The sequence below is a fragment of the Lycium barbarum genome, chromosome 3 (genome assembly GCF_019175385.1).
Source record: "Lycium barbarum isolate Lr01 chromosome 3, ASM1917538v2, whole genome shotgun sequence".
NCBI classification, from domain to species: domain Eukaryota; kingdom Viridiplantae; phylum Streptophyta; class Magnoliopsida; order Solanales; family Solanaceae; genus Lycium; species Lycium barbarum.
In genome coordinates this window covers 148,162,484-148,233,904 of record NC_083339.1, presented here as the reverse complement: position 1 = coordinate 148,233,904, position 71,421 = coordinate 148,162,484, and the positions used below count along the sequence as shown (strand labels likewise).

General features: G+C 34.2%; 7 protein-coding genes across 12 annotated transcripts; 4 read left to right on the top strand and 3 right to left on the bottom strand.

Moving 5' to 3' along the window:
• Positions 1–2,054: 2,054 nt before the first annotated feature.
• Positions 2,055–5,442, bottom strand: LOC132633542 (subtilisin-like protease SBT1.5). The gene is made up of 3 exons (XM_060350028.1): positions 4,628–5,442; positions 3,807–4,273; positions 2,055–3,658 (listed from the first exon to the last, which is right to left on the bottom strand). The coding sequence occupies exons 1-3, from the start codon at positions 5,299–5,301 to the stop codon at positions 2,469–2,471; spliced, it is 2,331 nt and encodes a 776-aa protein (XP_060206011.1). The 5' UTR covers positions 5,302–5,442; the 3' UTR covers positions 2,055–2,468.
• Positions 5,443–12,245: 6,803 nt separating this feature from the next.
• LOC132631546 (uncharacterized) lies at positions 12,246–14,117 on the bottom strand. Its single transcript, XM_060347117.1, has 2 exons — positions 13,407–14,117; positions 12,246–12,269 (listed from the first exon to the last, which is right to left on the bottom strand). The coding sequence occupies exons 1-2, from the start codon at positions 14,115–14,117 to the stop codon at positions 12,246–12,248; spliced, it is 735 nt and encodes a 244-aa protein (XP_060203100.1).
• A 5,922-nt stretch (positions 14,118–20,039) lies between these two features.
• LOC132634391 (E3 ubiquitin-protein ligase RSL1-like) lies at positions 20,040–20,858 on the top strand. Its single transcript, XM_060350649.1, has one exon. It carries the CDS (start codon positions 20,053–20,055, stop codon positions 20,791–20,793), a length of 741 nt encoding a protein of 246 aa, XP_060206632.1. The 5' UTR covers positions 20,040–20,052; the 3' UTR covers positions 20,794–20,858.
• A 6,294-nt stretch (positions 20,859–27,152) lies between these two features.
• On the bottom strand, positions 27,153–28,464 carry LOC132633541 (FCS-Like Zinc finger 17-like). The gene is made up of 2 exons (XM_060350027.1): positions 28,110–28,464; positions 27,153–27,677 (listed from the first exon to the last, which is right to left on the bottom strand). Exons 1-2 carry the CDS (start codon positions 28,337–28,339, stop codon positions 27,458–27,460), a joined length of 450 nt encoding a protein of 149 aa, XP_060206010.1. The 5' UTR covers positions 28,340–28,464; the 3' UTR covers positions 27,153–27,457.
• Positions 28,465–36,134: 7,670 nt separating this feature from the next.
• Positions 36,135–48,010, top strand: LOC132633540 (uncharacterized). Of its 6 annotated transcripts, XR_009579671.1 has the most exons (25): positions 36,135–36,379; positions 36,666–36,803; positions 38,249–38,404; positions 39,457–40,194; positions 40,319–40,552; positions 40,676–41,491; positions 41,574–41,948; positions 42,020–42,110; positions 42,196–42,835; positions 42,974–43,053; positions 43,150–43,234; positions 43,329–43,420; positions 43,500–43,568; positions 43,693–43,729; positions 43,833–43,915; positions 44,137–44,628; positions 44,885–44,921; positions 45,015–45,072; positions 45,191–45,324; positions 45,410–45,475; positions 45,584–45,698; positions 45,801–45,839; positions 46,735–46,851; positions 47,034–47,256; positions 47,710–48,010. XR_009579671.1 is itself a non-coding variant. In XM_060350026.1 (24 exons), the coding sequence occupies exons 2-24, from the start codon at positions 36,680–36,682 to the stop codon at positions 47,718–47,720; spliced, it is 4,689 nt and encodes a 1,562-aa protein (XP_060206009.1). In that variant the 5' UTR covers positions 36,135–36,379; positions 36,666–36,679; the 3' UTR covers positions 47,721–48,010. The 6 variants fall into 6 exon arrangements, 5 of the variants coding, with proteins under 5 accessions (XP_060206009.1, XP_060206008.1, XP_060206007.1 ...); XM_060350026.1 differs by lacking the exon at positions 47,034–47,256; XM_060350025.1 differs by lacking the exon at positions 47,710–48,010 and having other exon boundaries at positions 46,735–46,871; positions 47,034–47,207.
• A 1,697-nt stretch (positions 48,011–49,707) lies between these two features.
• On the top strand, positions 49,708–52,522 carry LOC132631545 (uncharacterized). Its single transcript, XM_060347116.1, has 4 exons — positions 49,708–50,312; positions 50,585–51,138; positions 51,275–51,717; positions 52,211–52,522. The coding sequence occupies exons 1-4, from the start codon at positions 49,708–49,710 to the stop codon at positions 52,520–52,522; spliced, it is 1,914 nt and encodes a 637-aa protein (XP_060203099.1).
• Positions 52,523–64,953: 12,431 nt separating this feature from the next.
• LOC132633539 (AP2-like ethylene-responsive transcription factor AIL1) lies at positions 64,954–69,650 on the top strand. Its single transcript, XM_060350021.1, has 10 exons — positions 64,954–65,322; positions 65,418–65,610; positions 65,841–66,188; positions 66,648–66,730; positions 66,862–66,870; positions 67,051–67,139; positions 67,571–67,644; positions 67,800–67,850; positions 68,095–68,171; positions 68,828–69,650. The coding sequence occupies exons 1-10, from the start codon at positions 65,154–65,156 to the stop codon at positions 69,370–69,372; spliced, it is 1,638 nt and encodes a 545-aa protein (XP_060206004.1). The 5' UTR covers positions 64,954–65,153; the 3' UTR covers positions 69,373–69,650.
• The last annotated feature ends 1,771 nt before the right edge of the window (positions 69,651–71,421 follow it).

Sequence of the window (71,421 nt, the reverse complement as noted above, 5' to 3'; positions counted from 1 at the left end):
CCCTAAAATGACGATCCGAACGTATACGTATCCTTGATGTATTGAGCCTACATTATTGTACGCAGAAAAAAATATCATGTTCTATATAAAATATTGACGTTTCGGAGTCTTGACACACGACTAATCGTTGGTCAAAGTATGCAAAAACACACTAAGTGTTGCAAAAAAAAAAAAGTTGGCCAATTTTTTTTTTTAGTGCTCAATATTTTACTGCGCTATACAAACAAAAAAAAAAATCTTTTACTGCGTTAAAGCAGTTAAAAACCTTTTGGCAAAAGCTTTATTTTCAATAAATCTAAACCCTAAAAATAAAAAATCTTAAGCTAATGACAACAAGTCTTCAAATAAAAATAGACGTTTATGTATATAGAACACTTAAACCTAATGTTTACAAATAAAACTTACTTCGGGAACCTTTTCAACCCCTAAAATGACTATCCGAACGTTTACGTATCCTTGATGTATTGAGCCTACATTATTGTACGCAGAAAAAAATATCAGGTTCTATATAAAATATTGACGTTTCAGAGTTTTGACACACGACTAATCGTTGGTCAAAGTATGGAAAAAAACACTAAGTGTTGCAAAAAATAAAGTTGGCCAATTTTTTTTTTTAACTGCTTCTATAACGCAGTAAAATACTGCGCTAAAGCAGTTAACGGCTCCGTCTCGGTGAACTGCTTTAGCGCAGTATTTTTGTCACTTTTTTTTTTTTGTTAGGGTATTTTGGTTCCACATGATTTTTTTTGGGGCATTTTGGTTCCGGACTCTTTCTTGAATTCTACCTTGTGAGCTTGTGAAATCTGCTATCACAACAACAATTACTTAATAACAACTTGCAAGACAAGCTATTGAATATGGTAAAATTATTGCTTTTATTCTCCAAATCATTCCACCGTTTATTAGTTCCTTTATTTAAAGTTTCTCCTTTCTGGCCTGTCGGCATATAAAGATAACAAATAAATAGAGCAATTTCCCATCCAACTTTGCAACATACAAGGTAATTATATGGCCTAAGACACTATGAATACTATTTCACCTAAATAGATGATTATGAATTATGAATGGTGGGTGGTATTGGTCCCAAAAGAAGCATCTAACTAATTGGAAAGGTACTATTATGGCTGGATTAATTAACAGCTTATTAGTGGAAGAGTATCAAAGAGACCACCCTAATGACTATGGTTTTGTCGCTTTTGGGCACAGTTAGTTTGCACAACGCAGAGTCTTGCGCATAGCACATGATTATCTTTTTGTCCTAACCATTGTCCTATTCTGCCCATGCCAATATCTTTGTTTCCTTCTAAAAGCTGATCTTGTTGTTTTTTATTTCTTTGCAACCGTGCGAAAGCACCCACACATCACCTAACCCAACTTTGCATTGACCAAAATCTCTTGAATGTGCTTTTTTACTCCCAATCTACACTATGCACCCAAAAAGTCCAGTCAAAATGGACAACCCGATCCACTTTCTTTCCTTCCCATTCTTTTAATCATTTTAAGAAACTAGAAGTGGAATAAGAATTTCTAATGAGTTCTAAATCAAAATCATTTTTGCTTACTGGATTCAAAATAAGATTATTTATACACATTAAATGAATTTTTAAATGTAAATACTGATTCTGCAGAACCCGTAGTTTTAAGGCTGCCTCTACCCCTGTTTGAAATCACTTCCCTAACTAATTTCATATGAGTTTTAATGCTTCTCACTAAGAGCGACAACTGACGTTACTCTTGCTATAATTCAAGGGCCATCAATTAAGTAGTTAAAGAAATAATTACAGAATAACTGTGTGCCCTCGTAGACCAAATACTTATGTCCTCGGACTAGTTTCCCCTCTCTTATGTGACATCTCTTTAGCAAAATGAGAGTTCTTCAATTAGACCCAATACTTATGTCCTCGGACTAGTTTCCCCTCTCTTATGTGCCCTCTCTTTAACAAAATGAGAGTTCTTCAATTATAAGGCTCGTATCCGAAACCTATACCCTTCCGCAACATCGCTCGGTTGTCTTTCGTTAGTGTTTCAATTGCAGTGAATGTAAACAAGCTGTAGGAATGAAGCAAGAACCACAGAGCCCCCAATTTTATATTGGAACTTCCAAGGTTATATCTTCAAATTTAACTCAACATAATACAACATCCAACATTTGTACAGAGCATTTTTCAATGTTACTAATATAATGCTACAAAGAAACCAAACATAATACCATATAATATGCTTCTTCAAAACTCTAGGCGAACTCAGCCATCTTCATGGCCTTGACAAACAACCAACTCCCAACTCTTCTTAATTCACCTTTTCAAACTTCCTTGTCAACATACATATTAAACATTGAAGTTGCTTATGATCAAAAACTTAAACATGGGAGAATAGAGAGCACTCTCTCTCTCTTATACATATTTTTTTTTCACAGGTTATCCATAATAATCCTCGCGAAAAACACTTAATTCCCGAGTGTTTTTTCATCAAAGAGGCTCTTGCATTGTTACAACTATTGGACTCCTCACTTCATGCTTCCCATCTGACCAAACTAATGAACCACTTTTCACAATGGAACTCCCTGGTGATAGCTTTATTGCCTCTGCTTGTACTCTCACCAGAAAATTAAGCTTCTGTCCCACTCTCCTAAACACGAGCTTCTCCGGCTCCACCGTCACAACCATACCCTTTGGTGGTTTGACGATCACGTTGTACACCGAGTCAGGATCTCCGACATTTGTCACCGACCTAATAAAATGGGTCGATAATTTGTGCTTTCCATATTGTTGGAACGCTGCTGATAGCGAAGGGTAGTTCAAATTACCAACATGCCCTGCTCTTTTCGCCCCACTACAGTCTGAATACTTCCTTGTAACGACTTGAATGTTTTTGGTTGTGTAATTGGAATTGCAGAGGAAATCAACGTAGTCAAAGGATGTTAAGTCATAAATCAGACCAGGGTCCATTGCCTTTTGCGGGTGCACATGTCCTGCCCCGAAATCCATCACTGTCGACGAATTTCCAGTAGATTCATCCATCATAATTTGTCCCTGATTATCGACCGTATATGCAGTTGTCATCAATGCTGATCTTATAGCTGCTGGGCTCCATCCCGGATGGGCGGCTTTCAACAATGCTCCGAGCCCAGATACATGTGGGCAAGCCATGGATGTTCCTGATAAAATGTTGAACTCGGTTCGACGCTTATCGGACAGAAGCCCACTGGGCCCGACACCATCAGGCCAAGCTGCAAGAATATTTAAGCCAGGTGCAATTACGTCGGGCTTCAGGATTTCGGGTGTTTCCGGGTTTGGGCCACGGGCTGAAAATGAAGCCACTACCGGTGCGGGCCGGACATTTAAACGAGTACCCCTGAACAAAATGGTTGCCATTGGCGGTGACTTGGACTTTGATGCAGCCGATATGTACTTCCTTATCTTGTCACCGGCAGAAGCCCCAACTGCCGTGGCAGGTAACACGTGGCAATCAGCCACTAACCCTTCCCCATCCAAAACTCCGTTTGCTATTATCATCCCTATTCCACCTGCTTTCTTCACCACTTCGCCTTTTGCAGCTCTCGAATTAACACCTCTATCACACAATACGATTTTGCCTTGGACATAATTTGGGTTTAATGAGCCTTCTAAACACAGTGAAGACGAATACCCATCACCACCTGAAGGAAAAATATTTCATTAAAATCTCATAAATCTTTGAATGCTCTCCACAACACTATCTACTTTTACTTTAAACTGAAAAACTTATTCCTACATAATTTTGACTATAATTTGTAACTAGACATGAATTAAAATATGAAACACTACCTTCGTTTCCAGCATAAATTAGCGGGTAGAGTCGGTGGGGAGCTAACGCCGGGCCACCATAAATGCTCACTCCGGGGGTAATTTTGGCATTTCCAAGCTGAACATCCGCAGGAAAATCACGATCAATTGTCCCGGCACCAACATTGGTAACCCAAGGTGCTACATTGGTTACTGTGAGTCCTCCAGGACCGCCATTTCCAGCGGAAGCAGAGACGAATATTCCAGCATCAGTTGCAGCAAATGCGGCAATAGCAATTGCGTCGAGGTTGTAAGGAACAACAACTCCACCAACACTAAGGGAGATGACGTCGACACCATCAGCAACGGCAGCGTCAAATGCTGCTAGAATGTCGGCGTCGTAGCAACCAGAAGCCCAACATACTTTATAAGCAGCTAAACGAGCTTTTGGAGCCATACCAGCAGCAACACCACGCGCATAACCCAGACTAGACGCCGGAAATACATATCTGTTGGTTTTTTGTAAACGGAAGATTAAAAATGATTGATCTCAATAATTTTACTAAGCATTACGAAAGAAAATCTGCATATCTAAACTTTAAAAGAACTAAAATCTCTCAAAAAAAGTAAACTCATCCTAATCATGCTACTCCCTCCGTCCCGTCCCATCTCAATTTATGGGATATTTTTTCTTTTCAAAAGTCAATTTGATTAAATTTAAAGCGAAATTGAAACTCAATATTTTAAAATTAAAGTTTAAAAATGGCGTTGGTCAAAATTCATGCAGTTTGAATGTAAAAAATGTTCACATAAATTGAGCCAGAGGAGTAAAAAAATTACTGATAATCAATTTTCAACTATACCTGCCGGCGGCAATTGAAGCTGTGTGGGTCCCATGTCCATCAGAGTCTCTAGGAGATCGAAACTCATTGGTTTCATTCATTTTCCCATTTGTAGCTTCATATCCCTTTGAAAAATATCTCGCACCAATCAATTTCCGGTTACATGAACTCACCGAAAAGTCTTTTCCAGCCATACATTCACCTTTCCACTTTGCTGGAACAGGTTTAAGATCACGATCATGAAAGCTTTTTCTCTCAGGCCAGATCCCAGTATCAATTACACCAATAACAAGGTCTGACCCATAATCACTTTCTTTAAGTAGCCCAGCACTATCTGTACTTTTCAATCCAAGAAATTCAGGTGATCTTGTTGTTTGAACGTGACGAACTTGTTCAGGTATAATTGCAAGAACCCCAGGTGAAGTTTCAAGTTTTTGAGCATCTAAAGTTGATAATTTAGCAGAAAAACCATGAAATACATTACTGTAAGTGTGAATAATACGATTTTCAGAAGTATCACCATTTTCTATAGATCTGAGAGTTGACTCGTACCAGTGCTCGTGGGTTGGGAATATAGAAGGTTTAGCATCTTGTTGGACGTGAATTATAAATGTTTTTGGCTTATTTGAAGTTGATGAAACTGAAACTGTGAGTAGTAAAAAAGAAAGGAAAAGGAAGAGAAAAGAGAATGCCATGGAAGAACTGTTAAGTGAGAAGAAAATAGGCGGCAGTGGAGTGAAGTTTCATTAAGAAGAAGAAGAGAGAAAGTGCAAGTGGTTATACAGTGAGAGAGGGAACTGTGTTACTACACACGAGCTGAGCTGGAGATAATGAGTGGTGAAATTGGACCTAAGCGAATTCATGTTTTAAAATGTTGAAAATCTTTGGGCCCATTTTTTTGACTTTTTTTCTATGACTAACTTTTTTGAAAAATTATTGATTAGTTATAGTATATTATAGACTATTTTTCTACTACAAGTTAAGTTTTTCAATTTAAGATAATTAATTCTTAGCACTTTTTCAAGTAGAAATTTTTTGTCCCATAAAATTTTAATATATCTAAAATAAAATACATACTCATATAAAATTTACTCCTTCCGTTCACTCTTTAGTGTTATTTTTTGCTTTCTTTAGTCAAAATATATGGATTTTAACTAACATTTTAAGATGTATTTTTTCATCATATTAATATGAGAAGAATTGAAACATATGGATTAGTCATTTTCGTATAGTTTTAAATATCTACATTTTGTTTGAAAATATTAAATTAATCTAATTTAATTTAACTCTAAAATATAATTAAATTAATTTTTGAGAAGTGAAACGTGACAAGTAAAAGTGTACGGAAAAAATAACTAAAACTCAAATAGGAGCATTATTTTTTTCAAATGTCTTCAAATTCATGTCAAAAGCTTAATTATACACTTGGCAGGAGGAAGATTAAACATTTGTAGCACCTGCTGTATTTCATTTTCTGAGTCAATTCTCGAGATTTGCAATGGTGGGGATTTGCTGTCCTGCTAGGAATTTAACAGCCTTTCATTTTCTCTTCTGTTGATACTAGCACTAACTTTGTTCTTTTTTCTTTTTTCTTTTTTTCTGATAAGGAAAAATCGAATTGACAATTTTAAATCCATCTTCAATTTTGTGGAACCCATTGGCACAATTATCTTTTGCCTCGTTTGTACTCTTCAAAGGGACAACGAACGTCCCCCACCTTTGCAAAAGAACGAGAGTAGTCAGTCCATCCCCAGCACTATTCTATGTTTGAAATTTATTGATCTGTCTCAATTTTTATGACTTGGTGTGATTACCACATGATAAAATAAGAAAATTTTTGTTTGAGATAAGATTATTTCATATCTTTGCCTCGACTTCTTAATATGTCGATATATAGGAGTATGAAATCATGTTATTATATTTACGTTAGATCCTATATTTTTCAAGAGTCTTTTAGACACGTTATATGTTTATATGTCAATAGAAAATATCAAAGCTTCAAGAATTCTCTCAATTCACTTTTACTTATTCAGTATTCTAAAAATATATTTTCACATTTACTTGTTACTTTTAGCATATCGAGAAAAGATAATTTTTTTTTTGTTTTACCCTTAACATTAGTTACTCATTTCTAAATCATTCTCCAAGTTCAATAAGACTATACATCAATTAATATTGATATTATAGTAAAATATATACTTCATTTATTAATTCTTAAGGGACGTGCAAAGTTAAAAGGGAGTACTTATTAATTAAATTATTTTGTAATTATTTGTGAGCATGAGCTTTAATATAGAGTTATAAGAACTTCTTAATTGTCCAAAATTGAAATTTTAAAATAGGGTGAAAATGACCCCCAAACTTTGCTTCAAAAATCAAACCGCCCCCTCAACTATGAACAATAGACATTCTTCCCCCTTTATCCGATGCAATATCTATTTTACGCTTGACATTTTCAATCCTCCATTTATGTAATTCCTTTTTATATTACAAAAATTTATTCTTTAACCTAGGTATTTATAAATTTTTATTTAAGTTCATAGTATAAGTAGAATAATTTTTTTATGAATTTATCACAAAATCTAATGTTACTTTTTATGATTGATATTTTAATATTGCATGCATATATATATATATATAAGTTTTACTTCTCGTCTTATTCTATATTGTCAATATATAAACGAGTTTTCGTTGTCATTAATGTAATATTATTTAAATCATAATTTAAAATTCACTTACAAATATAAATAGATAATCTTTTAGGAATTTGTTACAAAATATACCACTGTTTATATTAATTAGTTTGTATTACTTGCATTGAAATATATTTATAAAGTTATTATTACTTATTTTTTTTTACTTGTATAATACACATATTAGAGTTTTGATTATTATTAATAAAATAAAATCTTATTCTTCTCATTTATTTCATTATAGAACGATACTAAGTTATATACTCAATTAGAATTTCTTAATTTTCTTTTTCCGTCTCAAAAATAATTCTTCTTATAAGAAATTTTGTTACATAGGTTAACTAGATAAAAAATATCACGATTTTAAAGAAATAAAAGAAAAAAAGACAAGTTGATACTGTAAGGGTAAAATAGAAATTTACAAAAGTTAATTAGGATAAAGGGGAAGAATGTCTATTGTTCATAATTAAGGAGAAGTTTAATTTTTAAAGTAAAATTGGGGATGAGAATGATTTCCACCCTTTTAAAATATGTCATATTTGTCATGCATTTGCTAGAGTTTACTGCAGTGAGCAATAAAAGTGGGAAGAAGTACATCAAAGGATGTGGCGCAATGGAAGCGGATGGATTTACTCTTCCCTTAATTAGAATGTCGAGTTTGAGCTTCTGGATATGAGGAAAAACCTTAGTAAGACGCGTTTTCTCAAAATGACCCTATCCAGCGTAAATTTAAATTTAATTGAGCTTTAATATGAATATGGGATAACGGATGAGAAAAAAAAATGGGGAGAAGTTGGGAAGTGACAGCAAAATTTGTTTATACCCTTTCTTGTTAAACGCGCTCTTGGGTTATATGTTGGAAACTTTTGTCTTTTTCAGCGAAGCGCAGCGTAAAGAGGAGATGAGTGCTGGTCCGTGATCCCACTAATACGAATCATATTATGTGATCATTACTCAGTTGCTCTGTACATAAAACTACTCCAATGTTCTTTATGTTTCAATTTATATATTTTGTTTATATGAAATTTATAACATCAGTTTTATTTTATGTTTAAGGGTTAATGCATATGGAGCCCCCTAAATTTACATTTTTTTTCCATTTTGGTATCTCAATTAAGTGTTGTTTCTATTGAATTTCTGAACTCGTCCGCAAGTGTGTCTATCAAACACAATCTGACTTAAATAACATTTTTCAAATAGTAGTCGTGAACCTATTTCTTTGACTATCTAAGCACACTATTACAAAACTAGCCATCTGATCAATGGATTATCTTAAACCCAAGTTCCATATATTTTTCTTCATTTCCAAAACTTCAAATAAGATTGCCTTATATAAAGTGTAAACCCCATCTAATTTATATTACTAAATTAGATACCCCACAACAAAATCTTTAGAATATTTTCAATTATTTTGACTACCTAAATGCAACAAAACAGTAACACCCATTAGAAATTAATTCAATCAAAGATCAACCAAAAAACCGTGGCACATGAACTGAAAGTTGGTAATTAAGTAAGAAAATGACACTAATGAAACTAACTGGATATCTGCTTGCGCATACAAATAATAATTCTATCCTATTGCAAAGTTTGCTATGTAAGTCAGATTGTGTTTGATACACACACTTGAGGACGAGTTCAGGGGTTCAGTAAGAACAACGCTTAGTTAAGGTGTCAAATGAAAAAGCCGCAAGTTTAGGGGGCTGCATATGCATTAAGCCAATAAAATATTAAAGCATTCGCACTAAGTGTCTTAATTTGACTAGACACAAAGTTTAAAGAATAAAAAGAGACTTTTGAATCTTGTAGTCATAAATTAAAGATGTGTGTAATGTACTAAAATGTCATATGAATCCTATGATTTTAAATTTGTCATTTATGATGTTTGAATTGTCAACTTATTAAATATAGAAAGAAAAACTTTTTTGGAACAAATCAAAAAGAAAAGTAAGACATTAAAATTGGGACGGAGAAGTAATAAGCAAAGAGCTCGTTTGAAGTTGAAAATCTTAAGTTTACGAGGTTACATGACTTGCCCGTCAATATAATAACTTCTTAAACTCATAAATATTAGCGTGTAACTTATATTTACTACTTATAAGTTATAATTTCACTTATTATTTTTCTTTAAGTTATCACATAAGAAATTAAGAAATAAGAGATTCATATCGTAAGCTCCGACCTCTTTGAATCGGTTGTTACATGCATCCGATGTTTATATTATACTGTGGCGTCTTTCAACAATTTTGTACCAATAACTAGTTAATGCATATGCTTATATTAATTTATCTCTTAACGATGATAAATTGATATTTATCCATATATTATGCGCTATATGAACTATGCATGGATTAATGGCATTTTTAACTGAAAATGAACGAAAGCACGTGGACTGTGTAACCTGTGACAAGGGGACATGGTCGGCCAGGTCTCATTCCCATTAAAATAGATTTACTTAGATACCAACAGAGATCTTGTTCCAGCGTCTTTGTCTCTATATACTGGCATTTTTTATTTTATACTTCCTTATAAATTATCTCTAAGACAATTGAAAACATGACAACTCCTTGTCTAAGACTCTCTTGAATTCTGTTTATCAATCGTTTAAGATTTTGACGCATCTATTAACAAATATCTGATAGCATCAATCATAATGATTATTTAACTAAATTACCTTTCTCTCTTCCTTAAATGAGTAATCAATAATCAAGTATATTCTTGGAGTAGTAAAGATGAAATTGAAAAAACAAAGTCTTCTTAATTTCTAGAGGGACAATAGTTTAGAACAATATTTTACTAAAAGTGACATTAACAAAGAATTTATAAAGTCAGAAATAAAGGGCTTCAAGAGAAGAATATTAAGATTGAGATGTTATGGTCTTATGGACCCGATGGAAGAGCATAGTTTGACCATGGTTTTGCCAGAAAGTGAAGTATAAGTCTTTAAATACAGTGAGATCCAAATGGACTAGGCTTTAATTTTAAAAAAGGAGAAGTAGTTCGAAACATCATATATTCTCATCATATCTTAATTGTGGAACGTGACATCAATGAAATTGTTCTTTAAAACGAAAAGAAATAAAGAAGAAGAAGAAGAGTAAAGTTAGGGACCCATAGAGTTTTGAATGCAATTTTAAGGATAAACATCATAATCACTACGCCCTTGATATAGAATGCTAGGCCAGTTTCAAGCAAACAACAATGGGGACTTTATATCATTTCATTGTCATTTTAATAACATGTAACTTTTTCATTTTGTATGTTCTTATCCGTCAACCTTTGTTTAACGAATATTATCATCTCTGCAATCAAAAATCAAAATTAAAGCACTTCCATTTTCTTGATGATGGAAATAAAGTCAAGGTTTCAATCAGGTTTTGTGGAGAAGGTTCTTTCATCTTTCGGCATCTTTTGAACAAAGCAGATACAACGTGGATGGTTCCACACGGTTATATAAAGAGACAAATTGTCATCCTCATTCATCAATGTGGGACTACTAACGCTCTGCACACTGGAGCATAATATTAGGTGAAATAAGAATTGGTTGAGACCGACTTGATTACCATAATAATAAAATGGGCAAAATTATCTTGAGTAGTCCTCACCCTCAACAACAATGGTGATACGAAATCGGTTAAAAGAGTTTACCTTTTTAACCTTGACGGTGTTAAAATTCGTTTACACAATTAGATTACTTATAAATTAATTAGAGGTGAATTCCTATTATAATATTGGTAACTAATTAAAGCTAAACTGATAGTGAAAGCCATGGGCAAAACTTAAAGGAAATTTTTTAGAAATATACAATTTGATCACTTACATTGCAAAAAAGAAAAACAAAAAAAACACAAAACTTACGTTATAAAACTTTGGCCCAAAAACACAATAGGCCCATATCTGATATAAAATAACCAAAGCTTTTAGTTTCGTATCTTAATTGTCAGTTGGGCAGAAAGAAACAAGACATCACACAAAGGGCAAACATATACATCAAAGGGCAAACGTATACAATTAGAATTATACAAAACAACCACTTTCAAATATCAAAGTGTATAACAATCATATACACTGCAAAAAGGTATTTTTGTTCACTGAAAGAGTACTGTGATGTGCTGTAACCCCAAAAGAGCAATATACAAAATTATGCCAAAAAAAAAAAAAAAGACATATTCAGATTCTTAATACCAACATATATACTATTATACAAAAACTGACTCCGTCTTCTTCCTTGCAATTCTTCTGAAATTTAAATCAAATCTAGCTCGAATCAATTTGAAATCACTTCAAATTTAAATTTCTAACTCCTATTGATGTTTCCAATCAATTGGAACAATATCCAAGGCAAACAACTAACAAACTCCAAAAATCCAATTTCCGAAATCGAAGCTTTAAACGGATTTCAATGGTGTACTTCTATTCTTTAAATTTTTAATCAACCACACAGAAGAGAATATCGACTTAAAGGTTACATGTCAAACGAATAGACATGATACAATAATCAAATGTAATACTTCTTTCAAAATTGATGCATGTCTATGTTTAGGAAAGTAAATGAAAAAACAATCACAAGATCCACAGCCAACAACACCAAAGGGTAGCTTAGATGGCAGTTGGAATAAGAAAATTACAATCGATTTAGATGAACAGTGGGGTACTAAGTAAAAGAATATGCTTCAGTTCTCCCATATTTGGTGTTTAGAATTAAGTATGATGATAAGTCGTATGAAATGTATTTTGAAAAATTAGAACAGTTATATGGAAGAGAAATAAGAAAATATATGAGAAGCAGATGCTTAATGTTGGGAGGCTGAGTGAGAGAGGAGGTAGAGAGAGAGAAAAGTTTGGATCATTTTTTATAAGAATTAAAAAAATGGGTCAATTTTAGTAGCATTGTTATCCCAATTAACATACAATGTAATTTTCTCATAAAATCCAAGCTAATAAAGCTACACATTATCTCCACCACCTGCCTGATTTTCAAAAGCAAATTAAACCATTTTTACTGTTAAAGCTAATACAATTCAAGACAATTGTGAGATGATTTCTTGAACACTTTGTTCTAATAAGTGATACAGCAAACATAATTTGTGCAAGCGATTAGAAATAAAAGAAGTGGACTGATAACAGTGAATGTTGGTAATTTGAACCCATTTTTTTCTGCAGATTGTCCTTCAAACACACTGGTCTTTAATTTTTGGCCCTCAAATTGCTGGTCTTTAAATTTTGGTCTTTGCTTAAAGAAGTGGCCGAAAATATGGGTTCGAACATCCGCTCAGTAAAAAAAAATAAAAAATCGCAAGGTAAGGGTTTTCGCGAAATCTCTGCCTTGAGGCCTAACATTTGCCCAAAATTAGGCCTATTCTGGCAAAAGTTAGGCCTTAAGGCAGAGGTTTGTCTTAAGGCCTAATTTTGCTACGAAACTCTACCTTGTGATTTTTTTTTTACTGAGTCGGAGTTCGACCCCAGAACCTCGGAATATTAGGCGAAGGACAAAAATTCAAAATCAACAATTTGAGGGACAAAAATTAAAGACCACCACCGAATAAGGACAATCGTGCAAATTGCCCACTTGAACCTGGACTATTATGAATAGAAAGTGGGCTAAATTGAGATTGGACTATAGGCCTTCATCCGGAGCCCAAACTCTTTCTAGTCCAACTCAACAACTCATACTTGGGTATCCCACAAGACATGATCTCTCAAAATTGAATACTTGATATCAAATTGGAGATCAAAGTTAAGTACCTACTTAACCACCAGTTGGAATCGGATAAAAGACTCAGAAAAATAAATAATTCACCCACAAAAGACTCTGCATATGAAGTAATTAAGAATGCTAATTGCTAAATTGTAATGTACTAATTAAAAGTTTGTCTTCAAGAAAAAAAATTGACCTTTTCCCCCAGTAATGGGAGTATTTTGAACATGGAATTGCCTCTTTCCTTATATTCTTCTTCTTCTTCTTCTTCATCATCATCATCACCATCACTATCATCATCATCGTCATCATATCCTCGAATTCGGCAGTTGAAAATATTCGATCGCTTCTTAATCATCAACTTATAAGCAGCACATGTCATTCCCAAATGCGAAGCTCTACAATTTACGCAAAAAATTCTCCGGCACTCAGGACATGCCCTGATCAAAAATCCCTTTTTATCATCAACCAATTCCCCGATACAATCCAAAAAAGGACATTCAATAACACATGGCGAAGCCAGAACTTCCGTTTCTCGTATCGCATCTTCTACACGAACGAGAAAATCTTTCGGCATCAATGACTCGACATCCAAAATTCTCTTGCAATTTTTAACAGGGCACTTAACTTCATTAATATCTTCGTCTATTTTTTCTGCTATATAATTCCTTATGCATTCTTTACAATAATAATGCCGACAACTGCTGCCTTGTATCAACGTGTTTGGTGGTTTGGCATCGCCACATATTTCACAGTACGTGCATGAAGATTCTCCCCTTTCATGTATACTATTCACCTTACTAATTGAACCGTAAATAACAGAATATTGCGGCTCTAGAACTTTCTTACCTGCAGCTTTATCAGAACATGGTCCTAATTTTTTCCCTGAGTGGAACTGTGCAGAGTAGAAGAGAATTTGTTGCAAGTCAATATCATCTTCATCTTCGTCGTACGTTACACTGGCTATGTTGTTGTTATTGTTGTTGTCGTCCTTGAGACTATCACTTTCTTTGCGGGCACCCGCAGGTTTCTGAAATTTACGTCTTCTCCGGCGGCTGCGGGAATTTTTGGACCAATTAGTGTTTCCAAGCTTTCGCTTCAGGTGCGAAAACTGGGACATGATGCAGGGCTTCGGGCGGCGGAGACAGAGTTGAAACCCAAAACCCTGCTATACTTATATTTGTTTCCGAGTATGTGTATAACTGAATATATATAGCTATTGCCCGTTCTTGTGGTTAACCGTTAATAATTTAGTGTTTAGGGCTTTAGACTTTGGTTGGGTTTAGTGTTTTATGGGTTTCAGGAGAGCGTGAAGGAGAACGACAGTAAAACCGGATTTTTATGCCCAAAAATTTGAGGCCTAAATCTTTTTACTTAATAATGATTTTTATAAATTTATTTTACCCCAATACACTGCGGCAGCGCGTATTTAAGCGATTCATGTATTTCTTTCCTAGTTTGTGTATAACTAGTAACAATATATATATATATATATATAGGGTTATACATGTTTCTTTGATAGTGTTTTAGACTTATTTCCATGTTTTAGGGGTTTTGAGTTTCATGCTTTTCCTTTTTCATGTTACTTGCTGACCAAGTATCTTTCTAATTATTCTTGTATTTTATTTTTAATTTTGATTTAGTTTACTTAGTTGACTTCTGCAAGAAACCTAACATCTTACATAAACAAATGGCCAGAATATCATATGCCTTGTTATGAAAACAAAAATTACAATAGGTCAATATATTGAGATAAACGGAAAAGGATATATGTAACACGAAAAATGAGGAAAAAGAGTTTGATCTAATTTGGCTAGATAAAGAATTTCAAACTTTTTGACGACTCTAATTTCTCATCTTGAAAATCAGGGGTATCTAAGTAGGCGTTTGGCCATCGACCAGCGTTTGGACATGCGTTTTCAGTCATGGTTTGAAATTCCAAATAATTTAAAAAGGCATGATTTGGGGTTTGAAACCATGGTTTCAACTTTTTTAAATATAAAATTTAACTCATAAGTTTATATTTTATAAAAAAAGACTCATAAGTTGGTAGATATTTTTAAAAATTACCCCCATCAATCATTTACCAATCTCATTAACTTCCACCAAATTTTATTTATGTCTACCAACCTTTTAATTTATATATGTCTACCAATTTTATTTATTGAACTAAAATTTGATCAATTGATGTTGTATTTTTAGAAAGGTCTTGTACTATTAATTTTGAGCTGGTTGTTATGAATTAGCGTATTAATTTTGTCATGAACTATGACTTGCTCATTTGGTAAGATTCACTACTAAAAAATTGTCAAAAACTGACGGAAAAAATCGTCGGCCCGCGTCGGTTTTTTCATTGAAACTAACCCATCACAGTTCGTCGGTTTTCATAGCGTCACTTTTTGAAAACCGAAGGACTGCGTCGCTTACGCGGTCTGTCTGTTTTTTATCCAATAAAAAAAATTAAAAAAACCGACGCTTTAATTTTTTTAATTTAAAAAGAAATAATATAAATTTTATAAACTGCGTCGGTTTTTATTTAATTTTTTAAAAAAATTAAAAACCGATGCAGTCCGTCAGTTTTCTGGAAGTTTTACAGAATTAATTTCCAGAAAACCGACGGACTGTGTCGGTTTTCTGGAAAATTTCCTGCGTGCAATTGCTGCATTTTCTGGAGCCACACCTGCACAAAACCAATACAAAAACCAGCACTAAAATGCTCCAAATCAATTCTAAAAGAGCTACAACATATAAAATCACCCTAAGTAGCAATCAAACACAATCTAAACACATCAAATACGATCTAAATAGACCTTCAAAGTTCAAAAATATTTAAATGTCCAACCAAAAGTACCATTAACTATTTCTACATAGTTTTAACATAAGTCCATAAAGCATAAAACATAAGTCCATTATGAAATCCAAACTAAAACATAAGTCCTACGACTATATAAATGAACCCTAACTGCTTCCGGTTTCAAATACTTCTTACACCGGCAACGAAAACAAGCACACCTAATTATCCCTTCATTTTGAAAAGGGTGAAGTGACATTGCATGTGTGATAAATTAAACTTGTCAACAAATACATCATGTACACTCACACGATCACTATTATTTATATTATACATCCACATACGATCCGTCTACAAAAATATACCCACAAATTATTGAGGTTATAGAAATAAATTTTAACTTAAGAATTCTAAATTAAAATATAACTTAAGAAAACACAATCCCAGCCAATTCTAACTTTGAAATCTTAATAGCAATTCTAACTTTAATAACTTATGGATTCTAACTTTAATTCTAAAAATTGAAAAGGTAAATCTAGTCAAATAAAGTCTACATTTTAGTTTAGAGGTTATAGAAATATTATGACTTGACAATTCTAACTTTGAAAAGCACAATCACAACCAATTCTAACTTTGAATTCTCGATAACAATTCTAACTTTAATAATTTATGGATTCTAACTTTAATATAACTTGGAAAAACACAATCCCAACCAATTCTAACTAAGCTAATACAAATACATTGACAATGAACATAAAAAATAGCACAATCTCAAGCAAATATATATATGAAAAGTAAACTATTCAAATAAAGTTTACATTTTTTCACAAATTCAACATCAATAATTTAAGAAAGCACAATACCAACCAATTCTAACTTTCAATTCTCAAAAACAATTCTAACTTTAATAACTTATGAATTCTAAATTTAATAACTTATGGATTTTAACTTCAATATAACTTTGAAAAGCACAATCCCAACCAATTCTAAAAATTGAAAAGTAAATCTAGTCAAATAATGTCTACACTTTAGTTTTGAAGTTATAGAAATACTGTAACTTAAAAATTCTAACTTTGAAAAACACAATCTCAACCAATTCTAATTTTGACTGCTCAATAAAAATTCTACTAACTTATGGATTCTAACAAATAGCACAATCCCCCCCCCCAAAAAAAAACTAGTCAAATAAAGTATAAATTTTTGCACGAATTCAACATCAATAATGTTACAAACAATGATAACTAAGCTAACACAAATAGATTGACAATGAACATAAAATATAGCACAATCTCAAGCAAAAACAAAAAAATGAAAAGTAAACTAGTCAAATAAAGTTTACATTTTTTCACAAAATCAACATTAATAACATTACAAATGATGTTTAACAAAGCTAAATAGACTAACATTAGGCCTAAAATCTACAAATAAAACTAAGATTGAAAGAATTTTAAAAGTCCAAATTTAAAAGAAACTACCTCAAATTACAAGTTAAAAACTGGGTTGGAGTAGGTGGGTTGGGCGGCGGCTAGCAGCAGGTGGCGAGCGTGGGCAGAGGGAGGTGGGCAGCGGGTTAGGGTTTTTTTATTTTAGTGAGAAGTGGGTATTTTTTTTGGGGGGAAAATGGCAAATGATATGCCAAACCCGTTTCTATCATATTGTTAAAAAAAAAAACGACGGAAAAACCGACGCAGTCCGTCGGTTTTTTTAAAATGTTGACCAGCCTTTGACCAAATTAAAAACCGACGTAGTCCGTCGGTTTCTTTAAAAAAAAACCGTTTATTAATATTTTAAAAAACAAAATGAATTATAAATTATTTAATATATTTTTAAAAATAAAACCGACGTTGTCTGTCGGTTTTTAATTAATTAGTTTTTTTAATAAAACCGACGGGGGACGTCGGTTTTTGTAAAAAAAAAAATTGCGGAAATGTGATTTCAAAATTCTGCGAAAAAAATCGATGTTTTCCGTCGGTTTTTTAATTAAAAAAATTAGAAATACACAAAATTGATGCACTGTGTCGGTTTCCCGTCGGTTTTTCAAAGCGACGCAGTCCGTCTGTTTTTTGTCCGTCGAATTTTGGCAGTTTTTTAGTAGTGATTGTATAAGAATTGAGAATGTTTTGATAGTTTTCACAATTTGTGGGGTTTTTATGTCTATAAGAGAAAATACTCCTTAAAATACCCAAATTGCATGTCCAAACATGGTTTCAAACCATGTCCAAACGGGGCCTAAGTACAAGGTATGAATTCACCTGAACTTAGATTTCCCGCTTTACATCATGCAGAATAATATATGTTTTTAAAACTATATATATATATATATATATATATATATATATATATATATATATATATATATGCGCATCTAAATTCGAAATGTTTGATGGTGCAATAGTAATTATTTGTTGAACCTCCGTAGGGGAGGTTGAGAGTTCAATTTTCATGTCCATCTTGTATTGCATATCAATCAAGTTTTTTTTTTCGGGAAAATCACGCTCTATGTCTATTTTGAAAATATTTACGCCACTTAGCCTGTATTTTGTGCATAAACACTTTATTTAACACATATTTGTATATAAACATTTTTTATACAGTACTATTAGTACACTTTATACAAGGTTGATACATTATGTATAATATTTTTCCTAGGTATAATGACGTATAAATTGTTTATTGTGCTACGTGGCGTAAATATTTTCAAAAGCTATATATTTTTGAAAATATCCTTTTTTTTTCTTTGTATTTCTCTCCTTGTCTTTTGCACGGTTTATTTTTCTAACATATCCATGTCTATTCTTCTTTTGTCGTCATAAAACTTTTACAGAAGTAAACCTAATATCTATATTCAAATTAGTAGCAGGTGAAGGACGTAACATATCGTAAATATTCAACTAGTTCTAAAATTTTCGACACGAGGTGTATGTGACCGCGTGCGTACAATTACTACTTTTTTAATAAGAATATTGAGCCTATAATTTTAAGGAGCTGAATATTACACGTTTGTGAAAGTTAAATTCATGAAATTTAAATTCTGAAACCGCCTAGTCACCGTAGTGTAATTTTAAGGAGCTGGATATTGTACGTTCCTCGACATAGCTTGCAATTTTGCAAATATGTAATTAATGTATGAATTAAGACTTGAAGCAATATCATCATATCGATAACACGTATGAGTGAGAATGATGCCTCCAAAATGATATGCATCTAGTCTAGTTAGTACTCCCTCTATCTCAAATTATCCGTCATTTTTTGGTTTACACGTCCCTTAGAAAATATTAATTCGGAGAGGGATTTAACTAATTTTACTTTTTATTTATGTTTAAGTTATAATCTCTCCATTAAAAATGTTTTACTCTATTTATGTGTCATCTCCATTAATAACAAAATTCTACTAAGGGTAAAATGGAAAAAAGTTATTATTTGTGTCTTGAATTTCTAAAATGACAAATAGTTTGAGACAACTATTTTTAGTAACCACGATAGATAATTTGAGAAGTGAGTTAATAATTGAAGCACTACTAAAAGACAGGCAAAAATCGATGGCCAAACGGACTACTTCAGTTTTTTGGGAAAAACCGACGCAAACGGTCTGTCGGTTTACGTTACGTCGCTTTTCGAAAACCGACGGACTCCGTCGGTTATGTAAAAAAAAAAAACCGATCCGTTTGAAAATAAATTAATGCAATGTAGCAACTTGAAATCGAACCTGGGTATGCCCGTGGCATTAAAGGGCTCCACCATTAGACCACTCATATTCTTTGATAAAATACTTACATTGATTTAGTTTATACTGTTTTTTCGCTCTAAACCGACGGACTACGTCGGAAAAAATAAAAAACCGACGGACTCCATCGGTTTATTTTAGAAAATAATATAAAAAATAATTATATTTTTTACGCATTTTTGCGCAAAAAATAACCGACGCAGTCCGTCGATTTTCTTAAAAAAAAAATAAGATTTAAAAAAATTGTCGAAAAATAGACGAATCCGTCGGTTTTTTAGTAGTGAAGTTCCTTTTGATAAACATATCTGAATGTCCTCGTTAATTAAAGTCACATAGAACCTCACATTCGTTGAATGCAATAGCAAAACTAGATTGCATAGTGAACTTCAAGGGTTTTTCAGATTTTCAATAAACTAGCATTGGAAATTGTTCTGAATCAACCTTTTCAGATTCCCAATGTAATCATCTAACTATAATAAGCAGGAGAAGGGACACTATCAAATGGCAACCAAAGGGAAACACAGAAATCTGAATCAACAGATGGCCTTAGACTCTGTGGACAAATTTTATTTCTCAGCATTATTTGATGACGAACAATTGTTCCCAATTTCAGATGAAAAATATGCTGAGGAATTGCATATGCAAGAGGCCTTAATGTCCGCAGCGGCAATTTCAGTATTCAATAAGTATACGAGGATCAAGAAGGAATTCGAAGAATTTTCTGGAACATTCTGCGTGATTTGTAAGGACAATAAGCCAGCAAATGAAATGTTCGTGACCAACAATTGCTCACATTCTTTCTGTGTAGCCTGCATCAACAAATATGTTACTACCAAAATAGTACAAGAAAATGTTAGCGTTATCAAGTGTCCGGATATTTCTTGTAAAGCCGTAATTAAACCTAAGTTATGTCGAGAAATTGTTCCTAAGGAAGTGTTTGATAAATGGGAAAATACTTTGCCTGAAACTCTTCTTTTGGGTAATTCGCTGAAATTGTACTGTCCTTATAAGGACTGTTCAGCTATGTTGGTTGTCGATGGGAGTGACGCTGTGATAGACACTGAGTGTCCTAATTGCCGTCGATTGTTTTGTGCTCAGTGCAATGTGTCGTGGCATGACGGATTGGAGTGTAAGGAGTTTCAGCGTTTGGGCAGAAACGAGAAAGGGAAAGAAGATGTGATGCTGATGGGAATTGCCAAGAACAAGAAATGGAGGAGATGTCCCAAATGCAAGGTCTATGTTGAAAAGCGTGATGGCTGTTTGCACCTAACTTGCCTATAATTTTCTCAATTTCATTAATCTTATTGTTATTTTTCTGGTACATAGGAAAAACTAAAAAGTAACTTATAATCTTTCAAAAGCAACACTGCTTAAATCTGTTAGGAGAAGCTGAAACTCCATGTCCTTTAGCACATTTCTCAGATTATTAAGTCGTTTGCTAATGGTGATCATGCTTTTGCTCTTTGCTAAATCGGCATATTGGTTCATCTCTCTCTTGGTTTGTTTAATAAAGGACTTGTTGACCGTCAACAAATAATGACAATTTTTAATAATAATTCTAAGAGGATAATGTTGTACAAAATTTCGCTTACTATAACAAGTATATTTTTCAAAACAAAGCTTGATAAGATAATCTGGAGATTGATTAATAACTTGTTATCGCCAGGATGTCAATTCGGCAATATTACTACCACTCAAATTTGAATACTATCACTGTTCTTTTCGCGCAATGAATGAAAATAAAAGCGAATCAACACCATAGTTCAGTCCATTAGATCCTTACAAAATGTAACAAATGATGAAAAAGCTTGCAGTATGACTATCTAGTGAATATCAATTATCTTCTTTTAGGATTTGGTATAAATGCTTAAATTGATTTTTTTTTTTTAATCTTTTGCAGATGTGGGCATGGCTTTTGCTTTTGCTGTGGATTAATGGACCACAACTCTCAACATATTTGTCCGCGAATTTAAAAAGGATATTTTCGTCGAAGTGTTCCTCCATGCATGTTATGCTTTCGACTACAAGTCTACAATTGGTTCAGCGCTTCAAATATTGCAATTAAGTCAGAATCTTATTATTCCTTTTAGAGTATATTTGCTTCTTAATTATTCGAGAATATTCTTATTCCTTTTAGAGTATATTTGCTTCCTAAAGGTTCTGTCCTTGTTCTTGCAATCAACTGGACTATTTTGGGGATCTTTCCAGATTCGGCGAAGGCTCAAATATGCCACTGAACTATACGAAATTGTACATATTTACCCGTCGTTAAAAGGTTGGTGCAAAGATACCCCTAACGTTTGTTTTTTGCTATATATGCTCTTGAGTTAACTGAAAATATTGGAGGGCATATTTGTTCAATTTCGCATAGTATAGGGGCATATTTGATCCATTGAAATTCGTGAATATTATGACACAAATAGTTCTCAGATTTTTTTGTAGTGCACTTTATGCTAGCCAATGATTTATTGCAACTGCATTTTGAAACTCCACACTTATCGTACAACCCCTCACTTTTCTCTCTTATTCTTTCACTTGTTTATGAAATGTCGGAAGTTTCGAGTTCTTTAAATAGTTGTGGAAGGGTTTGTGGACGTGAAGTTACTGCACTCCATCTCACTTATGGACTTCAAATAATTCTACTAAATTTCGATTATGCGTGAAATTCGCGAAAGGGACAAACCACATTGAATGTTATGTAAGATATCGTATAAATGCTTAAAATGTGATACTCTTTCTATTATTATTATCAAAAAATTTAGCACTGCGGGAGACATTTTTTCATGTGTCATAAGACTAATGTAAGTTATCTCCTATTTTATGTTTATGTTTTATTGCGGCAATTGTTGCATCCATTATCGTGTAGATATTGGGACTGAGAAGACGAAAAATATCCAGAAAGAACTATCCAAATCATCAACAAATTGAAAAATAAAAATGGTATTATCATTAGTAAAAAAAAATATTTTGAAACGGGAAAATGGTGCTCTTGTTTGTGAAAACAGTCTTTAAAAGATGGTTGTAATTGCATCTGCTCTTTTAGTTGTATAATTTTGATGTAATGCAATGGTGGATGAATTGTAATTACAAATGTTTTTTTATGTTTTGGAATGCAATGATATTTTGTACCATAATATTCACGAATTTCAATGGATCAAATATGCCCCTATACTATGCGAAACTGAACAAATATGCCCTTCAATATTTTCCGTTAACTCAAGGGCATATATAGCAAAAAAAAACGTTAGAAGCATCTTTGCACCAACCTTTTAATGACGGGCAAATATGTGCAATTTCGTATAAGTTCATGAGCATATTTGAGCCTTTACCGTTACAGATTTTCCCTTGGTCATAAATCTAGTGTTCTCCTCGCTGTTTAGTTAACCGCCTAACAACCACCCCCCAAACCCCCCACCCCAACACCGCAACCCCCATACTACTAAAGGGCAAAGGCTTGCATGTACATGAAACACTTTGGGATTCTCTTTAAAGGTGTGAGAATTAAAGTCTATTTAAACATAATTATATCATAGCGACATTAAAATGAAAGTGGGGTCGTATGTGTAGATTTTTGAAAGTGTTGATAAAATGGACATAAGTTTACAAGGGACATGACAGCGGTACGACACAGATGTTTTACACGAAATCAGCTCGACCTTTACTATTGTTGTCAATGTTTTAATATATATATTGAAAATATGTTATTACATAATTATGTGATTAAAGTATATGTATAAAGAAAAATAAGAAATTGAAACCATCTATTTTTCCAAGGAAATGTTTTCCAATAAATCATTTTCTTCATAAGAAAACATTTTCTTCATACCGAACACTGAAACACACCCTTAAATCTTAATGATTTTCTGGCTTTTTTAATATCAAATAGGAGTATATTTTAAGATAAATGTAAATTACTAACTTGGAATCTTAAAACAAATGCATGTCATATTGAAAAATAAAAAGCCTATGATCATGGGTCTTCTCTCGTTTTTTTTCAGCATGTTTTGATTCAGATTCATTTTACATAACGCGAGCAACTTGTTTATTGCTTTCAATTCCTTGGTAGAGTTGTTCCTTTTGAGGGGTAGAATATAGGAGAAGCAGAAAGAATGAAAATGAGGTCTAAGCTTAAGGGAGTTTGATTATGATCAGGTTAAAAACTTATTTGCACCCTGTATTTTTATCAAATTGAGCAATTTAACCTAATAGTTTAAAATCATAATTGAATGATAAATATGTGTATGACAGTGATATCTTACATTTCTTGATTTAGTGCAGGTAAATTTTACCGCATGATCAGTATATATTAGCTGAAGTGGGGACAAGTTTAGTAGGCAAGAAAACAAGAACGTGCTTTTGATGGTGTTTTCATGTTTCTGAAAATTTATTTTTTAATCTTTACCGTGTTTGACTATGTAAAACAGAAAAACTAGGACCCTTATTCAACTTTCCAAGTGGGTCACACTCATAATAAGCTGCAGAAATAGTTTGTGGTTACCTTTTCGTCAGAAAATGTCTGAACGTGGAAATGGCGTGCGCTTGTAACTCAAAAATAATAAAATAATGCAACAACTCGAACGTGTGCTGATGAAAATGTTTGACTTATTCATATTTTATTTATCATCTTCAACAAGTGACCTCACACTCACAGTGCAAGAGCACTGCTCATGTGATGGAATAACAACAAGCGTGTAGCACGTTATGCCTAATCAGTTTTAATTTGGGGTACATGTTAATATGTTATGCCTAATCACTGCAGCATATACTAATACTACATATTGATCTTTTCAAACACAACGTTAGAACTAACGAACTTTATTAGTTAGGTTGCTGTCTCTGTATTTAACCTAATTAATAAGGTTGAGGTAGCTAATAAAGTTAAACTAATTAAGTAGTGAGATAATATTCATGTATGCTTATATATCTCCTCTTTATTCGAGTCCGTTGTGGGTATTTTTTTTTTAACTGTGTATTAAAAATGAAAGTTATATTTGATTCATATATTACTCAATTTGTGATTTATACATTACTTCTTTATAAATTTCTGTATGATCTACTCTTAAAATTTTTAGTACTTAAGTTAATAATCTCTATTTACTAAGAAAATTGGATGGAACCACATGTCCACACATATTTTCAACTACCAAGATAGAAATTTCAATATGAAATAAATAAAAGATATTTTGGTAAAGGTCGTTTGCAATATTTATGACACTTATAGCTTGTTTGGCCCATCTTATTTTTTCCCTAAAAGTATTTATAGCCTGTTTGGCCAAGCTTATTTTTCCCCCAAAAGTACTTATTTTTTCAATAAGTGCTTATTTTAAAAAAAAGTGAGGTGTTTGGCCAAGCTTTTGGGAGAAAATAAGTGTTTTTGGGAAGTAGCAGAAGCAGTTTTTCAGAAACTAAAAAAAATGACTTTTGCCCAAAAGCACTTTTTTGAAAAGTACTTTTGAGAAAAATACACATAGAAGCACTTTTTAAAAGTTTGGCCAAACACTAATTGCTGCTCAAAAGTACTTTTTAAATTAAATGGCCAAACACAAACTGCTTTTAGCCAAAAGTACTTTTTTGAAAAGTACTTTTGAAAAAAATACTTTTGAAAATAAGTTGTTTTTAGAAGCTTGGCCAAACAGGCTATTATTTTTTCAATAAGTGCTTATTTTTAAAAACTAAGGTGTTTGGCCAAGCTTTTGAGAGAAAATTAGTGCTTCTCGGGAGTAGAGGAAGCAGTTTTTCAGAAGCTAAAAAAAATAGCTTTTGCCCAAAAACACTTTTTTGAAAGGTACTTTTGAGAAAAATACACTTAGAAGCACTTTTTAAAAGCTTGGCCAAACACTAATTGCTGCTTAAAAGTACTTTTTAAATTAATTGGCCAAACACAAACTGCTTTCAGCCTAAAATACTTTTTGAAAAATACTTTTTAAAATAAGCTAATTTTAGAAGCTTGGCCAAACAGGTTACTAGAGACGACACGTGCTTATAGCTATACATAATACTATCATAGTCATCAATCATCATATTTTTAGAGGTATTTTCGGGGTGAGCCCCGGGACGCAAATGAAAGGTGTAGATCCATAGGGCGTACGCCCTAAAATTTGGAACGTAAGTCCTGGGCGTAAAGGCGTACACCCCGGGAGTTAAATTTAGTTTTTATTGTTTTAAAATTATTTTTTGTTATAGATTATGATTTTTATTGTGGTGTAATGATATTTATACTTGACGTTATCACGTTTTCACGTTGTAGTGATTTTTCTTAAAATATATACTCCCTTTGTTTGAATTTATGTGAACCCATTTGACTAGGCACGACATTTAAGAAAGAGTGAAGACTTTTGAAATTTGTGGTTCAAAATAAATCCTGAATATTTGTGTGGCTATAAATCATTTCATAAAATGAATCTGTTTCCAAATTAGGAAAGAGGTCATTCATTTTGGCATGGATTAAAAAGGAAATAGGTTTACATAAATTGAAACAGAGGGAGTAAATAAATAAAGCAACTCTCATGGAAAATAACACTGTCATAAATAGTGTTTTTAGACAATTATGTCTTAAATTGGTATGATAGAGATTTCATAGCACTATGTTCTTGAAGCAACTTCATCCATTTTTTGTCATTGCTCTTACACTTTTTTCCCTTCTCCTTCTTTGAATGTATAAATAGAAGTCAGTGCAAATATTAGTTGAGGGTTGTAAGGACTAATAGATCTGGAGATTGATGATGAAGTGAATGAATATTTTAATTTTAAAGATTATCTAGGTTATTATCATTTTTTGTGTTGTTACCTTTCTCAATAATAATTATAATAATTATTTTTATATTATTGGTTATTTATTTGAATTTATTTGCAGAATTTTAATGAAAATTTTACATTTGCTTGTTTTAGTAATAAAATTATAAAATTGAAGATACATGAGACGTACGTCTCGTAGATCCATGGGACTTACGCCCCGTATCTCGGGGCTTACGTCTCACCCCGTGCTGCGTAAAATCTCTTGCCTCGCGTCCCGCCTTAAAACACTGATCATATCAACAAATATTAGGTGAGATTTATTATATATGAAAGAAGAAGATAAGCTTAATTACCACCTAGATAAGCTTGCCACCTACAATTTTGGTGGTCAACTAATGACGTAAATACAAGATTAATGATGCAATACTTATCAAAAGAACTTGATTTTGGCAACTTAGCCAAACAAGCTCTCAGCTGTGAAAATCGCAAATTTAAGTGTATAATAGGTTGACCGCAAAGGTGCGTAAAAGATATTGCAAATTGGGTGAGATTGAAAATATGTATTAAGACTATTGATTGAATAATTCCCCATATTTCACACTTAAATAAATAATGTGAAGTTTCAACTATGTTAATCTATAGTATAATATAATAACATTTCCATACTAGTTGATTGTGTGAAAAATAAAAAGGTTCAATTCCTTTGTACTCAACGTTTGATCCAAGAGGAAGCTAAAGGTTCACCACATATGGTGCTTCCGTCAAGTCATGTTAATTTTTAAAATCAAGTACTGACAAGTTGATGTGAGAATAAATATATTTCAATTAAATGTAATTTAGTGATAATAGTGTATGTGAAAACACATATGCATTACATATATAAGTTTGTAGCTGAGGTCGATTCGGAAATATATAAAGTAACAGCAATTCTCTCATTATACTTCGGTTTCTATAATTTTGGTACCTTTATTCCGGAAATCTACATAAAGTTCGAAAATACAAAATTGGATAAAGGGAAGAATGGGTTAAAATCATCCTCGTCATCAATTATTGTCACGTAGGAAACTTTCATGGACGGATGCACCCACATCAACATCTTCGACAGCTCATATTGTCACTTTGTATTCCCTACTATTTCTTCAACTATACATTTCCGAATATATACTCATAATCACCTAAACTTTAGAATAAAGCAAAAAAAGAAAATAAATTATGAGAATGTGAATATAGGTGTATTTTTAGCATATGCTATAGGGTTTCGCCGTTGATGGTAATCTTCCAATAGAGCCGAAGTTTCACTACACCGGCCACTTTCTCCACGTCTGCGAAAAGATCCTAAAATTTTCTTAGTTTGAGTTTCAATTTCTTTAATTTCATCCATGTAAATCTGCCTGTTTCTACACTCCAAACTGCAGAATCCCAGATCACCCCTGCATTAATTAATACAAAAACATTGTTAATTAATGTGTCTCTCAAAAATGATACTACTAGCCAAATAGAGAAAATCAATTAAATTAATACCATAGTATGTTTAACCAAGGTTCTGTGAAGTAAAAGTGTTTCGTTCTTTCGAAAATTCTCACATCGGAGAACTGATGTGTTCCTAAGATTTTATGAAAAAAGTAAGTTAATTTTCAGTAACTGAATATAGTAATTTCTCCCTAGAAGTATTTTCTCAAAGCTTGACCAAGCACAAATAGTTTAGTACTGGCAGTTGTGTTTGTCAAATTGATTAGTCAGACACAAATTAAAGACTACTCTCTAAAAATATTTTTCCAGAAACACTTCAAAATAATAAGATTTTGGAAATTTGAATAAACATGTTATAAGCTAGTTGATTGGCTTTATACGAGTTTATGTACCTTAACATATAAACTTCTTTGTCAAGCCTTAAAGTCTTGTTGCAAAGGAAACAACATTTGAGGAAGCAAGAATTATGTTCAGCACTGCTAGATATTTCAGTAGGATTTGTGTGGAAGATGGGTTTAACTCTGGTGAATCTTGAACTACACATAATTAGAACACTGTTAGGATCTGCCTTGCCTTGATTAATTAGGATTTTCAGCCCAACAGCAACTGATTTCTGACCCATTTGAGGACTAAAGAAGCCGAAAATGAAAGAAATTGAGGAATATTGAGCTAGTAAGCACTGAAGGGTGTTTGATATGAAGGTAGATAAGTGGAGAGGTGAAGGGTTTAAATTGGAAAAAGTGGGGACAAGGGGTTGGCCCAAAAACAATTGTGAAGATAAGGATATTATTATATTATATTAATAAAAATAAGATATGGTAGAACGTGCTATAATGGAAAGGTCCACGTTTGTGTAGTTTTTAAGCCTTTACCGTACTTCTTACTTTAACTTTTGTCAGTGGGTCATACGTTGAAAATAAGGGTGAAACTTCAAAAACGAATCCGCGACTTAAGTAGCACACAAAAAAAAAAAAATTGAATCAAACTAGTATAAAAAAAAAAGCACATTAATAGGTTTCATGCACGAAATTCGTGGGTGAAAGGACCAAACTGCAAAAATGCACTTTGAGCCTTTCACGCACGAATTTCGTGCGTGAAGCAGCAGAGTTTTTTTTTTTTTTTTGGTGTTACCTTTCAAATCACATTTTTTTCCATACTTTGGGCAAAAATTAGTTATGTTTCAAAACCCCAAAATATCAATATTTTATATAAAACTTAATATCTTTTTTTTTGCGTACAATAATGTCGGCTCATTACATCAAGTCCACCTAAACGTTTGGATCGCCGTTTTAGGGGTTTTAAAGTGGCCCGAAGTTGGGTTTTCAGCCATCGGTGGTGGTACGTGGTGGTGCATTGGTTCTTGTTGGTTTTGGCTTTGACAAATTTCAAAACTTACTTCGGGGCACTTTAGAACCCCTAAAATGGCGATCCAAACGTTTAGGTGGACTTGATGTAATGAGCCGACATTATTGTACGCAAAAAAAGATATTAAGTTTTATATAAAATATTGATATTTTGGGGTTTTGAAACATAACTAATCTTTGCCCAAAGTATGGAAAAAAATGTGATTTGAAAGGTAACACCAAAAAAAAAAAAAAAAAAACTCTGCTGCTTCACGCACGAAATTCGTGCGTGAAAGGCTCAAAGTGCATTTTTGCAGTTTGGTCCTTTTACGCACGAATTTCGTGCGTGAAACCTATTAATGTGCTTTTTTTTGTGCTACTTAAGTCGCAGATTCTTTAAAAACCTATACTTCTTCCGTCTCAAATTATTGCTGCTCTTTTGATATACCCTTATGACTAATTTACTTTACCTTTTAATTAAATGTTTACTCTATTTATATTATTATTAATAATAATAGAATTTTTAAGAGTAAAATGAGAAAAAAATTAATATTATCTTAAATGTCTAAAAATAAATAATTGAAAATAACTATTTTTAATAAGTATGACAGATAATTTAAGGAGGAATTATTATAACTTGAAGACATGCTTTGGCCGGTCCTCCTTTCTAAGAGTGTCTAAACGTGGAAATTGTGATTCTAAATTAAAAAAATATATACTCAAATAACCAAGCGTGGTTATTGAAAACGTTAATTTACGTGGTAGATTTTTTTAGCATCTTTTGTAAGCCTGTTTTAAATTGGTCTTGGAAACATTAAAAATTTAAAGCTAAAGCATTGACTCCTCAGTTAGCGATAAGTTATAGAAGTAATTTCCACTGATCACTTGATGTAATGTCGGGAATGTAAACAGTTCCCAGTGTTTATGTCAAACTAGCCCAATATATTGTGGCGGAATCAGAATTTTCACTAAGTTACTGAGTCAACCTCTGATCTTATGTACAAGTAAGGTTTTTCTTATTTTAATAGGACTATAAATCCTCTATTTACCATAATTAGAATTGTACTGAATAGGGTTTTCATATATTCTCAATAGTTGGCAATTCATTCTCCAACAGGGGAGAAAATTTTACTCCACATTTACTCATATCCCAACTCTCCTCAGGAACGTTACCAATTGGGTTGTTGATTACAAAGTTACAATGTGTGGTGGTCTGCTGCTCTGGCTTCTGCTTTTGGTCCTGCTGTTGCGGTTGATGCCGTATGAGTGAGTACAAGTTCTAGTTTTCTAGATAATCTGTGTTTTGGCCACATATTAGTTTTTCCATGTATCGGAATCAAAGAGTGAGGAGAGAACTCAAGAATTTGTATGTGGTCTGAAAGTAGTCCACTATAAACATGTTAGAAATTTCAGTACTGAAAATTTCGAAAGGAACCAAAAAAAAAAAAAAAAAAAAGTATGCCACGAATTTTTACCAACATTTAAAAGAGTATAACTTTGTGGTTGCTTCAAGAATTATCAATATAATCTTAGATTAGCGAGAAATGTTTTCTTATAAGTTTGAAAGGCCAAGATTTGGTTTTGATTTTTTTTTTTGGTTAAACTTCTATAGTTCTATTAATGGTAATATTGGAAAGAGAAATGAGCTAAATCTGACAGTTAGAAGCTGGGAATGAACCCGTCTATTTTAATATTCAAGAACTTTTATTTCCTTCCAAAACCTTTAAGCTTTCTCCTCATTTTCCCTTTACATCTTCTTCATTTTCCAGAGCATAAACAAATAATAAAAGGGAAGAATGACACAATAAGAATCAGAGGCGGATCTACGATTTGAAGGTGGCAGGTGCCACAATTTTCTTCAATGTATATTTTGTTAGGAACATATATTTTAGTCGGATCCATCTCTTTTGAATTTATTCGGCTTAACTTAGTATGTCTTTTTTTATTTACAAATATGAAAATTACATCTCAAAAATCAAGAAACGAACATAATTAGTATCTTAAACAAGGAATCACTTCCATTAACAACAGAGGTAAAATCAACATTTTCACCAAGGAACCTACATCTTTTATATATATTAAAAAATGAACTTGCACAAGTAAAATTACATCTTCAATAAGGGAATTACACCAATTAAAATAAGAAAAATAATGGAAAAACTCTTCAATAGGTAATTACACCCATAAGTAAATGTAGAATTAGATAAACTATAAGTTCTCAAAAATAAATCATAAATTTCATGTTTTTCCTAAGCAATGCTTACGAAATTTCCATCACAATTTAAGTATTAAAGTAATTTAAATTGAATTTAACAATTATAGAATAGCACAAATTAATTTTAATAGTACACTCCCTCCGTCCATATTTATTTGTCTACTATACTAAAAATAGATGTCCACTTTTACTTGGAAGTTGTATAGTTTGAAAAACCAAGACATAATTTACCATTTTATACCTATTTTACCTGTATGATTGAGTACTCCAATTCATTTCTCATTTTATTGCTTATTAAAAGTGTCCCAAGTCAAATATAGACTAGTAAACATGGACGGATTAAGTAATATAAACAAAAGAAATTATATAAAAAAAATGATGATCTCAATCCAAAATTCCCATTGAGACCCAAGTTTTTTGATTTAAATACTCACAGAGAAATGCTTAATTTAAATGATTTTGAAGTTTCTATTTATGTTTCTCACTAGAGATCATAGATCAAATAATACTCCCTCCGTTTCATGATGAGTGATTTTTAGGCTTTTCCTTTTGTTTCAAAATAAGTTGTGCTTTAAATTTCAAGAAGAAATTGATCTTGTTATTACAAAATTACCCTAATTTACATTTTCAAGAATCATTAAGCTTTTGTTTTTGTAGGAGTGAGAATTTTCTTAAGGGATGTGCATACAACAACAACAACAACAACCCGGTGAAATCCCACATCTTGGGGTCTGGGGAGGGTAGAATGTACGCAGACCTTACTCCTACCAAGGTAGGATGACTGTTTCCGAGAGACCCTCGGCTCAATGGAAGCATAAAAAAGGGAGTCAGATAAGGTTAAAAGATTCAAAACGATATTGTAATGAAATAATGCAAGCGACACAGTAAAACAGGATAATCAAGGAATTCAAAGCGATATGGAAATGCAAATAACGAAAGCGGCACAGATAAAATAGAGTAATCAAAGTACAGAAAGTAGCGAATAATAACATAAATCAGAGCACAAGAAATTATAATGCGCTAATGCGCCTACTAATAAGGAAAGATAACGAGACTTATATACTAGCCTTCTACCCTAATGTGGGTCCTCCACACCTTCCTATCTAAGGTCATGTCCTCGGTAAGCTGTAACTGCGTCATGTCCTGTCTAATCACCTCTCCCCAATATTTCTTTGGCCTACCCCTACCTCTTCTGAAACCATCCATGGCTAACCTCTCACACCTCCGCACTGGGGCATCTATGTCTCTCCTCTTCACATGCCCAAACCATCTGAGTCGCATTTCCCGCATCTTATCTTCCACCGAGGCCACTCCCACCTTATCCCGAATAGCCTCATTTCTAGTGTGCCCACACATCCATCTCAACATTCTCATCTCGGCAACTTTCATCTTTTGAACGTGAGAGATCTTAACTGGCCAACACTCCGCCCCATACAACATAGCTGGTCTAACCACCACTCTGTAGAACTTGCCCTTCAGTTGTGGTGGCACCTTCTTGTCACATAGCACTCCTGAAGCTAGCCTCCATTTCATCCACCCTACCCCAATACGATGTATGACATCATCGTCAATCTCCCCGCTGTCTTGCATGATAGACCCAAGGTACTTGAAACTACTTTTCTTTTGGATGGCCTGAGCACCAAGCCTAACTTCCACGCCAACCTCCTGGGGTGTCTCACTGAACTTACACTCTAAGTACTCTGTCTTGGTCCTACTCAGCTTAAATCCTTTAGACTCCAAGGTATGTCTCCAATCCTCCAGCTTAGCGTTAACTCCGCTACGAGTCTCATCGATCAGGACTATGTCGTCCGCGAAAAGCATACACCATGGCACTTCACCTTGAATTTGTCGCGTCAATCTATCCATCACCAAGGCAAATAAAAACGGACTAAGAGCTGATCCTTAATGCAACCCCATCACTACTGGGAAGTGCTCTGAGTCCCCTCCTACTGTCCTTACTCTAGTTTTGGCTTCCTCATACATGTTCTTAAGGGATGTGCATATTAAGCTAAAAACCACTTATTATGGAACGAAGGGAGTAGAATAGAGGAAAGGCAAAATAAATAATAAAAAGATAAATAGAAAATTGAGAGAGCTGAAAAGGAAAATGACTGGTACAAAGGAACTAAAAAGCACAAAGAAAAACGGGAGTTGAAAAATGTTCAAGATAGATTCAAACTTGCGTCCACCAGCCCTGACACCTTTGTCTAATTTGCGATTGGGGGTGCCAAGATCAAATATTTAACCTAATTTAAGCAAATTGCAACATAGATATATAAAAAATTTATCAATCTAGAGAGTGCCACACCACCCCACCCTAAAGGGTGGATCCACCCGATCCACCCCTGATAAGAATAATATAATTCGATCAAAGTTGGACATTAAAGAGGTTTTGACTCAACTAAATTTGGTTCCGGACGTCATATATAAAATTAACCTTTTGAATTTTTTACTGTGTGATCATTTCCTTGAAACCTTTCAAGATTCAAACAAAGAGAAATGAATTGTTCTCTCGCTTTTGGCAGTTATTAGGCAAGTAACACCGTATGCAAGTCTGCATCTATGTTGTGATTGTGTGTTAAGATGAGTTTATGAGCTAGTATGGTTGGATGTGTTTGCGGGACAATTGAAAAAGAAAGAATCGTTAACTTTCTTCCATTCCAATACGCTAATCCAATTAATCGCTCTTCTAAACAACCAAGTCATAATCATAATGAGATTAAAAGCTGATGCTCCCCTGTCCAAGTTTTCTACCAATGAATTACTTTTTTTTCTGGTAATATTTGCATAACTTTTATAAATACGCCGAGTTTCTTCCAATGTAAGTGTATGTGTTCTTTCTTACAAACAAAATAAGTTTAAAGATTTTGGAAAGAGATAAAACTTCTGATAATAAAGTAGATGAGTTTAAATTTATAATAATATACTTGTCAGTCATCTAAGATTATACTGATAATTACTGGAGCGGAAAGTAACCCCCCCCCCCCCCCGCACCCCCCTCTTTTTCTTTTTAATGAATAATATCCTATGTGACAGTCTTAAAACCTTTTTAGGTGAAATGGGGTTGAATTATAGTTACTGAGGATTTGGGTTCTTTTAAAACTCTTCAATGTAGACAAAAACCTCACCCCAACCCCAAAAATTTATGTATTGGGTAAGAAATTACTTTAGTTTTATTTCAATTTATCCGCGCCTTTGTTCCTCAAATTGATATGTATCTTTTATTTATCACTTATATATTATTAATTTTATTTTTTATCGAGTAAATGGCATATACTTTACCTTGTGAAAAAATAGAAAAAGATATTATTTAATGAAGAAAATATATATCGAGTAAATAATACTCCATTGACTTAGCACGAAATTTATTTAAGAGGCAAAAAAAAATTCCTAAGTTGGATGACCATTTGAGAAATTGGAACGTTTAGAGGAATGCCGCACCATTTTTCCGGCATGGCAAAGTTGATCTTTGACTGGTATGATTGAAGACTGGGTTAAGTTGAATGAATTTAACCGATTTTCTCATTTGAATGCCCCTCGAAGAAGTAGAGAGCTGTGGTCATTTGCTTCATGCCCTTGGCACCCCTATTCAATTTGTGGGGAAGGCCGTCACTGCCGAAGCACTAGCAATTCAACAGGCATTGAAAACAACACTACGTAAAGGCTAGTCAAAAGTTCATATACTATTAGATGCCAACAATGGGGTACAAATGCTACAAAAGAAGATGACCGTGTCGTGGGAAGTTGATATGCGAGGATATATGGAGATTGATGAGTTATTTTGAAGAGATCAACTATATACATATCCCTCGCGCATGGAATGTGGTAGCTCATAATATAGCTAAATATTCTCTTTTGCTTTTACATAGAGTTTGTTGGAATTCTAATTTCACCGGCTGATTGTAAATGATACATTGGTATCTTATGAACATGTAAGACATATTATGAAGTAATAATGCAGTTGTTTACAGGAAAAAAAAAATTCTCTCAAAGAAGTTGAGATTTTCACTATTGTTATTTTCACGTATTTGTCTCTAAAGATGTTTATGTTTAAGTGAAGGATGTATGCTCATTGGAGATGTTCTCTATTTGGACGAGTAGCACTCAATATTTTAGATAAATAGAATAATTATTACACTTTTCAATATTGAAGTATTTTTTTTTGAATCCAAAAAATATTTTACTGAATATTTAAATGTGTAAATTAAACAACAGTGTGTTTTTAAATATGGAATTTTATAGTAGAAAACTAAGTAGGCGTTTGGCCATGAAGATCAAATATTTTTCACTTTATTTGGTATTTTGAAATTAGAGTTGGAGTTGAAGTTGGAGTTCTGTTTAATTATAATTTTTGCAAAGAATATTTGTTTTTTTTGGTATTTTTTAAATTCCAAATACAACTTCAAATTGTATTTGAAATTTTCATGACCAAACGTTAATTTCCAAATAAAGTAAAAAACGTTTTCCCAAAAAAAGTGAAATTTTTTATGGCCAAACGGGCCCTAAATTAATTCCAAAAGTCAGGTCAATTTGGTCTCTACAAAACGGAATATAACCGTGACCCAAACAATGCATGTACATAAAACAATTTCAAACCATAATAATGAAAAGTACTTAATTTAACTAATTTTGGAATGACATATTTCCTTATACAGGAAAAAAATTTAATAATGTAGAATGGAAAATAAAAATAAAGAAGAAAATTTGGGAAAAGTAGGTGTACTTGTTCACATGAGTGTTTATATCATATTGAATAACTTAATTTTAATAATTAAAAATTTACATAATCGTTTCTATAAGAGAGCGCTTTATTTCCTACACAAAATTTTCCAACCACGCAAATTAAAGCTAATCCAATGCCTTGCGGCAGGGTAACAGACATCAGGTAGGAAATAAAAAAAAAAAAAAAAAACTTCGTCAAAAGGGGAAGTCATGAAGAAGTTAGTTAAGTCAACTTAATTTCAGGCATATACAGCTTAACTTAATTAATTAGTCGTTGGGCATAGCTTGTACTTTCCTGGTAGAAGTAAAGCTCTTTTTAACCCTATTTCTGTTACTGCTCTATTCTCCACCTCTCTCATACACACCTTCGTGTGGAAATCAGGTATATTTTTCTTTTTAATTCGGCATAATAGTTTTCTCTTCCTTCTAAATTCTAGATATTTTCCAGCTGGAATTAGATAAAATTTCATCAACTGGTTTGTAATTACCTGTGAATAGAAACAAATTTAACTTTTGGATGATCATCTTGGTTAACAATGCAAATTGAATAGTTGCAGAGACGGATTTTTTTTTATCTTGGGTTAATTTTGACTGTGATCTCTTATTTTATGGCTAGTATGTGTATTTTTGGGTTTAATTTTGATTATTTTTTCATGTAATTGAAATAGGAGAAGAATTAGTGATGGAAATTGACAATGCAGAGCAGGAGGAGTTGGAGAAAGTAGTTTCTTTTACACCAATAACACCTGGCAAGTGCGTGCCAGCAAGGACAGAATTTAGCAATGTTTTGTTGGCAAGTAGTTCAGGTAAGTTAAGTTATATACACTGACAGTGCAAAATATTGTTACAAAGATCAATGTAGTTTGACCAGTTATCAGGGGCGGAGCTAGTGTATATGTTATGGGTTCGGCCGACACAGTAACTACTTTGGTCAAAACCCTGTATTTATCTTACGAAATTCATTGAATCTGTACAAATTATTTCCTCTGTCCCAATTTATGTGGCACAGTTCGAATTTCGAGAGTCAAACCTGTTAATTATGACCGTGTGTTCCGAGAAAGAATCTTTAAGCTTTTGACATAAAATTCACTTTCTTGGAAACTACATGAAAGTAGGAGTACTATTAGTCACAATGATTGACAATTCAAAAAATTTAAAAGACATGAAAAATTGTGGTCAAAGAAAAACTTATATGAATCTCTAAATCTGAAAGGTGACACATAAATTGGGACGGAGGGAGTATTAATTTAGAACCCAGTAACTTAAACAGACTAGAATCCTGAATCCATAAGCTTTTAATCCTGGCCCCTCCTTTGCCTGGCTGTTAATCTGTTATAATAGTTGTAGTTACCGTTTTTATCAGGTGATCAATTAATGGTTATCCTAGAAATAACCTGTAAATTGTAATCTTGAGTAACCTAGTTGAGTAAATATTTAATTATTTGGTCGGTGCTTAACTGAATTTTAATATCTTTTTCATGTTTTATTAAGAGATTGATCCTGCTTATTTTGTTTCTGCATGCATAATGATCGCTTCCATATATTATAGATTTTTTTCCCAACTATATGCTCCTTCTCTGCAAATATCCAGCAGTTTTTGTGTAATCTTCTCTATTTATGAGTATCACATTATATAATGACGCTTTTGGGTGATTTAAGGTAATTAGCAATGAAGTAAATTGTTAAGCAGTTCAGCAAATTTCCATTTAATTTTGGTTAAGTTGCTGCAGCAGAGTATAGCGACACTTGGAAGCAGTTTTTCAGATAGCCGAAAATTTAATTGAACTTAGTGATCATAGTTGAATATGAGTATATGACTGTTGCAATTACTACACTTGAAGCTAATCCAAAATAGTATATGACAGAAAGTTTTTTTTTTTTTCTTGGGTTAATTTTGACTTTGATCTCTTAGGGGTCGTTTGGTGTGAAGGATAAGCAAAAATAGTTCCGGGATAAAATTTTAGTGCCTCCTTATCCCATGTTTGGTTGGAATAAAAATCCGGGATAACTAATCCCGGGATTAGTTATCCCGGGATTGTAGCCTTATTTTATCCCACCTTGAGGGTGGAATAACTAATCCCGGAATAACTTATCCCGAGATTAGTTATCCCGGTATAAGTTGTTTCCCAACCAAACGGGTCCTTATAGACTAGTTCAATTTCCGTAACAGCATAGACTAGTTCAATTTCCGTAACAGTATTTTGGTTTTAATCCTAATGTTTTTTCTTGGGTTTTCATTTAACTGAAATAGGAGAAGAAGTAGAGATGGAACTAGGCAATGCCATGCAGGAAAAGTTGCAGAAAACACTTTCTTGGGCGCCAATAACACCCGACAAGTGCCCAGCAAGAACAGAATTTAACTCTATTGATGCTGGCTTGAACAAATTTCTGTCCATAAGTAGTTCAGGTAAGTTATATACACGGTCAGTGTAAATAATGTTACAAAGGTCATTGTAGTTTTGACCTGTTATAACAGTTGTAATTACCGTTTTTATAAGGTTACGATTAATGGCTATGGTAGAAACTGGTCTATAAATTGTAATCACCTTTATGAGTAACCTAGTTGTGTAAATCTTTTATACTGTCAGCGCATAACTTAATTTAATATCACAGTTTCAGTAGCGGGATTTTTCATGTTTTTATTAAGAGATTGATCCTGCTATTTTGTTTCTGCATGATGATTGCTTCCATAAATTACAGTTTTTGTGTAATTTGTTGAGCAGTTCTGTAAAATTTCCATCTAATGCTGTTTTAAGTTGACTGTGGCATCTAATGGAACTTAGTGATCATAGTTGAATCTGGCTATATGGCCGTAGCAATTACTACGCTTTAAGCTAATCCAAAATAACCTAAGTAGTGAGAAAGAAAGGAAAACAGTGAGAATAAGAGAGAAAGGAAATTGTAGAGAAAGCGTACGATAGACCCTTGTGGTCCGACCCTTCCCCGGACCCTGCGCATAGCGGGAGCTTAGTGCACCGGGCTGCCCTTTAAGATAGGTTTTCATTCAAGTCACGCTCTTACAATGCTCAGTCTAAAAGAATAAGTAAAAGCCTAATAGTGAACCATCTAACGGGATGATACTGAAAATAACAATAAAAAGTAGGACTAAACTGTAAGGATGGGAACTCTGTAAAGATACTACTACAGCACCTCATGTTACCATTCACAACAATAACCACTGGATGAGTAGCATTAGAATGGTAGAATTAACGGTTTTTCTGCACTTGGTTGCTCGATTTTACTTATTTGATGCTTAATTAAATAATGCTACTCGTCCCTTCTTTCTTGATCATTTACTATTTCCCCTGTATTTCTGATATTGGAATGACGAACTAACCATATCTGATGTACTTAAAAATAATTGACTTAATTAGTTACCAACTAAACCACTATCAATTTTCTATGTCCAGATCTGCAATAAGTTCAAATTCACTTATCAGCTTACAAACATTTTTGCAGATAACAGCCAAAAAAAGGATGAGGAGGTTTCTGCTTTGGTCGGAAGGAAGAGTGAATTTCTAAGTCGAAATTTAGATGGTGATTCTAAATCTGCGTGGCTGGCTCCTTCAACTCCTATCAAGAAGGGTAACCCCAGGGAGAAACAAAGTGGTAGCTTAGACTTGAATGACAGACCACATAAGAAACCAAGAATGAGAAAACACACACCAAAAATCTTTGATGAAAGTAAGCCCAAAAAGACTCCAAAGCCTAAGGTAAAGCCTTCGCCTCCAAAACCAGGTAACTCCAAGGCAAGTGCCAGGACAAAGAAGAAACTAGAAAAGGCCTGCGAGAAAGTTTCAGATGATTTATCCGGACATGCTGATATGCAAGCACCTAATAGTAAGATTCCAGGAACTATTCCCGAATCTCTAGTCCTACAGGTTTCAACACCTCAACCAGAAACTCTGGAGCATGCTATCCCCGCAACAAGTCCACCGGAGCTTGAGCATGATATTCTTACAAATCTTGGACATGATTTGAAGTCATGTAGACGAGTTATAGATTTCAACTTGGAAAATGAGAATGATGTCATTTCCGTGGGAGCTACAGAAGTGATCTGGGATCATGTAACACATAGTTACAACAAATTCTTGACAAATCCATTGGATGGTGTTAATGAGCAGGCAGTTGATACAAATATATCCATTGGCTTAGAAGATAATTTAGAGGCAGAATCAACTTTCCAGCCCAACCAAGGTAACCAAATTTCATTTGCATTTGACTCTTTTTTTTTTTTTGTTGGAAATCTTTTAATTGTCAAAGAATTTTTTTGGAACTTATCCCACTATTCATAAAATTAACATTTGTACCATGTCTCTAGCAGAAAATGGAGCTAGTATCTACCAGGATGACCAGAGTGCCTGTCAGCATCATTTTCTGAAAGTTTATAAAAGGAGGAACAAAACTAAAACAGAGTTGATGCCTTTGGCAGGAAATGAAGCTGATATCTACCCAAACGATCGTGAAACAACCGGCCAAACTGGTTGTCGGGATCGTTTTTTGAAAGTTTATAAAAGGAGGACAAAAGGAAACATTGGTGTCGTGTCTTTGGCAGGTAATGAAGCTATCTATCTCCCTGAATGATCATAAATCCCGAGACAAAGGTGGTTCTCAACTTGATTTTCTAAAAGTTTATCGTAGGAGGACAAAAATAACATTTGTACCATCTCTTTTGTAGGAAATGAAGCTGATGATTGTTCGAGGAATAATAGAAATCTTAAACCGGAAGCTACAATAATATGCAAGAAAAGGAGGACAAAAAGAAGAAAAGCACTTGTGTTTTTAAAGTTTTTGAATGTTGATGCAGATAAAGGCTGGAGTACATTGAAAACTCATATGAATTTCAAAGTGACTGCCAGTGCAAATAAGATGGGCAGAAGAAGAGGTGCAAAGAGAGCTACAGAGAAACGTATTAAAATTGGCAAGAGAGATAATTGTTTTACAATTTCCAAGAGAGTTACAAGGAGAAATTTTGGAATTGCCAATGATGCTAAAAAGACATGTTTTTCAACTATGAATTCGGGGCAGAAAGGAAAATTAAAATCACTCTTTGTTGGAGAAGTTCTACCTAATAAAAATCAAATTACAGTTGCAATGGCTAATCCAGAATTTTTTGAATGTGTGTTTAGTTTGTCCCCTATAGTGAAGTCTCGGAGGAAGAGATCTATCCGTCCTAAGAGGACCAAGTCTGCTTGCAGGGAAGAAAACACAGATCTAGAACCTTTAAGTCTTGCCTTGACTTTGTCTCCACTAGTCACGTCCAAAATAAAAAGATCCAAGAATAGCAAAAGATCAACGGCTATTCTAGATTCCCTCTGCCTTAAGTCAGAAATAAGTCCAATCAATGAGATTGAATCTTTTTTAGATAAGTTAGCTTGCAATGAAATTCTGGAGTGCTCGCAACATGAAGATATGTGTTCTCAAACGGATAAATCAGCTTTCAATAAAATTCAAGAATGCCCACAACAACAAGATCCATGGCCTAGAACAGAGAGTAATCTACTTGAGACCGACATTTTTCCTTTTTGCACTTATCATAATAATTGTACTGTATAACCTTGAACACAATTTTGCAGGTTCAGCAGACTTGGAATCCTTGGTTGCATCACTTATTCAGAGGTTAGAAAATATAAGAATTTGTGATAAGAAAACCTATAAGAGGAAAGCAGCAACCAGTAAGAAAAGAACCAGTAAAAATGTTGGCCGGCTTGTCCCATGGAATCCTTTTGGTCCAATAAATATTTACAAGGGAAAGGACAAACCTTCGACACAAAAACCGCCCAGGGTTGATCTTGATATGGAGTCACTGCGAGTGTGGAAGCTACTCATAGAAAACGAAGGTGAAATTGATGAAGACCTGGATAAAGAGAAGGAAATATGGTGGGAGGAGCAAAGAGAAATATTTCAAGGAAGGGCTGCCTCATTCATTGCCCGCATGCGTCTTGTCTTAGGTACACCTCAAACATTTTTGTCTTACAAGTAGTTCAATGCTTTAATTCTTATGCTCAAGGAATACTTCCAGGTGATAGGCGTTTTTCCGAATGGAAAGGGTCAGTGGTAGACTCTGTGGTTGGTGTTTACCTAACACAAAATGTATCAGATAATCTTTCAAGGTAAACTTCATTGTGTTACATGCCCATTTCTTTCTCATTTTGTAGAGGGTAAATAATCTTGTTGTACTCCCCGTCCCCTATGCAGCAATGCCTTCATGCTTCTTGCTTCAGCATTCCCACCTCAAAATAAGCAAGAAATGACTATTCCGCAAGGACAAGCTTTAATGATTACAGAGGGAATGCCAGATTCATTTGAAAGGGAAGTGTCTGCCGATGAGAAAGATCCTGAGTTGGCTGGTTTTTCTTGTAGTCAAATGTCCACATGTAGATCAAGCATAGATGAATTATCTTCCGTAAATGATAGAAACACGTCAGAATGTTTGCCTACATCTTATACCCACTTACATCACGTTGGGGACTGCAAAAATGAGAGATTGCATGAAACTCAAGTGGAAGAAAATCTTAGTGCTGAGAGTACTTGTGGAAGTCAGGCTACAGTCACTTCTTGTAGCTCAGAAGTGATAAACTCTGCTAAGAGTGACGATTTAGGAAATGAAGCAGTCAATTTGCCCGAGAAGATATCGAGAGAGAAAGATGAACTCCCAAAAAAAGAAATTGATTGGGACGAGCTGAGGAAAACCTATTCTACTGGTAGATCTAGTGGTCTTACCGAAAGAAATAGGGATTCTGTTGACTGGGAAGCCATTAGACATGCAGATGTTGAAAAGATTGTTGAGCCAATCAAATCTCGAGGACAGGGTAATGTTCTTGCTGCAAAAATTAAGGTACAAGTTAGTGGTTTCATTTTCTCTCATTTTATTTATAATGTGTCTGTACCACATTGGAGTAAGGCATAGCTGATTGATTGATCTATTTACATTGGTGCTCTCATAATCAATTGGGTGGTGATATGAACTTTGCAGAATTTTCTTAATCGATTGGTTGAAGATCATGGAAGCATTGACCTTGAGTGGTTAAGAGATGTCCCCACAGACAAAGCGAAGTAAGAACGTAAATTATTTAGTCAAAGTTATGGTCATTGTGATATTTAAAGCTAAGATGTCATGGAGCATTCTCTTATTACTCTGCTGCTGTTCAGAGAATACTTGTTGAGTATCGTTGGGCTTGGGCCGAAGAGCGTGGATTGCCTTCGACTTTTGACACTTCGGCATTGTGCCTTTCCTGTAAGTTTTCAGCATGGAGTGGTTGTCCACTTCTGTTTGGCCTTTGGAATCTCAACATTCTGGTTTTTTCTAATTTTTTTTTTTTGGTTGAAAGGTTGACATAAATGTTGCTCGGGTATCAGTACGTCTAGGATGGGTTCCTTTGCAACCATTACCTGATGGGATCCTGATGCATCTTCTGGAGAAGTATGTATTGAATAAATTCTATTTATTGTGTCTAAGTTTGACCTAATATATACTAAGAGTTGATTTTCTTTTCAATTAGGTACCCCCTAGAGAGTTCCATACAAAAGTACCTTTGGCCACGTCTATGCAACCTTGATCTGCTAATACTGTAAAGCATTTCCACTTTCTTTAGAGTTTTCTTGTTCAATAGATTTGCTTCATAGCTTTAATACTAAGTAACTGAAAAATTGTTCCGGAAATACTTCAACTCATTTAGTTGGTATGTGTGGCAGATATGAATTGCATTATCACATGATCACATTTGGAAAGGTCAGATGTAACTCAACAGTCAATGATTCCGTAGATTGATCAGCTGTATTTATTTCTTCAGAGAGCAGCACTAACAGCAAGAATTTTCTTCAATATCACACAGGTTTTCTGTACAAAGAAAAATCCAAATTGTAATGCGTGCCCACTGAGAGCCGAATGCAGGCACTTTGCTAGTGCATTTGCAAGGTTTGCATCAGATTACTGCTCAACTTTAAAATTGAAACAATTTTTTTTTCATGAAATTGATATCTAAGCCTTACAATAATCTGTATATTGTATGTAATATCTGACATATTAACAATTCCCGTAAGACACTTAATTTTTCAACAACGAATACTCCATATTCCAAGAAACCTTGACAAATACATCCTTGTGCATCAGAATATTTTCAAATTTGCATTATGCAGTGCTAGGCTTCGCCTCCCAGGACCACAGCAGAAAGGAGTGGTCGCCGTTAAGCAGCCTGTTAGAGTTGATGAAGTCCCAAACATGTGTGTGCCGTCACCAAATTTGTCCCTTTCTGGTGAAAGCTTCTTGGAGTCCAGGTTCCAGACTCAAGAATGTGAGCCTATCATAGAAATGCCAGAATCTCCCGAGCACAGACCTATAGAATCACTGGAACGAGACATTGAAGACTTTCCTTGTGGGGTGGAGCATGAGCAGGAGATACCTACTATCCAACTTAACACTAACGATTTTCGAGAAAATATCTTGAACTTGATCAACAAGTCCAACGCTAAAGAGTTTCAAGAAAATGTGTTGAACTTTGTTAATGAGATCAGTACATTGCATAGAGATGAAGAAGTATCAAAAGCCTTGGTTCTTTTGGATCCAGAATCTGCTTCACGTCATGCTCGTAAACTGAAAAGTGAGAGTCGAACTAGGACTGAGCACACAGTGTAAGTAATAATACTTAATCCATCTTTTTGTGTATAGAAAATATCTTAAGTTACTAAATTATATGCTTATAACATGAGCAAATAGTATGTCCCGCTTGTATATTGAACACTTGCTTTGGTGTATGGTTAAGTTTTTGGCTTAGAGCATTTGACTGATTAATAAGGATGCCATGTTTGATGTTTTTACAACAAATTTCTCAGCAGAGAGCATATTGCTAAGTTATATAAAAGCTAACACTTCCTCATTGTATTGCAGGTATGAGCTTCCAGATTATCATCCTCTTTTGAGTGGGGTAATTTCTTATACATCTTAATTTATCAAATACATCTTAATTTATCAAATTTTCTTTGATGCAACTACATTCATAATGTTTATTACTTTGCAGTTTGAGAAACGGGAGCCTGATGACCCCTGCCCTTACCTTCTTGCCATCTGCCAAACAGGTAAAGAAGTACATTTGTTATTTGTGGACGCTTAGTGTGAATGTTACTATGAAATTCCTCTCCTAATAATGCTTCTCGGCAGACGTAGTTCGAACTGACTATAATTTGTAACTTTTAGAGGAAGAAATAAAAAATCAGAAAAAATTTGGAAGAGATTCTAGCTCCAAGGAATTAGAACTTTATGGTGCAAAGATATGCTCGGGCAGTACAAGTTACTCCCAAAATGATCAGATAGTTTATGGAACTATTTTGGTAAGTACATCATGAACATTTCTTTTCGTATTGTTTCCCAAGAGATTCTTCATTTGGATATGAGACATACAACCATGGTTTACAGATACCATGTCGGACGGCAAACAGGGGAAGTTTTCCACTTAATGGGACATATTTTCAAGTTAACGAGGTAATCAGATCATGTGACTGTCTCCCCATAAACTCCTTTTTGGTGTTGGATGGTGACTAGTTCGTTGTTTTACAGTCAACTCACAAATTTAATTTTCTTTTAAACCAGGTTTTTGCTGATCATGAGTCGAGCGAATGCCCAATTCGTGTTCCGCGGGTGTCAATATGGCATTTGAGACGAAAGACTTTATATTGTGGAACCACAGTTCACGCCATTGCTAAAGGTAGAAAATATATTGTTGCTTGTTATTTTTCACTTTTATATGATCATTTTTTATCAAGACTTGACGTTATAAATATTGATGTTACTTATTATATCAAACCAGGCATGTCAACGGAGGACATTCAGTATTGCTTTTGGAGAGGTATGGGACGTCTCTTCTATATATACAAAACTGAAAAAAAGATGTTGCTATTTTATGAGGTTTTATACCTTCATGTTTTTTTTTTTTGAGTATGTCTGTACCTTCATATTCTGAACTTGATACTAAATAGAACTATTAAGAATGGTCTGGAGTCTGATGAAAAAATCAAAAGCCAGTCTTGGCTAAAACAGTTGCACAATATATAAGGTTCAACTATAAAGGAAATCTTTGAAGTATGTAATGAAATGACTAGGATGTCTTGCTACAAACTGTTGGAATCGAATAACCAGGTGTCATGTGGAAGCTCGTAAAGGAACCTTGAACGACGATAAGTCAGAAACAAAAGGAAATATATAAAAAACATAATGTTGTAACGTGGTTTGGTCAATTGACCTACATCCATATGAGAGAGATGAACAATATACTGAAATAAAAGACTACAAAAATATCAAAAGAATAAATTCTCCCCCTAAACATGACTCTCCAAATCTAAAGGACTATATTGTGGATGTTGTAAAATGAGAAGGAAAGATCCTCAATTTATGGAGGTCCAAATCTCTTTCCTCCGTGAAAAGGATTAACCAATTATGGTAAAAAATTTGCGCTTCCTTCCAGACAAAAGAAAATCCAAATAAGGTAAGAAAATCAGGGCAAACCCTAACATGAACTAGGTGATGGAGAAATGTTGGAACAAAGTACAATATCATGTCTTTAGGTATAAACTAATTAGGGGCCAAATATTATTACTCGAATGACCGTGAAAAGGCATTTTCATAGGCGTATTAGCCCAGTTCACCTTTAGCGTTGGATTTGATGATGGTTGAAAATGACGAGAAATATTTTCCTTGCTGAAGGAAAAAATTGTCTTATGTATTTTAACTTGATCTTTTTGCAGGGTATACATGTGTGAGAGGATATGACAGAAAGCAGAGGGCACCCAGACCCCTCCCTCGTCTATTCCATTCAGGATATAAAAGTAAAATAGGGAATTCTGATGATCAGCATTTAGAGGGTGAGAAAATTGCTTGAGAGGTGATAAAAGCGTATACACATTTATCACTCATTTAACATTATTTTCTTGTGAGAATCATGGTTGCGCATTGATGAAAAAGTCATCCTAGTTGCTCATATACTTCCTAGAATTGTTTCATTCTTTTGCTGTTTAGATTACACGGCAGGGTTTTCTTGTTGTAGTTCATGAACGAGGGCTACCGTGTCAAGTTAAATGGACATAACTTATGCTAGATCCTGGGAAACCAAGAAATTTATTCACTGTGAAATGAAGGAAAATATCTGTTCTCATTTTGGATGCACTCAAATGGTGTATGACTTGAAAAAAATATCAACAAAAATGATGGTGTTTGCCTTTGTTTAGTAGGAGTCGAACTTGCTGCAGTCAGCTCAATGTCATACACAAGTAACCTTTTCGCACTTTTTTCTCTGATAGTTTTATTTTACCTAAATTCATCCTTAAATTGCTTCATATTGGTCAACTGTTTCTCTACTGGTGGAGTCGTATATTGATTGTTTATTTAAGCAGGTCATAGGTGCCTAAAACTGAGTTTTTAGTAGCTATGTGCAGTTAGTTCAAAATTGTTGATTGATATATTGCATTTCTATTTTCTCTAACACAACTTTGGTTTGATGGTAAGTTAGTGTTTAACTATGCTCCACGCCATAGCCATAGGGCTGAGTGGTCCTGTTTTTTTGCTTTTCTAGTTCATAACACCTTTAACTGGCAAGCTTATAACTTCCACAGTACTCCATATCATCCAAGTACAATTCTATTTGTTCTATAATAAATTTAGTCAATGTGGAAACGTGAATTGTTGAAGTGACTGATGCTTGTCAATTTTTCTATTCTTCGTAGACTATGATTAACATTACCCATCCTGAATGTGAATTGCTATACCATCATCATGTCAAGAGTATAGTTGGATGCTTTCCATATTAGTATCGGAAGTTCAGAGAATTCTTTCTGCTCCCACCATTGTCTCTGTATAGTTAGCATATTTCTGATTGTTTTGTAACATAGAGAGCTTAAGAACAAGTGGAATTTCTTTATTTTAATGTAACTTGTATTCTAAACGCTTGAAGGATGTTATACTCAACTTTTGCAACTGCTGAGAGGATTTGAATTAGAATACCATTTTCATTATCCCTCTGCAAAAGGTTTGTACATACTGTCTGGTTTATTTAAGAGCACGAACTTGGGTTAAAACAGGGAGATAATTCTTCGGTCGTTCTTTTGTGCCAAGTGCACCAATAGCCACTTTTGGTCCTGCTGTTTAAAATGTATTCGAGTGTTTGCAAAGTATTTCAAACATAGTCACAACTTAAAAAGAGCAACAAAGACTTGCTTCTTCGATATTCAGGACATTCAGTTTTCAGGGCACTGTTCAGATTTTCAACTCTTGCAGTTCGAAGTTTGAACTTCAGGCTTGTGTAGTTTCAACTGTTCTTTTAAGTTATGTTGGCCATCTTCTTACTCTAATATCTGCTTCCCTAGATTGGTTATTTGTCTGTGCATCATGGCAGACAGTTTTAGTTTTGTTACATGTGCAATAGGGTGTCTCCTTCTGTCACTTTTACTGTATACTTGGAAAGACAACTTTTCAGGTTGATACTTGTTCTCGTCACATACTTTGTAAACATTAATGTCAATTTGCCTCTCAACAAACAAGCTTATGCATATAAGAAAATTGTTTCTTATTTCCTTGAGCAACATGATCGAATCCAACATAAACCAATTAGAAGAGTCATAAACTAATTGAAATAATTGATTCTTTTCTTCAATTGATTCTGGAACTTCCCAGAAGAACACAGCACCAACAAGTAATTGATAGTTAGGAGGCAGAGGAGGCGATGTGACTAAAATTTGAATAAATGTTGGCTATGTTTTAAACAGCAACCCTAAAAGTGTCTTTCTCCCCAATTGGGACCTTCTCTTTTACCGCTCACAGGAACATAACTCCAATAGAAATGCAGTTCAGGTTTGTCCTTCAATTGGACTGCTCATTAATTTTTGGCCCTCAAATGGGTTGGTCTTTAATTTTGTTCTTCAAAATCGAACTTATGTCTATAGGAGCATAAGTTCTTTAAGGGCGCTGACATTACTTGTGAATATTATGATGTCAGGGTCATAAGTTCGATTTTGAAGGGCAAAAATTAATGACCAGCCCATTTGAAGGACAAAAATTAAAGACTAGCACAAAATAGGCACAAAAGTGCAAATGACCAAACTTCCCGGCGGTCTTTCTAAAGTAAAACTTACATAAATAACTACCTTTTAGTAGCTTGTAACAAGAAATAGCTATAAAATTGTTATTTACTAAGTGTAGCTGGTTTTTTAGTTGAAACGCGTGTATTTCATTTTTTTGAAATATAGTGAAATACATGGAACGTCCGACACTGGTGAGTAAAATTAGGCCGTATTTATGGAAAAGATTTTTTTTTTTAAATTCAGGGATTCAATTTAAATCTTCCCATTAATCACGCGTAATGAATGTTCTTCCATAACAGATTACGTATCTCTCTCCACTTTTATCACAATCAAAACTTTTTGAATTCAAAAAAATACTGAAGATCTAAAAAGATCCAACTACAGAAGAATCTCTTTGAGCTCTGTTTTCTACATTCGAATTCTTCAAAATCAAGTTGAAATACACTCAATAAGATACGAACGAATGTATATATGGAATTTTAGTGAAGATCAGATTTGTATTTCAGATTCGACAAAAGGTATGTTTCAAATTTTCAATGATTTGTGTGATTGTTTTTTGATTCAATTTTCTGTGATTGGAACGATGATTTTTTTTTCCAATGCAGTCACTGTTCTTCTAGTTTTGTTGAATTATCAAAACGAAACATGTCAAGCATAACAACAGTGATCAGACACTCCGGTTTTTGGAATGAACAGAATTGCTTTGTTAATTACAAACTAGACGCAGTTGTCTTCAAAGATTATTGTTCATACGGTGATTTGGTTGAAACTATAGCAATTCAGTTAGGTGTTGATATTAGCAGGAAACCGATATCAATAAAATATGCTGTTGAAGGAGACAATATGCCAATGGAAATACGCAACAATATGGGAGTAAGGGTGTATGTTGAGCTTAAGAGAGAAAACAGGGGATTTGAAGCATATCCGTTGTGCGTTAGCATAACTGATAATGATCTTGAGAATTTTGTGTCCGGCGAATCTGCAGTTGGAGACGATATGTTTCAACTTGAATTTAATGATTATATGTATGCTACGGACGTAGTTGATTCATATGATTTGGATGCGTCGGATTGTGCTAAGGCTGTTGTTTTATTTGAAAACAACGATGACTTGATTATTTCGAACAAGGAACATAAGGATGTTTTTGTTGATCAAATCTACAAAGATAAGGACACTCTGAAGAATGTTATGGCGAATTATGCAATTCGCAAAAGATTCAATTTCAGGACAGAGAGGTCGAATGCCATAAGGTATGTTAGTCACAAAAAAATATGAAATACATTGAAATATACTATGAAATATATTGAAATATACTAAGAAATGCATTGAAATACAGTGACGTAAACTGTTGTATTGCCATTACATTTCAGTTGGATTTAATTAAATACAGTGAAATACGCACTGTTTGAATTATTTAATTCCATTATGTAACCATTTCAGTATATATAGACAATGTATTTAGGATCTTGTATGTGTTTGAAACTTCAATCTGACTGTTCTTTTTTTGTATTGGTTTATGTAGTTACACTCTGGTATGTTGTTCAACTGATTGTCATTGGAAATTCAGAGCTTCAAGTATTGCGAACTCTGAAATGTTCAGAGTGAGATCTTTTCATGACGAACATACTTGTCCATTGAAGGACAAAGTGTATTCCCAAAGGCAAGCAACAAGTTGGTTGATTGGTGTGTCAGTTGTTAAGCCAAAAATAGCAAATCACAAGAGGAAATATACACCTGGTGATATAGTAGACGGCGTAAAAAATGAGTATGGCGTTGATGTTTCTTATATGACAGCCTGGAAGGCTAGAGAAAAGGCAATGAATGAATTAAGAGGGGAACCAACAGAATCATACAAGAAGTTACCGGGATATGTGTACATATTGGATAAAACATACCCTGGATCACATGTGAGAATGCACAAATCACAACAAAACGAGTTCTTGTATTTGTTTATAGCACTTAAAGCGTTCATAAAAGGCTTCGAGTGTTGTAGACCAATAGTTGTAGTAGATGATTCCCATCTTAAAACTACATATAACAGTACTTTTGTATCAGCCAGCACGTTGGATGGTGCAGGTAGATGCCAAAATGTTTAAATACATTTTTTTCTGCTTTTGGTATATTTCGTTGTATTTCATTCTATTTCTAATGTATTTCCAATATGCTTTATGCTATATTTCACTGTAATAATACACAAAACATGTATGTGCAGGTAATATTCTACCATTGGCATATGGTGTGATAGATTCAGAGAACGATAAGTCTTGGACCTGGTTCTTTGAGCAGTTCAAACAAGCTTATGGGAATAGGGATAACATGTGTGTTGTATCAGACAGACATGAGAGCATCATTAAGGCGGTGAGTAGAGTGTATCCAATTGTGCCACATTTGGCGTGCATATGGCATTTATGGAAAAATGTGATCACGAAATACAAGTCGAATGGTGAAGTATTGAGTCTTGTATTCTATGCACTTGCAAAAGCATACACACGGGCTGAGTTTGATAAGATGATTAAGAAGATTGAGAAGGTTGATTTTCGGGTAAAAGAGTACTTGGAGGATGCAGGAAGGGAAAAGTGGGCTCGACTGTATTCACCCGTTAACAGAGGATGGACAATGACCTCAAATATAGCCGAATGTATTAATGGAAAATTGGTAGCAGCAAGAGAGTTGCTGTTTCGATTTTCTTGAAGAAGTGAGGAAGATGTTTAGGAGATGGAATTGCACTAATAGGAGGAACGGTACATACACATTCACAACACTTGGGAAAGCATTCCAGCAATTATTATCAATAAACGAATGTAAATCTCTACGTATGACGGCATGTTACTGTTTATTTTGTTGAAGTCTGCCTACATATATTTCAATATATTTCAGCATATTTTAGAAGGTACTTAAGTAATTCTGTTTGGATTGTATATTTCCATGTATTTCATATTAAGTAATTCTGTTTGGAGTGTATATTTCCATGACGGTATGTTACTGTTTATTTTGTTGAAGTCTGCCTACATATATTTCAATATATTTCAGCATATTTTAGAAGGTACTTAAGTAATTCTATTTGGATTGTATATTTCCATGTATTTCATATTACTTATCGTTGTTAATATTCAATGTATTCTGGTCTGACACATTTCTTCTTGATTAGGTTGAACCATCAACTGAATATGTGTATACCGTAAATGATGAGGCAAGGCGATTCATAATTGATCTTAAAAAGAAAACATGTAGTTGTCGGATGTTCCAAATGGATGAGATACCATGTCCACATGCATGGGTTGTATTGAAGAGTAAAAGTCTTATGCCTGATGAATATTGCTCAGACCTATTCAAACCAAAGACAGTGATTAAGACGTATGATGTGCCTGTGGATTCTCTGCCTGACGAGAGTGAGTGGAATATTCCCAAACACATATGCGATGAAGTTGTTTTGCCACCAAGATACAAGAGACCCCCGTGAAGGCCAAAGAAAAAGCGAGATAAACCATTAATGGAGACGATGATTGGTAAACGTGGGAATGCTTGTAGTACTTGTGGACGTCTTGGTCACAATAAACGTTCTTGTTCTAATGAGCCACGTAAGAAGTAGATGTTTAGATTGTAATTATTTTTTTTTAAAAAAAAACCCTTATCCCCAAAAATATTAAATAAAGAAATTTTTGGTTCATCGTTGTATTCTGTAATTTTTGTCCTTCATTTTCATAATAATATTGCATACAATTCGGTGTTAACGGACGTTAAAATGAAAAATAAGTGAAATGTTTAAGAAATATTAAGTTGCATTAGGCCTGGAATAACCAGAAGCAGGTGCGGGAATACAACCCTGATTTTTTGTATTTCACTATATTTCGGTGTATTTCCTTTTGCATTTTCACTATATTTTTTTTACATTTCACTATATTTCTGTGTAGTTCTCTGTATTTCAGTGTTCAAAATGTAAGAGTATTCCAGTTCACCTGGAATAATTTGTCGAATTGAAGAGTGGGTATATAACATTGGAATATATTGAAATACACCAGAGGCTGTTTTCATTAAACGATAAATATAAATATGGGAGACTTAAACAAAAAATAGACGTGAAAGAAATTAGTTAAGTCATTGATGAAAAAACACTGCCATTTGTCAATTCTTAACAAAACAACACAACAAAATGTACAAAAATGGTCAGCAAAACAGTACTGTGAAAAACGATTCAACTTTAAAATCTAGTGGACTAATTAACAACTACTGTGTCGACCGCGTTGTAATCTATGGCAGGCCTAACTGGTCTTGGCGGCATTTCATTGTCACTGAAGGCATTCAAATCAGCCTTTTGACATCCGTATTCCTATAGTAATGCCCCGTATCTATTACGTTGTGTTTCTGCATCAATTTCAGATGGAACGCCTCGTCCAGAACAAAAGTATTCAGCAAATGCGGCAACATACACACCACAATCCCTGAAAAAATAAAAAATAAAAATGATTATTGGTTGAGAATTTTGAAAAAAAAAATGGAACTCTGATGTTGAAAGACATACATGCTGCCAGAGGCTTGTTGTGGCAAGTCGTTCACATACATGACATGAAAGTCATCAGTCTGTTGTTTGCCTTTGTATGATGGGTGGTTAATCCAATCGATGCCTTTTTTTCTCGTAAAATCCAGACAAATGTAGATGATGTGGCAATAGGGTAGCTATCTTGTGTATTTCTCTTCTAACAGCAGCATCATGACCAGCAGCTCGGTATGAGTTGTAGATGTACAGACGCCTGCACGTAAAAGAATATTACATCAGCTCGGTTAACAGGTTGGTAAATTAAATTTATACGGACCTTGTGTGATAGAAATACGAGGAACATACAGGGAGATATGCAGATTTAATGTATTTAAAAAAAAAGAGTAGGAATACCTGTCAGTGAATGGCACTACAATCAAGATCCAGTGATTTTCCTCTTTGATGTTGACAGGGATGAGAACACAATCAACTGTATGCCATGGCACATTAGCAAGCATCCTATGCCCGTTAATGTACTCGCATATTTCGTTCTCCGAACTGGCAACATTACTGGTCCCCTCCGGATTAGCATATGCACGATGAATTTCATCAATTTTGGAGAAGAACATACAGTCAACAGTTGTGAATTTGAATCTGTTATCCTTGTCGTACTTGCCTTTCATCCGCAAGTAGTAAAAAATGACATCAATATGCTGTTAAAAAAATGAAATTAGTTTAATGGATACTGGTAAAAAAAAATGAAATAAGCTTCTGCAGAGAAATATGCAGTTTGAATGAAGGAAATATAGAGAAATACACAGAAGGAATATAGAGAAATATGGGAAATATAGAGAAATATGGAAAAAAAGGAAATGGGAAATATAGCACCTCATCATTCCAAGACTGGCCATTCACCGATAAGAGATAGAACCAGTTTTTGTCATCAACATGTAACACACCAAAATTGATGTCATCTGGATCCAAAGCTTGCTTATTCTTTTTGTAACGGCTTTCCTTACCCTTTCTAAATAACAACAATCAGTTATTTTCAACGTAAACAGTTTACTTTGCTGAAAGAATGAATATATAAATTAAAAATGTAAATACGTTCAAACTTACTTTTTATCATGCCTTAGAAGTAGATCCTGTTCAAGCCAATTCCGGTATTGTTGAATAAGCGAAGTATTTTGCGGGCCATTAATTGGATCTTCAACAAATGGATGCTTCTTTTTAAAAATGGAAGGTGTGGGGTCTTGAACAGAAGCTTCTGCAGAGCCGTAATTGGTCATGTAAGGTGAACTGAAGTATTTACTAGGTTTGACTATCCTACTTGGAATAACATCTGGTTGAGCAATTACAACTTCCGCATTAATCACTGGCTCTTGTATTCCTTTATCAGCAGACATTACTGGCATAACAAATCCTTTGTGACCCGTTTGATGAAACACAGAGAATCCTGACGAACCTATTTGGCTTGGTAACATTTCGTCAGGGATCAACCATTGTGACTTAGTAATGTTCTCATCGAACCTGTGTGGAGTATCTAAAATTGAATGATTAGTGATGTCCCCGGGTTGTATTCCCGCACCTGCTTCTCGTACACGAGTTTCTAGAGGCAACTCAATGAGCATCTTTGCGACCATTCCCAAAAAAAAATAATTAATAAATGTTAAGTATAGTAGTATCTTGAAAAGATCTATAAGATTGAATGTAAAATTTACCTCTGTTGAGTTGAAAGATCCTTCGTCCGCCCGATTAATCTCTTCAGATGAAGCTTTACGTGTATCTTCTCTTAAATTTCCGACGGTCACTACAATTTCCGGAACTTCCTCATGTAACATTGGTCCAACACCCTTTTGAATAAGAAAAAATCAAAATTTAAAACAAAATCATAACATAAAAATATAAGGTTGGAGAATTACTAAATACACAGAAATAGGGCCAGGATTAGATTGATTCTGTGGGGGTGGAAATACATAGAAATACAAAAAAAAAAGTATATCAGTGAAATACAAACGAAACGCCATAAAATACAAAAGTTTGTAAAATAGAAAATACCAAGGAAAACATAACTTTAAAATTATAGACTGGAACATGGCAACCATATACTTTTTTGTGCATACAATGCACAACAACATAACTTTAAAAGATGGATTTAACGTCACAAACTCATTTTACCTTAATTGACTCATCATCATGTTTCGGCGAAGATGTTTGAATGGTAGAATCATGACGTAAGGTTTCTTCAAGCGTTAACTGTCACGACCCAACTAGGGACCGCGACGGGTACCCGATACTTGTACCGAGCACCCCTTATCTCGTATCGTATTCTTACTACTAAGTGGGCCGTATGAATTATACCGTTATTTCTTTACTTAGTATTAACATTAATAGCATTATTGTAAACATGTACTAATAAACTTTACTAATTTAATATACATCGACAGGGATAACCAAGGTTATGAAACATCTGACTGTACATATCTGTCTACGAGCCTCTAACAAAATACATATAAGAACAAGGAGGGTCGGGTGCTGTCGTGCCCGAACATGTACACAAAAGTAATACCAATAAGCTGGGACTCCGGAACAACTGGAGCGCCTTCAAGTACCGCTGATGAGGCTCCTAGGGGTCGAGCCCATCTACCTGATTACCTGCGCGGCATGAAACGCAGCGTCCGCAAGAAGGGACGTCAGTACGAGTAATGTACCGAGTATGTAAGGCATAAAATACATCATAATAAGAAGCGTAAAGAATGAATAACAATTCCATGGAATCATATAACATATAGTGAGATAAGAGAGTAACCTGTACATATGAAAGCCATTTAGGCCCGATACCATGCACGCTTATCTTTCCTTCGAAAAACATTTCATGTCCATATATAAAGAATAAACGTATCATTATATCATATCATAGCGCCGAAATACGTCGGCTCCCTCACATATGGCCCGCGTCCGGGCATCCCGCGTCCGGGATGAATTACGCCAGCTGACCAGGTGGCAATGCGTCTATAGCGCAACATATCTCCCTTCCCCACATATGTCCCACATGTACAAATACATATCATATACATATATCATATAGCAGCATGCATGAGAGCCCAAAGAAAGTCATGTATCCGTCGGAGTGACGTAAGGTCGGTAACCTCCGATTATATTATGGAATAGCCGTGGGCGTCGTGTCTCACCTTTAAGGGACAATTAATATAAGGCGAGACTATCAATGGAGAGTGTCATCATAAGAAAAACATAGAACAGGATCATAAGGCATCGTTTCATATACTTGGAGCCTTTAAAATAGTGAATATCCATAATAGTGTTGAGAAATCAAGAAATAACTTAACATTTTCATATTGTCATATTCATGGTAGGAACATATCGTCAACATATCTGTCATAGACATTTTCTCATATTTGACGTCAGCGTTGTCATTGTAATACATATCCATCATTTTTGTCATAAAAGCTTACAATACCATAAACCTTTGTTTTGGAAAAATACGAACATTTTGAAAAACGTTGACGGGTTATCGGGAAAGTAATCATACCTTAGAATCATAGACATCTAACTTTTAAAAACAAGTAAGATATGGAGACAATTTTAAATTCACAATATCGGGATCATGCCTTTGAAAGAAAAGGGACGAGCCTTAACATACCTGTTCCACGTCCTATTAGCTATGGTTATGTGTCCGAGCTTGTAAGTCTACATTTAAGATAATTCACACTAATGTTAGCCTTTTCATCGTACACTTGTACCATAATTCAAATTATACTATTTTATATTCTGCCGAAAATCGGGCAGCATCTCCCCTGTTTATATGCCTAGCCCAAATTTTTAATTCAGCAGCCAACAACAACAACAACAATACCAACATCAATTATAATGTTTCCAACTCCAAAATATCTCATAAAACAGCCCACACGCTGTTTTTCAACTTTTCACAACTAATTAACTCAATATACAATTATTTAATCGCGTCTTCTTCGTAAATAAACTAGTATTAACACAAATAGGAAGAGATTCATACCTTTCTCCTTTTAATATTGTTGTATCTTCCCTTTTTCACCTTACTTTTATGCCACAACGCACCGCCATACGATTCTGCAGTGAAAACTATACGCTATCCGGACTGAAATTGAGAAATTATACCTGGTTTGGGCAAAAATTGGGTGGTGGAAAGTTGGGAAATTTTCTGGAATATTTGGGGTGTTTTTCGTGGTTTTTGGATGAAAATGAGGGGGTCTCCCCCTCTTTATAATCGTTTTGGAAGCTGCCAGAAGCAGCTGGAAAAGTGTTCAGCGCGTTCGCGCTGCCTTTTGGCGCGTTCGCGCTGGACCTATTTTTCTGCCTGGACCTTCGTTCAGTAAAACGGTTATAACTTTTGATCCCGATGTCGTATTAGGGCCCACGACCTATGGTTGGAAAGCTAATTCAATTATCTACAACTTCTATTTCTGAGAGTTTTAACAAATTCTAAACTTATAATGCCGTTTTTGCCCATAGAAGTCAGATCATCCGAAAATGTTTCCTTAAGTCGTCCTTTTGGAGGGCTTATGCCCATTTTTGGCTTATGGGTCCTTCTTAGGACTTGCTCAACTTTCCATATGCTATCCGTATGTATCTTCATATGTCCTTTATAAAATTTTGATATGTGGGCCCCACTTAGCTTGCAGCAACAAGGGCTTTTCGTCAATCAACATATGAACTAATTTACACCATATGGTCTCCAGATGTCATATATATGCTATTATTACCTTCTTATAACACAACCTTCATTCTGTACTTGATTTTCAAATTTTTGTTCAGCGCGTTCGTGCCACGTTGGGGAGCGTTCGCGCTGTATTGGCCCTTTGGCCTTCTGCGCGTTCGCGCAGACCATTTTCCTGGTCTGCCAGCCCAACTTGTAACACCCATATCTCCTTACCCCGATGTCCGATTGAGGAGCGGTTTGTTGCGTTGGAAACTAGACTTCTCGAACTTCACTTTAAACTTTTGTTTCACTTCAAAACTCTTAATATACTAGAACATATCATTTCTTCCATTTAAACCAAAATTTTTGTATTAAACCTTGCCTAGCTTTCTTTCGAAGCCTCGGAAGCTTAACCTCTTTAATCCTGACGTAACTTTACTCTCCCTTTGGACCATACTAAGCCGTCTACAGTTTTTGGTAACGCGAAATTTTTCCGGGGTGTAACATTAACTGTAGCCCAGCATCAGTTTGATGCACCGGCGCCTCACTATCGGCAGCCTTCACATAAAAAAATGAATTAATATAAATTGTATTTCGCAATAAGAGTCTAAAATGTTAGTTCAATTCCTATTTCACACATTTACCTTGTCCACATAATTGTTCCCCTTGATTGCTTCAAATAGCTTCTTGAAGTTGTCATCCATGAAAGTTCGAAGCTTGGACAACTCACTTGTGAACTCACCAACGACCCAATATTTAAAAAAAAATAGTATTTCAATTTGTTTAGAAACAGTAAATTAAATACACCAATTTTTTTTTTGTTTCGTAACTAAAATCACTTACTGATTCCTTGAAAACTTGAAAATCTTTCCTTAGCAATTGCATTTCCTCTTTCATAGATACAGTAGGGACATCACGTAGGACTGTGGTGTTTTGGGGTCGATTCATTTGTTCATTCAACTTTGGTGAATCAGACTTCTGTAAAATAGGCTTTTGAGCAACCTTTTGATCCTTGTGACTCTTCTTCACAGTTGTCTGTGGTTCGGTGTGGATTTGTTGTTTCTTAGATGTGCAAGCTGTTGCAGGAAGTTGTTTACGTCTCTTTGAAGGTGGAGAATCTGTCTGATTCGTCCGTTGTTGCTGTTTGCCCTTAGAAAGGTGGGGGGGAGTAGTACTGAAATCATCAAAGTCATCCACTGGCATATCTGTGACTTGGGTACCTTCATGGGTATCAATTAAGACATTTTTGTCTACTGTATCTCGACAGACAACAACATCGGGCAATTGGAGGCTCTCCAACTCACTGCTAGTGGGGATTGTATTTGCAAATGTACAGCTCTGAAGAAGAAAGAAAGAAATATTTAATTAGTGTGTTATAAAACTATTCACACTTACATTTTGAACACTAAAATACAGAGAAATACACAGAAATATAGTGAAATGTAAAAAAGTATAGTGAAAATGCAAAAGGAAATACACCAAAATATAGTGAAATACAAAAAATCAGGAAAAAAACCACCAGAAAAGCAATAATACGACTAGGGGTGGGCGTTCGGTATTCGGTTCGGTATTTTCAAAGTTCGGGTTCGATAATTCGGTAATCGGTAGTCGAAAGTAGATACCAAATACCGAACTTTCAAACTTCGGTTCGGTTATTCGGTAATCGGTAAATCAAACTTCGGTTCGGTACGGTATTCGGTAATACCACATTAAAGTCGAAATCCACGGTAATACCCCTAACAGTGGATGTAAAAATGCACTTCATTGTACCTAGCTAAATGCAAAAATGCTTTCAAGCACCAGACTTATCACTTATGCAAGGACTAATCGAACCAGATGACTAATCAAGCACATAATTCAAGTCTCTACATTCTAAATCAGCTTTCTGCATTAGGTTAGAAGGCCTGTAATCAACAATTTCTTTTTTCCTCAGATACTAGTCATATGCTACTACCCTCATTTTGTATCGTTCCCTAACAATTGTACCCTCAACTTTAAAATAAATCATGACATGCATTGTATCATTCCCAAGGCCTACCTAAAGAAGACTACAATGTCTTCACCTATAACAGAATATTTTTAATTATAATATATGAGAAAGGGGAGAAAGTACTCATAATTATATATTTATTAGATAGTCTCCAACTCGTTTAAAAATATGGTGGATTATTTAGATCCGATCTACTCTACAACACCATAGCTGCATAGCAATGATATTTTAATCAAACTCTCGTAAAAACAACCTCATACTCAAACTACATAAATTATATCTCCATACACCGTCATTTATATAGATAATGAAACCAAATTAAGCTAACATATACTACTAACCAGCTTTAACGGAAGCATCAGCTTGAACAATATTCCTCGACATAGCAGTAAGCAAAGAGATTCCATGTTCAGCAGCAGCAACAGTATTAGCCGTAGGTGCATTAACAACGAGACATCCATGTTCAGTAGCAGCAGCAAGATCAACATTATCAATACCAACACCTTTCTCTACAATACTAGCTTTTTCAGAAATTGGGTGTACCTCATAAATTTGTATTTTTTGTGTGTTAGAGGGAATTGGAAATGTCAAATGAGAACAGAGAGAGTGTGTGTGAGGAGTCGATTAGGGTTTTAGCCTTTTAGGTCTTTGGGCTTTGGCGTCTACTGGGTGAAGTGTGAAGTGAATGACGGGTAGGCCTATTGGGCTGGACTAGTAATCTAATACAATGGGCCTGTATATTGGTATTTATTTTGGTATTCGGTATTTACCGAATACCGAACGATATAATTGTAAAAACCGAATACCGAAACCGAAATACCAAATTTTATATTTCAGTACCGAATACCGAACCGAATTACCGAATTACCGAATACCGAAATACCGAAATAGCCGGTTCGATTCGGTAATTCGGTTTTCGGTATTTTATGCCCAGCCCTAAATACGACAGTAGAACAATGGAGTACAAATAAAATCAGTAAGGCATAATTGCAAAATAAAATGCTATGAAAAAACATAAAAATAAGTTAGAGTGTTCGAATATTACCGACTGTTTGCCGTCTCTAAAAATGCCTTCCATCAAAATATTGTATTTTGGCTGACTGTCGATGGACCTCCAATTCAACATTCTTGGAATGGAATTTCCGGATTTAATAGCGAGATACGATGAAACTCTTGAACAACACTCATAAAGCCAAACTTGCATAGCCAGTGGCATCCCATGGATCCTATAATACTGTGTTGTGGCAGAATACTTCTTGCTGATGCTTCTAATCAACTCGTTAAAAGCTTCTTTGCCCCATGGATAATCTACATACCTTCCATCCTCAACCATTTCAAAATGAACCCTTGGTATATTCATTTTCCTAGGCTCACCGCAAAAGATGTGTGTATTTATAAAAAACAGAATTGCAAACTTAACTGCGTCCTCATCATTATCTCCCCAACACTTATTCTTAAAGCAATCAATGAACTCCAATCTTTTTACTTTACTCCTAGTTCCACCAAAATATACATCCATAATCCTATTCGGTTTTTCCTCATCGTATGTAAATTGACCTTCATCGGCTACACAATTTAGCCCGCTCATGAGGGAAAATTCTCTCATGGTAAATCTCAATACGGTACCATTTATATCAATTGTAAAGCAATCAGAAGTGCTCTCCTTGAGCTCTCTTACCATGAAGCACCTAAAAATTTGTGCTTGAACCTCCGGGTGCTGCATTCCGAGGAATTTCCCAAATATTGTCTTGGAAAAGATCTCTAACTGTGGAATAGTTAGCTTACTCTTGATATCTTTGAACACCTCGATATTAGTGTACCGTTGCATCGATGGAGCCTCTTCAGGATGACTCTTAACATAGAATTTAGTTTCCTAAAATAAAAATGCAACACTAAGTTAAGGCTGAAACAATTGTATAAAACATAGACACACACAAGAAATATACTGAATTGCATATCCAAGTAAAATATACACACAAAAAAAAATTGCATAACACAACTAACACATCTTTTAAAATCAATAAGTACAGAATAGTAAACATATGTACTTGTGAAAATACATAGAAATATAATGAAATACAGTTAACTACAAACACAACTACCACAGTTATGTTGTATATGATATAAACTACAGTTGATGCACATATACATTTTATTAAATACACAGAAATATATTGAATTGCATATCCAATTATGTTGAAATATACAGAAATATAGTGAAATACAAAACAACAAAATCGAAAAATTTCATCAATACCTGTTCATCCTCTTCCAGATCTACATCTTTAACAACATTTTTGCCCTTAACGTCTGAAGAATGCTTGGTTACTTTTCTCTTATTTTGTTGAGCAACTTTAGAACCTTTTTTGACTGGTACATCATCTTTTGGCTTGCTCGGTTTTGGAACTTCAGTTGGTTGAAGTTGACGCATCCTTGATGGGTCATGAATCTTCTTGCTTTTTCTCTCAGCAGCAATTTTAGCAGATTCTCCTGCAATTGGAAGTTGTTGTTGTGAAAATCCCAAAGAGAAACTAGGACCATCATAAACATGAGGACTACCTCGAGTATTCCTGCTTGGAGTATCTCTTTCCGCCATTAAAATGGAGAATCAGATCTTGTTTTAAACACTCTAACAATGGCTGAAAACAGAAAAAAAAAAAAAAAGAATGAAAAGAAACAAAGAAAACGATGAAATATAAGAATAAATATAGAGAAATACAACAAAGAAAGTAAAAAAATTCTAATAAATTATCAAAATTCGTTACCTACAATGTGTGGGTAACGATTAAGGAAGATGGAATTGTGCTAATAATGATGATAGATAATGGGCGTATAATACGGTTGAAAATATTGAAGATGGGAGAGAAATTAATTTGAAAAGAGAAGAGATTGGGAGTTATTGGGGAACATGGGCCGTAAGTTTAGGGGAAATACAGAGACGCTTGTAGATCAGTTACAACTTGTAATTTTGAAATTAATTTAAGCTATTAAAAATAAATAAAATAAAAGATAGCTATTATTAATAAATAAGTCTTAGAGGTAGTTATGTCCAGTAAATTTTCCCTTTCTAAAATGGGTAAGTAGGCCCAATTTAATTAAAGCTTATGTAGAGCCTTAATAGGCCCCTTTCCTTCGCGGTACTCATTTCAGAGAAATTGCATGAAGATAGTTGAGGTCATATGCTAACTAGTACTAGACTCTTGTATGTTACATTTAGATTATGCAATTCAACTTGTCGAAGTTGATATATGGTCGTAAAATGAAACAAGTCCAAATGGAGCAGACCGATTTCAACTCATTTGAGATTGAGGCTAAGTTGTTTTCGTACAAAGTTTCTATTAAAAAATTAGAATATAAAACTTACAGAATTGAAGATGTGTTAGAAAATGTTTGTCATAGTATTTGATAAAGGTACTTGAAGGAGTTAATGAGGTTGATTAAAGTTTGGAGGGTAGACCAGTACAGATTGCGGTAAGCTGATAAATATATTTTCATTCTTAATTAGAGGTTTGGGTTCGACCCATAGGAACGAGACGCCTTTAGTACAAAGCGTTTCGCAAAGCAAGACTTTTTAATACAAGTCTAAATTAGTCGAGTCCAAAACAGATACCATCGCTTAACATATACAGTGCATTTGGGCAGAAACAAACAAGAATGGTGTATTTGTTTGGCATTCCTCTCTCATATGTCCACACCTGACGTTGCTGCTAGTCTTCAGCACTGCTACAACTGTGAAATGAAATGAAAGGAGAGGGAGGAACGAAAACCGAGGCACCTCTATAAAGAACCACAGTCTACACACTCTCTCTGCTCTCTGCCTATTTCTCAGACTCTTTTATAATACGATCAAATTTATAGATTCTGCTATGTATACTACTACTAGTATTTGTCATGAATATCCCAACTACATTATACTACCACCGGTACACACAAATTTGTAAGGAGTGAGAAAAAGTCTCTATACGGAAAACAGAAGTAAATGTAGTAATTTTTGAAATGTACTTTATACGGAAACAGAAAATAGAAAAAGCCTGTAACGGTATACTATCTTAAATTGTAAACAATATTGACGGGTAATGGAGTAAGTATTATTTTAGGAGTTTTTCAAATTTTCACCCACAAACTTTAATTTCGTTATCATGTCAAGATATAATTTCAACTTTTATATATCCTTTTTTGACATCTACTCTAAATACTACTAACCATCAAAGGTTATGGTGGAGCAGTAAGTAGTACTTCATCCTTAACCTGAGGTCTCGAATTCGAGCCCTGCTGGGTACGCCGTCGATTTTTTTAGGGAGCGCTTTACTCCTCAATGTAGGACTTTCAGCACAGATACCTGGTCGAAAACAAAAAAAATACCTTTAAATACTACTAATTCATTTTAAATTTCAATCAGATTATGTCCAAACACCCATACTCTATAATAATCATTTCTTTGTAACAAGACTTCACTATCATAGTCAAGTTTTATATGGAATCTACTTTCATGTTAGGTATATTTTATGTTCTCTATAATACTAGCATTTTACTATAACAATAAAAAAAATATTCTTAGAAAAGACACCGCTATAAATTTGACTTTATCATAATATTTTAAAATATTCGCCCAAATTAGTATGTGGAATGTCTCCAACTTTGGTATGCATACTCATCATGCGAATGTGAATAGAAGAAAAAAATGTTGTTGTCATCTTATATAATGTTCCACTTGAGTGACTAGAGAAAATAAGACATTTATGGGCACCGGAAGAGTAACATAACATAAAATATATGTACACAACACGCCAGTCTCCTTCACTGGATCTTCGAACTATGAACTCAAAACTCCACAGAAGAAGCTAGACAAAAAACGCTCACGGATTTCTAGAGAGAGAGAGACAGAGAAACATACAAAATTGAGTTTCGTTTTGCTCTTCATAGTTATAATAATGAGTAATTGGTTGGGATTCTCTCTAACTCCTGATTTCAGAATCGATGATGAAGAAGAAGTAAATACACAAAATCAAGCTACTGGAAATATTGACTCTAACTCACTAGAATCAACTCCTTTGTCGGTCATGCCTTTACCCTCTGATGAGTCTCTACGTATGATTGAAGGTATTCCAATTAATTTGTTTTTCTTGTGCTAATTCATATGCCAAAATGAAGTTGATATGTAACCTTTTTTTGTTTTTTGTTTTGTTGAAAAATAGATTGTTGGAGGTATGAGAATCATGATATGAGTACTGCTACTAACCCGGAAGAAGAAGGCCCGAAGCTTGAAGATTTCTTAGGATGCTGTTATTCAAATTCTCCACCTCATGATGAACAACAAATTGGTGAAATCAACGTTAACATTCCGCCAAGCTTAAATCATCACTCTGATCACGAACAACACCAGCTACAAGGAAAATATTTTATTTCATCAACTCATTAAATTTCTTAATACTCTCTACAATCTTCACTATCTCTCTTCTATACGAAAGTAGCTAGAAAATAACTAACACCACCCCTATTTATAACAGTACGATAACTACTTTAACTTAAAACAGAAAAGCCTATTCCTATATAAATTTGACTATAAAAGCTTAACCAATTTGTGTTTCTTACCTCTATGAATTATTTTTTCCAACAGGAATTGGAGCAAACATGAAATTAATACCTTCTCAACAGATGATGTTACCAAATAATCAATTTCACAGCTCTCATGAGCTCGCCACAAATTCTACTGGTAGTGTTTATCATGTGCCATTTGATGGAGCTACTTCTGTTTCTGGATTCAAATCGTGGTTACGCCAAGCTGCTACTGCTACACCATCAGTTGAAGAAATTAGTGCTAGCAGTTGCCAAGCGCTTTCGCTTGCTACTGCTCCGAAAAAAAGGCCGGTAACTGTTAAAAATGTTAGTGGTTCAAGAGAACCGGCACCGCGTAAATCCATTGATACTTTTGGACAACGAACCTCTCAGTACCGCGGTGTCACAAGGTACTTATGCAACTTCTTTTTACAGTTAATGGTCAAAACACTTCTAAACTACTACTGGAGTATTACTTTTTCGCGAGTTCACTATCAACTGTTACTTTTTTTCTACATGAACTATCACTATCTACATATTAAGACATATCTCGAAGCTGATTAGGCCTGCTATTAGTTGTTCCCTTTCTTATCAACCTGATATGTCTTAATACATAGATGGTGATGGTAATGGTTGAAAAAATGATATGTTTTTACCATTTTCTCATCTTTTTAACATATATTAACGGTATCTGTGCTTAAACTTTTTGAATTTTAAATTTTTTACGCTATCAAGTTAATGGTTACATGTAAGTCTTTTTAATATGTGGGATTTTAAACTTGAAAATAAAACGTAATACCTTCCGCAACATAGATTGATAGTGTATATAAAGTAAACTCGTCTATATTTAATGAAATGGACGAAATTAGACATCGGTGGACTGGAAGATACGAGGCTCATTTGTGGGATAACAGTTGCAGAAAGGAAGGGCAAACTAGGAAAGGCAGGCAAGGTGTGTACTCAACTGTTTCATGCATTGAGTTTCATCATTTAATTTTATTCTCGAAATGTCTCTCTTCAACTATTAACTTTTTTCTTATTTTCTCTCCAACCCTTGCTTCCATTGACATGCGGATCAATCAGTCTATCTAGGTAATTGACATTCTCCAGTTGTTGCTTTTTTCTTTTCTACGTTGTTTTTTGGTTGTTTTTCTACTTTGACTTTGGGCTTAAAATAATTTTGACATTTCAAAGGGAAAACAATGTGTACGTATGTGACATTTTGGACTGTCTGGGTGATTAATTTAATTCTTGAATTTAAATTAACTTTAGGTGGTTATGACACGGAGGAAAAGGCAGCTAGAGCATATGATTTAGCCGCTTTAAAATACTGGGGTCCAAACACGCATATTAATTTTCCCGTAAGTACTTGTCATTTTCATATACAAATACATAATTTAACCTTGATGAGTTTAAACCTTTATGCTCTCACCACTAAATAACTTGATATTTATTAAAGTTTTGATAATTTTTCACATGTATAAATCTATGTTACGTGCATAGAATATTTGTTTAAGTTGATCTATTGAGCTTATGTAGCATCCACTCCTGATAATTTTGATGATATTAACCTAGGGGCGGATGTAGAGTTGATTCATCTGAACCGTAGCATAAATTTATGTGAGAAAAATTATTGAATTTGCAACAAATGCTATGTCTTAAAACATAATTCTAAGAATACAATGAGTTCAATCCTAAGAACATTAAAGGTTAAACCCATAGTTTAAATTTGTGGATCTGCATTAACCGATATTCCATTCACTAAATAGTTGCTTGTCATGTATAATCTCAGCTAAACACTTATGAAAAGGAACTGGAGGAGATGAAAAACATGAATAGACAAGAATTTGTAGCACACTTGAGAAGGTACATAGGGAGTAATGTCCCTTCCATTTTCTTCACTAGTCCTGCTTTACTTTCTTCTGTTTGATGGCCTGTTACACTGAAAAAGATGGAACATACTTGCATTCCAATCGCTAAAATTGACCTGGTAGGGGTATCCCATTTTTATGTTAAAACAGGAAAAGCAGTGGGTTCTCAAGAGGGGCATCAATGTACAGAGGAGTAACGAGGTTTGTTCGTAGCATTAAACCAAAAGGCAACTTTTTTTTACGATTAAAGTTGTTTTCACATTCACTATTTTATTGCTGCAAACTTTGCAGCTTTCTTTGAATGCAATTATCCATGTTCAATAATAGGGCACAGGCAGGCAAACTTTAAGATGCATGTGCAATCATGCAAAAACCAATAATCCATACCTATGAAAATCTAGTAGTATAGCAATATCCATTGATTAAAACTTAGGAAATTGGGCAGGCATCATCAGCATGGGAGGTGGCAAGCCAGAATTGGGAGAGTTGCAGGCAACAAGGACTTGTACCTTGGTACCTTTAGTAAGTAATTTTCTTGTCTAATTGTTTTACTCTAGTTTATTCAATTTCTCATTCAACATCTGTTCGCTGTCTACCTCAATTTTCTTGCCGGGCATTTTGTTCTTATTCTCATCAATGTGCTTGAGAATTTACCGTATTACTATCATGCTTCGCCAGAACTGCTAATAGAGAGCAGTGTAGTCATTTTAGCTAACCCGACCTCTAGTAAAATTTAATGGATCTTTTGGCCAATTATTTTGAGTAACGTACCAGCGAATTTAAAATGTCAAAATTAATTTAGCCACGCATGTCGAAGAAACTGTATGTTTGATGATCATTTTGAAATTAACTCTTTATTTACACCAATACTTGCATGAGAATTTGAACTCGGATTGTGATATGTTTTTCATTTGTATTAGATTGGTGAAAGCGGGTTTAATTCGTGAGATCCATAATATAACTAATACTTAACAAAGGAGAATTATAGAGAATTTGAATCCGATCGGGTATTTGAACTCATAGGAGTATTGGTGTATTTGAATCTGATGGGGTATACTTTAAGAAAAAATTAGGATTTGTAATTCAAACTTAAATGATATAATGTTGGAATCAACTCATTACAAACTTGAAATAGTCCAGCCTTCTGGTGCTCAAAATTTGTCATGCGTCTTATTTAGGTACTCAAGAGGAAGCAGCGGAAGCCTATGATATTGCTGCGATTAAGTTCAGGGGGACAAGTGCCGTGACCAATTTTGATATTAGTAGGTACGATGTCAAACGGATTTGCTCAAGCTCAACCTTAATTGCTGGAGACCTAGCCAAGCGCTCCCCATCAAAAGATTCTGGCATCAGCCCGTCTTCATTTGAAGACTATAAGTCATGCACAACTTCACCTCAGCCCATTTTGGCCATAACAAATGGGGAGCAATTGCAACAGCCCATAGATTCATTCATGGACATGATGCCATTGATGGCTGCTGCAGGATCAAGCAGCAGGAGCTCTTCTGGTGCACCAAGTCCCAAATGCTCTGGCTCTGGTGAAATGAGCTGTGATTTTGGGGTCGGATTAGAGTATCCTCAGGCTTATTATTCATCCGTAGTTCAAGAACACAAGTTTGAAGATGGACACAAGGGAAATGATGATAATTCATCGAGCTCAGGCCAAATTGGGAATATGGACCTAGTTCATCCAGTTCCCATGTTTGCATTATGGAACCAATGAAAATTGAATACCAAGACTATTTTAAGTGTTTGCATTCGGTGATGAATGATGATACAGTTCTAGAGATTAGTCTTGCTAGCTCCCTTAGTCTAAACCTTCCTTCCTGGGCCAAAGAAAAAGTAAAATCTTGATTTCTACCATGCTTTAGATTAAGATTTTTAGACGTTTAGACTGTTTAGGATATATTAATTCGATGGCAATGAAACAAAGATTGAATGCATTCAGCTATGGAGCTCTTAGTCAGTCTGTGTGATCATTAAACATCTTAGGTTTATGTAGCATCATTCCATCCTTTATCAGAATCATTAATTTTTCTCTTTCTTTTTAGTATGCCTTGTAGACCATAGTATATCAACCTTTAAGTAAAGGTCTCTTAAACACAGAAGCTGTCACGACCAATTTTGTGTTATTCACCAATCATTAGATTTATTAAATATGGTATAGATCAAAATGGGACACCAAAAGAATTAATTGATAAGTTATATGAGATAATAAATTATCAAGACTGTTCTAAGGGAAGGAATTGAACTACCTATTAAGGCTGGATAGAACATGCCATTATTTATTTTCTCACATTATAAAACAAAGTCAAAAAGCGCCTATTCTGTTTTGATTTATGCGTATAATAAGATATACTGAGAAAACTGAAAATGACTTAAAAAAGTTTTTTGTGGACAGACATGCTAACTATAAGTTGTTTATGTAGATGTTGAAATGATTGACATTTAACTATTCACCACCAATTTCCTCAGCAACGACCACATTTTGCTTACTGAGTATCATAATTACTTGATCTCTAACTAACTGGGGGGAATCAAAAACTCATAAAACTTTAAAATTTTGGATCATCAACTTGAGAATATCATTGACCGTCGATGTGATGGTTTAAGGGAATGAGATTATACAAGTCAAATATTGATGTGAAAGAGCAGTGTTTTAAGCAGGAGGACTCCGTCGGTGCTGCGGGGCCCTACTACCAATCCTTGACCTGTATGAATTCTCTATATCCAAACAGAGTAACCTTTTGCATGAAAGGTCAAATTAGATGTCCGGTTCAAGGTGTCCCTCCCTCGTCAAAGAATAACATGATCAATTCTTTGTTCTCTACCTAGATTTTTTTCAATTGTATCCACATCTAAAATGTAAATAAATTAATAGATCGCAGTAATTATGTTATAGTAATGAGCAGATATAGAAATACAATTTGAAACTTATGATTTCTAAGAGAGACTTCTAAAGTGATACAGACAAAAATTGGGCGACGTTGTTAAAAAAAAAAAAAAAAATTACTTTGTTAGATAATTACGAATAATTGGGTGTCTGTTTGAGTTACTTTCTCAAATTTATTTGGTAGCAGGTTGCATGCAGTTGCATAAACAAGATTTCATATCCGCGTGAATCAATAGTCTGATTCCTGAACTGCAATATCCGCTTCTCGACAATAACACATTGAGTGGAGCTTGATAGCCGAGTAATCATCAAATTCAATCGTTTTAATTACAGAGGAGGGTCAAAAACACACCCCAACTATCACTTTTTTTTTTTTTAGTTTCATACCTAAACTATCAGAAGGTTGAGAAAACTATCTAAACTATCACTGTCTAGTTTGCAAAATACACCTCAAATTATTCTTGAATGGCATGTGATCTACACTCTCCATTTTATATAAAAATGTTGCCAAGTGTTGTCCATGTGGATAAATAATGTCACAAGGGTACCTACATGGAAATTATAAAATAAAATAAAAATTATTTGTTTCAAAAAAACAAACTGAAAAATAATAATTTTTGCAAAATAATAAAAAAAAAATAGTTTAAAAAATGGAAAGTTATTTTTAAAAAAAAAAATAAGAAAACTAATTTTCACATTTTGAAAAAAAAATCAACTTTTCCATTTTTCAAATCTTTTTTTTTTCTGATTTTCTAAATTTTTTGATATTTTTGACAAAAAATATTATTTTTTTCATATTTTTTTAAAAATCCAGATATTTTTTTTTTTTTTAAAATGCTGATTTTTTTTTTTAAATAATGCAGTTTTTTTATACTACAT

Coding starts and splice junctions, on each gene's coding strand:
- LOC132633542 (XM_060350028.1), bottom strand. CDS start 5,301: ATGGCATTCTCTTTTCTCTTCCTTTTCCTTTCTTTTTTACTACTCACA. Junction 4,274..4,627: donor GCTTCAATTGCCGCCGGCAG/GTATAGTTGAAA, acceptor AAAAACCAACAG/ATATGTATTTCCGGCGTCTA. Junction 3,659..3,806: donor AATTTATGCTGGAAACGAAG/GTAGTGTTTCAT, acceptor TTTTTCCTTCAG/GTGGTGATGGGTATTCGTCT.
- LOC132631546 (XM_060347117.1), bottom strand. CDS start 14,117: ATGTCCCAGTTTTCGCACCTGAAGCGAAAGCTTGGAAACACTAATTGG. Junction 12,270..13,406: donor AGTGCCGGAGAATTTTTTGC/GTAAATTGTAGA, acceptor TTTGAAAATCAG/GCAGGTGGTGGAGATAATGT.
- LOC132634391 (XM_060350649.1), top strand. CDS start 20,053: ATGGCCTTAGACTCTGTGGACAAATTTTATTTCTCAGCATTATTTGAT.
- LOC132633541 (XM_060350027.1), bottom strand. CDS start 28,339: ATGGGTCAGAAATCAGTTGCTGTTGGGCTGAAAATCCTAATTAATCAA. Junction 27,678..28,109: donor AAAGAAGTTTATATGTTAAG/GTACATAAACTC, acceptor TAATTAATGCAG/GGGTGATCTGGGATTCTGCA.
- LOC132633540 (XM_060350022.1), top strand. CDS start 36,680: ATGGAAATTGACAATGCAGAGCAGGAGGAGTTGGAGAAAGTAGTTTCT. Junction 42,111..42,195: donor GTATCAGATAATCTTTCAAG/GTAAACTTCATT, acceptor TCCCCTATGCAG/CAATGCCTTCATGCTTCTTG. Junction 43,730..43,832: donor ACATGATCACATTTGGAAAG/GTCAGATGTAAC, acceptor AATATCACACAG/GTTTTCTGTACAAAGAAAAA.
- LOC132631545 (XM_060347116.1), top strand. CDS start 49,708: ATGTCAAGCATAACAACAGTGATCAGACACTCCGGTTTTTGGAATGAA. Junction 50,313..50,584: donor GAGAGGTCGAATGCCATAAG/GTATGTTAGTCA, acceptor TGGTTTATGTAG/TTACACTCTGGTATGTTGTT. Junction 51,139..51,274: donor CAGCACGTTGGATGGTGCAG/GTAGATGCCAAA, acceptor ATGTATGTGCAG/GTAATATTCTACCATTGGCA.
- LOC132633539 (XM_060350021.1), top strand. CDS start 65,154: ATGAGTAATTGGTTGGGATTCTCTCTAACTCCTGATTTCAGAATCGAT. Junction 65,323..65,417: donor GTCTCTACGTATGATTGAAG/GTATTCCAATTA, acceptor GTTGAAAAATAG/ATTGTTGGAGGTATGAGAAT. Junction 67,140..67,570: donor ACACGCATATTAATTTTCCC/GTAAGTACTTGT, acceptor GTATAATCTCAG/CTAAACACTTATGAAAAGGA.